This window comes from Lissotriton vulgaris, chromosome 1_1 (assembly GCF_964263255.1).
Source record: "Lissotriton vulgaris chromosome 1_1, aLisVul1.2, whole genome shotgun sequence".
NCBI lineage: Eukaryota > Metazoa > Chordata > Amphibia > Caudata > Salamandridae > Lissotriton > Lissotriton vulgaris.
Window position 1 is genome coordinate 75,775,315 of NC_141685.1, and position 72,089 is coordinate 75,847,403.

Sequence of the window (72,089 nt, forward strand, 5' to 3'; positions counted from 1 at the left end):
AAGGTCATCCACGTACTGGATGAGCGCCACGCCAGACTGCAATTTAAAGGAATCCAGTTGACGTTTCAAAGCCTGGCTGTAGATGCTAGGGCTTTCAGTATATCCTTGGGGAACACGACAAAATCTATACGATTTATTATTGAGCGTAAAACCAAACAGATATCTGCTATCTGGGTGAACAGGGATAGAAAAGAACGCATTCTTTAAGTCAATAACGCTAAAAGTGGTGGCTGTCGGTGGAACCAGAGTAAGCAAAGTCGTGATATCAGACACCACTGGATATTGGGGAATGACAATTTTATTTATTTCACGCAAATCAATAATAAACCGATAGATCTTGCCATCTGAGTCTCTCTTAAGAATCGGTAGAATAGGGCTGTTACAGACATTATAAGGGACTTCCTCCACCACCCCTGCAGAAATCAAATCCTGAACAATATGTGTCAGTGCAATTTCACCTTCCTTCGAAATCTTATACTGTGGCACTCGTGGTAGAGGGGCCCCCTCCTTAACAGTAATGTGTATTGGTGGAATGCGCATCTCTCCCACATCCGTATCTGATGTCGCCCACAACGTGTGCGGCAGAGAGGCCAAAGCAGGGATGTCTAAAATGGCATAAAATCTGTCAGGGTCAGGGCAATCCTCAGGGTCAGGGTAGTTGTCATTCAGAATAACCCGCACTCCCTCTGGAGCGCAGCGTATTGTTGCTCGAAAATATTTAAGCAAGTCAATGCCCAGGAGATTATCTGGGGTATGGGGCGACAACAAAAATTGGCCAAAACTAAAGTATTTGTCAATGCATAGTGCAAGGGGCTTGGACAATGGGCTGGGGGAGGGTGTGCCATCAAACCCCACACACGTAATCATTTCGCCAGACAGGGGAGCCCTCGGAACCAAGTTTTTCGACAGAGCGCTACGAGTAGCTCCTGTGTCGACTAGAAATTGATCAGTAGAACCTAAAATACCCGCTGTTACATATGGACCTTGCTGATCTACTGGCACTTCGATTGATTCCTTACCCCATCCTACGCAATCCTATGCATGCACATAATCCTGATGTTCCACATTCTCTCCTTCCGAAATCTGATATTGATTCCGTCTATCAAACGTATTTCGTTCGTCCTGGCCACGGCCCCTCTCCTCAACCTGTCTACGATCACCTCCGCCACCTCTCGTTCCAGTATAACCTCCTCTTGACCTTCCACTACCTCGACCACGCTGACTACGCTGTTCACGAAGTACCGGACAATCGTCGGCCCAATGCCCAAACTCCTTACAATAAGCACACTGATCCTCCGCAATGTCCGTACGACCATACGATGCGTTTCCTCCACCTCGTCTACCTCTATCATTCCCTCTACTCTGTGTTCCCCGGACCTGCGCCAACATCACCTTCGTTTTCAATTCCTTCGTCTTTTTCTCTACACTTTCTTTAGCCTCCACTTCCTGCCGCTCATAATATTGAGCCATAGTTAACAAGGACGCAGGGGTCGCCGTGGCCCAGGAACTTTCACTCGACTTCAATCGCTTTGCAATCTCTGGTAGGAGATTAGCCACATACTTATCTACAAACAAATGCCGACCCGTATCATCTGTTAAAGATTGACCACTGTAATCATGAAAGGCCTCCTCGAAGCGCGTAAAGAAATCGGAAACCGTTTCATCGGCTTTCTGCTTGCACGACGTTAACATAGTCCAATCAATCTTTTTGGCGGGAACAAGCGTTTTTAATTTACGCAAAATAGCTGCCGGGAGTTCTAGGATTAGCTGACAAGGCTTACATGCTGGTGCCCTGTCTAAATCTGCAGCATTTATTTCTTTCCATGTCCCTCCCAATATTGTCTCATCATTATTTTTACGAATCTGCCGCCACATATCAGGTGGTAATATCAACCCAAAAAACAAATCTATATCTACAAGAGTCATCACACAAGACGATATAGCCCCCTCCACCCCCTCATAAAATGCCGCTGGATTTTTTCGGAGATCAGGTAAAGAATTTTTCAATGCCATGACATCTGCTCTATTCCATGGCGTATATACCCAATTATACACAAAATACCCTTTCGCATCCTTCGACAACTTATCATCATCCGTACCTTCCCCTTTTGGTGGAACATACAAAGGCGCGGCTTCACGCATAGGCATAACATGCAATGCAGAATTCTTATCTGAACCACGAAGAGAACACTCCTTAGCCTCCCCGTTATTTCCCGGCTCGGACTCCTTTTGCCTCCGTTTTCGTTCCTGTCGCAATTGGGTTGTCTCATCCCGCAGCTTGATCAATTGCTTGAACAGGTCGTCAACATCTGTAAGATCAAAATCACCTTTAGCTAAATTCTCACGATACACCGACAACACTTTAGGCTCAAGCGTATCAGAAAGTTCACGATATGCGTTTACAACTTCATCCGCCAGACTGGACAGAAAATACATTAATTCAAGATCCGACCACCCTTTCTTCTCTGTTAACAACTGCTCCTGAGTAACACAATGCTTATTCACTTTACGAGCCCAACTACGTAAATGAGCGGACCTATCCGCAGTAAACCTGAGAGCAGATACACCCTTCTGGTTCGACTTATCCTGTCCATCATCCTCGGAATCCGCAGCCGGAGCCGTCGGCAAAACGTACGGAGGCGGTGACCGATCTAACAAAGAAAAATCATCAATTTCATTATTAAGGACAGGATAGAGTGGTCGGCGAATAGGAAACTGACCAGTCGTTTGCAAATTACGCTCCCGTTCCTCCCTTTCTTTCTTCTCCTGAGCCTCCTTTTCCTCAAGCTGTAAAGCCTTATCCCGAGCAGCCTTGCGCTGCTCTTTGTCTGCCAAGGCAACCTCACGCTTCATTAGCTCACGCGCCGCTTTCTCCCACATTCGCACGCAATCAAACATGTTTTGTCTAGACCTGCGTTGAAACATACATTGCTCTACAAATTGGATTTTACTCAAATCGTACGACCCGTGTAGGGGCCATTGCAATTCGGGATCGGCCTTAGTGTACTTATGCCATAATTTACTGTACATAATAGGTGGAAGGCCGAATTTGATATACATGTCCCTATTTGGTGTTCCCTCTGGGGGAGCCGGCTGTGATTCCGCTAACCTAATTGAGGTACCTTCTCCAAAACAACACATTCCCCGGAGTGTGCTAAAAACAGGCATGTTCAAAAAGTATCACGAAAGCGTGACACCGGACAAAATGGCACTTACAGTTCTTCTCACGATTGTGCCGCTCAAAGGGAAAAAACAAAGTTAGAGAAACATCTCTACATGCCTGCCTATGTGAAGTGCACTACACATATAAGTTCAAAGATCACAAATTCACAATGTTAGCTAACTCAAATCAAAGTTCCTAGAACTCGGCAAGCGTCCGAAGACTACCTCACCGATCACAAAGCACAGATTTTCAGTAAGCGTCCGAAGACTACCTTACCGAACACAATTCGTAGAACTTCAGTAAGCGTCCGAAGACTACCTTACCGAACACAAAGCTTACCAAATACTCAAATGTCCAGGTTCCAACTGCCAAGGTCTTGTAAGCCAAATCAGCCAAACGGCACTTTCTCAGTGATGCGGACACTTCGAAAACTCAGTCGGAGACCGGCGCCACCTGGAAGGTCAGATCGGAAGGAAAGGAAAAAACACCGTGGCAGCCAAGACTCGGGTCACTCGTGGCAGCGCGCGCCCATGGCGGATTTCCAAGCCTTCGTCACGACCTCTCCTTCGAGCATCCGAGTCGCCGATGAGTCCCTTCGTGGTCGCCAATTGAAGTAGTTCGGGGTTCCCAAAGCCTACACGCTCCAGAGATTACCCACTTACACACAAGAACTGTTGGCACGGAAACTGTAAAATGCAAAGAACAAGTTTATTAAGACCCCATGGGGTGGTGGTACACTCGAACAGCACCCTTCGGCAATGCAAGAGGTATCACACCGAACACCGGTGTGACCCCGTTTATATACAATTTTGGGGCAATAAAAGTTTAGGCGGCACAAGTTAAGACACAGTTTTAGAGACATATATGGTCATGTTTTGAAATACTGCCAGCTCATTGGAGAGTTTCAAACCCGCTGGTCAGTTAGCGGCACATTCCTGAAGGTTTACGGGTCAGTGAGAACTGCGCATGTGTGGCTTGACCAGTACTAAAAATAGCCTGTTGCTGGGCAGATGAGAGTGGTCAGTGGAACGGACAAAGGACTAAAGGGCACGTCGGCCACGAGGCCGCTCATGGTCTAAGATGGCCGCTGCAACATTCAAAATGGCGTTTTTCGTATATAGCCAAGTTAAAGAGGACAACGTGTAGATTCGGCTAATCGCTAATCCAAACGGGCCAATTACGACAGAGAGGTGCCCAGCCCGGCCTGCCAAGACAGTATTTTGCTTTCAGTTATCTGCTCTGCTCCACAGAAACACATTCCTTCTTAATGAAAAAGGTAAACATATCCCGCCTGCAGAAGATAGGGCCTAGCCTTTCTGTCTCCATTCAAGTGATTTACAGAACTTGCATTCATAGAAGGCCCATGGCCCCACGCAATGCACGAAGAAATATATGCACACACTAGCATTTAGTGATGAACAGCCTTTGCTCGAGCGACCTTTACTTCAGACAATACATCCTCCAAACTCAAGATATCAGATAATACCAGAAGTGCAGGTCGTCCTGATATCCAAGACTCCTCTACTAGCACGAAAGTCAGCTCCCCCCCAGCTTCCCCCAGTTACACGTCAATTCCACGTCACGACCAAATTGCGCACACAAGTAGGGTAAAGGTTCCTGCTGACCATACAGACCCCCTCCATGTATCCACCCACCCATGGCATGCCTATGACTCATCAAGTGAACACCCACGTGTACGCCTTCTTACACGCCCTTTTTCACGCCCATGTGCTCTTATCTCTCTCCTTCGCTTGCTCCGCCTGGAGCGCTCCGCCTTCTCTATGCAAGTTAATGTATGTTTTAAGTATAAATAATGAACTCTGTGAATAAAGTTCAGATGACGATCCTTCCTGATCCCTAGTGGTGATGGAACCCGATTCTCCCTTAACTCGAGTTACTGAATTAAAGATCTTTTGAATCGGACACCACGGACTCTCCCTCTCATTATATGCATGATCCTCGTTAATGTATAGAAATTCTGACAGGGTAATTATTTTATTTACCACAGGCCAACGGTCATGCGCAGCACTGGGGAGGTAGTGCTTGTGACGACCGTTGGCCGACGGCAGCGCTTAAGGGGTTAAGAAAGTAGCATGTGAAGAGCTGCAGCTCCACGGGCCTGAAATAAATATCACTTTGTTAGTTCACCATAGGTCAAGTGTGGTATGCAAGACTTTTGTTGCTCCCTTCACCCCCCACCTACCTACACACACACTTTCTCCTCACATGCAAACACACCATTTTCTTACAGTTTGGCACTTCCAAAATTCTGACAAAGGTGTACCTTATTTCTTTTTAATTAAACTAGTATTTATTGCATTTTTACAATACATTACAGTCATTAAATTCACAAGCTGCAGATTTGACAGAGATACATAGGGTGTGACATCAGGAGGGGTGATCTTTCCCATATCTTTATTAAAGTTTGTGTCCTTTGAAGGTTCTGTGGAATTTACTGTTGGTGGCAGCAATACATGTTTTACATTTAAACTAAAGAAGGAATATCAAAACAGTAACTTTTGCCTTGCCGGCAGTTTATAATTTTGAACTATAGTATGTTATAGGTTTGCTGTGGTATTGCTGCTGTAAAACCTTTATTGTGCCACTTAACAAAAATTGGTACAATAACACCTTTTAAAATCACAGTATTGTGTAAAATATAATATTGTAAAATGGATATAAAAGTGCAGCCAAAACGTTATTATAATGCAGAGAGGTCTCAAATGTAGGGACCCAGCGTAGATGGCATTAACCCTCTGTTATGCGTTGGGGTTAAGGCAGTTCATGGCAGGATGAAAGATTTTCTTTTCTTTTTGGAAATTTTTGTTGTTTGTTATTGATAAATGTATGACAAGCGTATCAATGAGGATATTTGCATTAATGCACAAGTCTGTAACAAAGAACAGTATGACGTGAAACCAGTTCTTAATTAAAATCCCAAAACTCCCTCTGCCCCTTCCCCTCCCATCACCCGACCTGGACCAGCCACTCGCCATATGTATCCATAAAGAAACCTAGAATCCATGCCTGCTGCCTTCAAATCAACTCATGGCAATTTATATAGCGCAAAGCTACCTCCAAACAGGTGTCCCGGTGTTTCTCCACCAGAAGTCTTTATTGGTCACAACAGCATCTCCTAATGTTCACTCCCACTGCTTCCAGCATGTCCAGAGAGTTGCATTGCATCCACCTTCCCCACTCTTGTCTAAACTTTTGAGGTCACTCCCTATTTGCATATGTGACTGTCTGATACCATGTGCGTATCCAATCTGATTTCCATTCTTGAATAGTTGGGCAGACATGCACCTCCCAGTACCTGGCGATATCTTGCTTGGCCACAACAAAACCCAGACTGCAAAACAACATTTTGGACCTTGGTAGATCAACATCATTGGGCATCCCATTGAGAAAACATGTAGGGAGGGTCCAGTAGGATCGAGTCCTTAAGAACTCTGTGAAGATCTCGACAGCCTTTCCCGAGTAGGTCTGAATCAAAGGACAGCTCCAAACAGTATGAAAGAAGAAACCCTCCCCATCGAATCATCTCAAACAACAAGAATCTTGTTCCTTAGCCGTGGCGTGAAGCCTCCGCCTACCATAGCATACCCTATGAAGAATTTTGAACTGTGTTAAGCCGAGCCATAACTTTATGGCCATCTCACTTCGGTGCATTAATGCTGCCTTCTAATCAATATCTTCCCACTGTCCCCCACGCGTGAAATATTTTTGTTAACTATCCAAACCGGGCTCTATCTATCAGTCTGTTGATGCGTAGACAGTATACACAGGCCACCTTAGAGGCGTGAATTTCATGAGTTAAAACATTAAAATCAAAGTGCGACATGCTTTAAAAAATGCTTGAAGCACTGATTCTTGCCTATAGCTACAACATCTGCCATATTGCCAGTTCAGTTGTTTTGCCCAGTTTGTCCGATTTTCTTTGAGAGTCCTTAGCCGTAGGCATAACATTTGAGCGTCTAGTCATTCTATTTAATGACTCTTTAGGATAAGGCTGGATCTCTAAGTTTTTGTAGGATTTAATGATTAGATGTTCATATGGAGCATCTCCTATTTTTTTGTTTTGTTTCAGCTTTACGAGAGATGGCTGTACCTTATTTTTTCAGCGGAAGCCTGATAGATGAGGATGCAACAGTTGATGCAGAGACTGACTCTAAACTGATCTTTAAATCATTGGCCGTTGCTGCTAAGTTTGATCCCAAGGGGTCTTTATATCTCAAGTAGAGCTTAATGTTCCTGGGTCAGGAGTGATAGTATTTGATATATAATGGCTTGCACTCCAGCTCTTGCCTAGTAAAGCTTAACTTCAGCCGTAGCTACGACTGCCTTGTGTGTTTTAGTAGACAACAAATTTGCTTGTAGGAATTAAACTGTATCTAGTGTGATTTACAGTTTCCAAGGGTATGTTTGATGGCCGTAGGAAACGGTAGGCAGTAGTTTGGCACGCACAACTCAAATTATTGCCTTGGCCGATGGACTGTGCAGGTGTTTGCAGAGATCAAATATGACTGCAGACGCTCTTCTCTTAAGATACTGTAGTCGTGTGCTTGCTCTGCTCGCATACATTAGGGAACCATACTCCCAGATAGTTATAATTTGATGAATAATTAACCTTCAATTCTAACCTCCAGTGCTTATTCGACATATGTTTATAGTTGCCGAATATCACGACCGTAGTGTTTTCAGCTTTAGCAGTGAGCATATTATAAAAGTTAAATGAATTCAGCTGGTCCAGTGTTCCGTGCGTTTATGTCTAGTGTGGTCGAGGAAGATTAGGTTTTCAGCATATTGAAGTACAGGGAGTCTGTAAGACCCGATCCTTGGTGGTGTTGTTTTATCTTTTGACATGACTTGGCACAGGTCTGCTGTATATAAATTAAACATAATCTGTGCTAACACACACTCCTGTTTTAGGCCTCGATTTATCTGTATTTTAAATGTTACTCTGTTTTACGTTGTCGAGCTTAATGTGGACCCGTGTTAGAATAGAGAGAAATAATTGCCTTCTGTAGGGAAGAATGCCTAAAAATCGATTTGGTATTACAGAATTATATTTTCCTCTACAGACCCTCAAATTCTTGCAGTAAAATTTTTGCCTACGATTTTGCTTCTAGGTCTCACAGTGCAATTAATCAATAGTTCGATGGATGAATTGTGAATCTCTTTTTAGGTCTTGCCTATGCAGCGCACATGCGCTGCATAGGAGGACCTTTAGCCATCGCTCTGCTGTTTTTGGAAGCACATACTTGTGCTTGTGGCGGCATCCCCCTTGCGGGAGCGAGCAGCGGCGCACTTGATAATTGGCTGTTGCGCGCTCCTGCAAGGCGATAGTGCCACAAGCATGAGTGTGCTTGAAAACAGCTCCTGCTTCTTAGCGCGATCGCTTTCACTTTCGCGGCCGCGCCGCTTTCACAGCTGCGCAGCCAATGCTTGTTTATATTTGTATTTAGTCATTTGGAAAGTGTCCACGCGATATGCATTCTTAGTTTCTTGAAGAGTATCAACATTCTAGTAGGCAAAAAATCGCAGGATACACGATTAAAAGCGAAAACATAAGTATAATTTTTGGGCCAGGAGCTGTGACTGTGTTATCTTGCTGACGAGACTGTCAAACATGCAGTCTCTTGCGTCACTACTGAGCCTCTATATGTCCAGGTCTTCTCGGGGCATCTCGTCCTTCAGCCACACCAACTCCGTAACATTGTAAACATTAGATTCGACAGTCCCACTTGTGAACTAGTGCTTCGAAAACAGTCAAAGGCGCTGCACATCCCCACCAGTGCAAAACCTGGTAGCCGGTGCAGATCCACCCCAGTGCACACACTAAAGCCAGTCAGGGCTCCGAGAGGCCGTACCCTCTACAAATTAACATGAAAGCCAAGCCGTTGCAAACTCATGCATACAGAAGCAGTATTTTCTTTCTGCCGCTCACCAGTCGGACTTCAGGAGTACAGACCAGCCACTCCAACAAAGGCCCACCCGAGAGGTACACAACTACCGCCTTGGGTGGCATGGAGATGCGGAGGTGCTCCTGAGCAAACCTAGCACTGTCAACAGACACCAAATATTGGTTGAGGTCATTTCAACAGAACAACGCATTCCGAGATTTTGAGGCCCATATGCTGGAAGGTGGAAAGGTGCTGTCAATCAATCAATCAATCAATCAGGCGAATTTATAAAGTGAGCTACTCACCCGCTAGGGTCTCAAGGCGCTGGGAAGGGGGGGTCCGCTACTGCTCGAAAAGCCAGGTCTTGAGTTATTTCCTGAAGGAGAGATGGTCCTGGGTGAGCCGTAGGTGGATGGGGAGGGAGTTCCATGTCTTGGCCGCGAGGTAGGAGAAGGATCTTCCTCTGGCGGTGGCTCTGCGAGTGCGTGGGACGGTGGCGAGGGCGAGGCTGGTCGAGCGGAGCTGGCGGGTGGGTGTGTAGAATGTGAGGCGGTTGTTGAGGTACTTGGGTCCCAAGTCGTGGAGAGCCTTGTGTGCGTGGGTGAGGAGTCTGAACGTGATCCTCTTGCTGACGGGGAGCCAGTGCAGGTCTCTCAGATGAACAGAGATGTGGTCGTGGTGGGGGATGTCCAGGATGAGTCGTGCAGAAGCGTTCTGTATGCGCTGAAGCCTTTTCTGGAGTTTGGCTGTGGTTCCCACGTAGAGGGTGTTCCCCTAGTCCAGTCGGCTGGTGACGAGGGCCTGGGTGACTGTCTTCCTGGTTTCGGTGGGGATCCACCGGAAGATCTTTTGGAGCATGCGCATGGTGTTAAAACAGGATGATGAGACGGCGTTGACTTGTTTGATCATCGTGAGGGAGGAGTCCAGGATGAAGCCCAGGTTGCGTGCATGGTCCGTTGGCTTGGGTGCGGTGCCCAGGGCAGGGGGCCACCAGGAGTCATCCCAGGCGGAGGGGGATGATCCCAGGATGAGGACTTCCGTCTTGTCTGAGTTCAGTATTAGACGGCTGGTCTTCATCCACTCTGCGACGTCTTTCATTCCTTCCTGGAGGCTGGCTCTGGCGGTGGCGGGGTCGTTGGTGAGGGAGAGGATCAGCAGGGTGTCGTAGGCGTAGGAGATGATGTTTAGGTTGTGTTGGCGTGCGATGGCAGCGAGGGGACTCATGTAGACGTTGAAGAGGGTGGGTCTGATTGAGGATCCCTGAGGTACGCCGCATATGTCTTCGGTGGCTGCAGATCGGAACGGGGGGAGGCAGGCTCTCTGGGTTTTTCCGGCGAGGAACTAGATAATCCACTCCAGTGCCTTCCCTTGGATTCCGGTGTTGCTGAGGCGCTGTATAGGTGTGGGGTGGCAAACTGTGTCGAATGCTGCTGAGAGATCCAGGAGGATGAGGGCAGCTGTTTCTCAGTTGTCCAGCAGGGATTTGATGTCGTCGGTGGCTGCGATGAGGGTGGTCTCGGTGCTGTGGTTAGCTCGGAAACCGGACTGGGAGGGGTCGAGGGATCCGTTCGTCTCGAGGAAGGTGGCGAGTTGTTTGTTGACGGTCTTCTCGATGACTTTGGCAGGGAAAGGGTGGAGCGAGATGGGGTGGAAGTTCTGGAGATCCGTGGGGTCCGCGGTGGGTTTCTTCAGGAGAGCGCTAAGCTTGGCGTGTTTCCAGCTTTCCGGGAAGGTGGCGGTGGCAAAGGAGATGTTGATGATGTCCCGGAGTTGGGGTGCGATGATGGAGTCGGCCTTGTTGAAGACGTGGTGAGGGCAGGGGTCGGTTGGGGATCCGGAGTGGATGGTGTTCATCGTGTGGGTGGTGTCTTCGGTGCTGACTGGGGTCCAGTTGCAGAGGGTGGTGGTGGGGGGCGCCGGTTCGGTGGTTGGGTGCGTGGTCTGTGCGCCGAAGCTGTTGTGTATATCGGCGATCTTCCGGTGGAAGAACGAGGGGAGTGAGTCGCAGAGGCCTTGCGAGGGTGTGATGTCGTTGTTGCTGGCGCTGGGGTTGGAGAGCTCTTTAACGATGCTGAAGAGTTCCTTGCTGTTGTGGGTGTTGTTGTCCAGACGTTCTTTGAAAGTAGTCCTTTTGGTGGTGCGGATCAGCTGGTGGTGTTTGTGGGTGGCGTTCTTAAGGGCGATGGTGAGGGTGTTGTCGGAGTTGGTCGTGATTCGGATGGTGTTTTTGTGGACAATGGCGATGCCTCCTCCAGTTTGGTTGACGCGGTCCCTCCGGGTGATCTTGTAGCCATCCGGGATGGCTATGGCGATGTCGGGGGCTGAGGAGGTGTTAATCCAGGTTTCTGTGAGGAAGGCGACGTCTGGTAATGTTGTGTCGAGGAGGTTCGAAGGTTCCAGAGTTCTACGGCGTGTCTGTGGACGTAGCGGGTGTTGAGCAGGATGCACTTGAGGTGAGTGTTGCTGGTGCCTGGCCTGGCGGGTGCGGTGCAGGTCCGGAGGCAGGTGAATTTGCAGGCTTGGCAGGTGAAGGGTCCGTGGGTGCGTTTCGGGGTTGCTCTGTGGCAGGCGGGGTACCGGCCTGGGTTGAGTGCATTGAGGGTGGCGGCATCGTAAGTTCGTCGTGTGGGCTGGCGTCGTCGGGGGCCAGGGGTCCAGGCTCTGGGCGCGGTCCAGGCGCAGATGGGCTTGCCTTTGACGCGCCTTCGACGCACAATCGGCGCGCCTGCTGCGCGTGTTCGCTGCGCATACGCGCGGTCCCAGCCATAAATGGCGAAGTGGGAGGGAGGAGCAGCTGGGAGGCGGGAGCGAATAGGAAGGGTGCTGGGCACAGGAAAGAAAAGGGGGCGGGCCGCAGGGGAGCAGCGGCGGGGGAGCGGGGGGTGCACAGAGTGGGAAGACGGTCGCGCAGGGCGGCGAAGAAAATGCTCAAACAGTCACAGGGCACAAAGGGCAACACAATAAATACAGTCAAAGGCCACAAAGAACAATATGATAAAAACAGTCACAGGGCACAAAGGGCAACACAATAAATACAGTCAAAGGCCACAAAGAACAATATGATAAAAACAGTCACAGGGCACAAAGGACAATACGATAAAAACAAATTCAGGCACAATACTCAGCAGCAGGGCGGGCTCAGGGCAGTAGCGGGAACAACTCGGGCACAATCACGGGGGGCGTGCGGTGCGTGGAGCGACCGGCCCTGTGAACAGGGTCAGAGGTCACAGCTCACCACCGCGTGGTCCCAGACATAAATGGCCAAGTGGGAGGGAGGAGAAGCTGGGAGGCGGGAGCGGGCGGCGAATAGGAAGGGTGCTGGGCACAGGAAAGAAAAGGTGGCGGGCCGCAGGGGAGCAGCGGCCGGGGAGCGGGGGGTGCACAGAGCGGGAAGACGGTCGCGCAGGGCGGTGAAGAAAATGCTTGAAAACAGTCGCAGGGCACAAAGGGCAATACAATAACAGCAGTCACAGGACACAGAGGGCAATACAATAAAAACAGTCACAGGGCACAAAGGACAATACGATAAAAACAAATTCAGGCACAATACTCAGCAGCAGGGCAGGCTTAGGGCAGTAGCGCGAATAGCTCGGGCCCAATCACAGGTGTGCGCTCTACAGTCGGCTGAAATCCCCTACTGGCTCAAGGGCAAATGAAAATATTCGCTGATCAAACATTATCTTGTTCGGAAGTTTAACTTTGTTATGAATTACGGGATTATCCCCGTGAACACCTTAGAGTCAAGTTTTCCTGCTGCAAACCACTGCAATCTAGCAATTTAGTCCAATTGAGGTTAACAAAACTACAACCCACAGAATACATTTGGTTGTTTAAGCAAAAAAATCCAGGACTGGATATGACTTTCCTGAAAACAATAACCCATCTATTAATTTTGATTTAAACGCTTTTCTCCCATCATACAAAACGAAAGTAACACTCATGTCTTGAGCAACTAGATGCTTGAAATGCACAAGTATATTATACACAAATAAACTTCTGGGTTCCTTTCAAGGAGAAATGGGTACATACTGTTCTATCGATCAGTCAGTCGTCCCTCTTTTACAGAGCTTCGCTGTAGCACGTGCAGAAAACACGCGCTCACTTTCTGCACCGGCCTTATATACGCACATTAAGGCAGAGCTCGGCGGGTGCCCGGATAACGCGTTTTCCGCGGCGGCAGAAGATAGATATCTGTACTGTGAAACACTGGTTGCATAATATGTAAACAGCCACAAGTGCCGGACCCGCCCACCGCCTCGTGAGACTGGAGAAGTGAAGAGAGACACCGCGCATGACAAAAGGCACATACCCCCCTGCACACCGGTGACGGATTGTAGGCCAGAATCGCACAGAGTCGTAGTTGTGAACGAGCATGTTCTCACTGAAAAGGCTGACTTTTATCCTAAGAGTACAACAATCACAAAAACTCAGAAAATGTTGCTCTCATGGCGGCGTCTGCATTTCATGTCTCAACCAAAAATTAACCTCTCTTTAGTGTTTATTTAATCTGTGCTGGCGGCTGCAGGTGGCAGAAACTGGCACACTTTATTAGATCATAGCCCACCAGACAGCACAGCTGTCTTGTTTGTTAACGACATCTAGGGAACATTCGAAAAGCTTCCCTGGGAATGCATTCCGACCATTGGTTACTACTGGCTTTGTGGTTTATAACGCGCATGTGCCTGCTTTTTATTTGTTGACTCTGTGTGTTTTTGTCTGTTCAGCACAAATTTGTCCCTTCCCTTCCCCAAGCCTTACTTACTGAATTAGTCCCCCACGCCACTTCACTAACTCTGCAACACCACTCCACACAATGCCACTCACACCATACTGCATTGTACTTTGTACCACTTCACGCCAGTGCACTCTGCCTAGCCACTCTGCGCCACTCTAATCTACTCCACGCCACTCTACGCCACTGTGCTCTGCCGTGCACCACTCCACTCTAAAACACTCCACTCTGCGCCACTCCACTCAGCACCACTGCACTCCGTGCCACTATACTCTACTCAGCAACACTTTATGCCACTGCACTATATGCCATTGTACTCCAAGCCACTCTATTCTACTCTGCATCGCTGTGCTCTATGCCACTCTAGTCTGTACCACTCTACGCCACTCTACTATACACCACTGTACTCTACAACAGTCTACTCTGTAACACAGCACTCTGCCACTCTACACCACTGCACTCTGTGGACCACTCTAGGCCCCTACACTCTATGCTACTGCACTCTACCCTGCATCACTCCACACTATGTCACTTCAGTCTACGCCACTCTCCTCTGCAACACTGCACTCTCCGCCACTGCACTCCACTTTGCACCACTCTACAGCGATGCACCATACGCCAAAAAACACTTAAGTACTCTAGACAACTGCTCTCTACAACACTGCCCTCTACTCTGAAACAATCTATTCTACGCCACTGCACTCTATGCCATTTTATTCCACTCCGCGTAATTCCACTCAACGCCTCTGAATCAACCTTGTGCCACTCCATTATAATCTACGTCGCCGCATTCTATGCGACTGCACTCCCTGCAAATTCGGTCTACACCACTTTACTCAAAGCCAATACACTCTATGCCAGTAATTCTTAACCTTTTGACTTCTGTGGATCCTCATTTAATCATTACTGGAATCTGGGGACCCCCACCAAGTCATTATTGAAAGCAGGTGACTGACTGAAGCATTTTCAATAATTTGAACTACAAAACAATACACAAATACAGAAACAAACACTCAAGCACATAAGTTATGAAATATTTTATTTATTTCACCAACCAATCTCCACATTTTAATGGGAAGGCTGCCGCCTTTCTAAATTTAATTGAGGCCACAACCATACATACTCCATTCTGTTGATGCACTTACACTGCTCTATCAAATTAATCTGGAGAACACTAACTTAATTTTTTGCCTTAAATTTGAAATTCCTTCACATTTATAGAACGTTTTCAAATGTATAATGTTGCCTCTTTATTTGTATGCTCTTTATTAATCTATTTATATTATTTCACTATCTGTGCAGTCACAGACTACCTAAGTAGGCTTTGCGGACTCCCAGGATCCTCTTAGCCAATAGGTCTCGCCTTTGGGACCTTATAAGTGTTCAGCCATGCAACACTTGATCTTGTTGCACCAAGGATATTGTGCTGGATAACTAAACACTTAAAGGGTCCCAAAGGCGAGACCTATTGGCTATGCCAATGCTTTTTGCTGATTGGGTGTAATATGTTATGTTATATGGATATTTATGGATATTTATTGCGCGCACAATTACTCAGGAGTATCCTGGCGCGAAGCATAACCACAGAGAAGTCGAGAGCTGAACAGCAGAACAAAACAACTTTAATAGGCTATATTAAAAAGATGGGTCTTAAGGAGCTTCTTGAAGCAGCCAAGGTCTCTGGTCTCCCTGAGAGTGAATGGGAGGGAATTCCAGAGGGCAGCGGCTTTGACCGAAAAGGATTGACCGCCCAATCTGGTTCGCCGGAAGCGGGGAACTACCATCCGTCATTGGGAAGCCGACCTAAGGTGGCGACTTGGGACATGGAAAGTCACTCTTTTCCTGAGGTAGGCAGGTAGGTAGGATCCTCTCCATGAGTGTGGAATTTGAGCTGACTCGGAGCAGTAATAATATTGGTGTCTGAGGTAACACAGAACCAGACAGTCCAATCGGCCCGGGTGCCCCATACCTTCAGAATGTTTTTGAGCCTTTACTAACCTCTTTCTTATTAAACATGATCGCTTGTCTATCTTTACCAATGTTTTCTGTAATCCCTGTGTTCTGAATCTCTTCTGCCACATTTAAAGACTTAAAAGGAAATTTGATTGGTTTGTAGTACGACTGGTGGACAGAATTTGATGGAGTGTGGGGTGCTGGTTTTTGTTCATTATATAAGATTTCAGCGGTTTTAACGCATGATTCCATGGCAACCCCGTTTCCCCATACGCAGGGTTTACTATCTAATTTGTAAATGTATAAAGGTACTATGGTCGCTGGTAGCAGCTGTGTACCTGGTCTATCATTCATAGTCCAGTTCTGGGTCATGGCATTGATCTGTGTCATTTGTGGTGGCCTCTGTATATCTGTTCTTATCTGTGACTTTGCTCTGGGGTTATGTTGCGGGTTCTTTGAATGATTCTGTCAGTTCATTCCAGAGGTGCACTGTTGAGTGCTTAAGGAGCCCTCCGCGTTCTTCGGTTTGGAGTGCTGTGCCCTCAGCTCTTGCCCTTCTATGAACTTCCTCCAGTGGCAGTGGGGATGCCCCTCTAGTGATCTCCAGCACATCGCTATTGCTTGGCGGGCCGTGATCAAACCTAAGTCCATAAATCTAGACTGCACTTTCTGGGGCTTTGAGTGAGGATACAGGCCCAGTAGACATGTCTCCATGGTTAACACATGTGCTTTCTCCCGGTTGCCCACTCCTCAAGCCTGCTGTGACCTCTTGCCAATGGATGGGCAAACCCATATCACATGTATAAAGTCTGCATCTGTTCTGTGGAACCTGGGGCATTTTTTGTCTGTTGTCAACAAAATAATGTTCATTCTGTGGGTGTAAGTACGTGGTGTGCAGATAGTTCAATCGCGTCTAGTGGAATCTAGCGTGTCTGGAGACCTCACATGGATATGCCCCTAAATGACCCCACACGTTGTCTCGAAGTTTTTGTCCTATTGCTTCCTCGCAGTATGGCCTTAGTTTCGTCGGTGAGGTTGCGGTCAATGCTTACAGCTTTGTATAGCCGAGAAATGAGCTTGCACCCAGTGCCAAAGGTAAGTACAACCTGTGAGACGTTATGGGTTTTGGATTCAATGTGGCTGCCCTTCCACAGTGTCTGTAGGGAGCTCGTTAGTGTCCCATAGGTAAAGAATTGTGATTGTGAGAGTGTGTCCTCATCAATGGGGGAGGATAACTCTCGTAGTTGCCCCTCTGCGTAGCAGTCTCCACTGTGGCAACCATCAGAAAGAGCTGAGCTGGACCCAGAGCCAAGTCACCAGTTTTCTGGGCCCGGCTTACCCTGATTAAGCCACATTAAAAGGTTGCCAACACTAACATGGACATTACACATGCTGCACTGATTCAAAGCACAACTCTGCCAAGTGCCACGCTTGCAGGGTTAAGCTCTTTGAGCAAGCATGAGGAGCTACATGTGCATAACATTTGCGTTTTAGTGTGGTGATGAGGGACATGACCTTATCTGCTACTGAAGATGGCTCTTCTCTCTGGGAGTGGAAGTTGCCAGATCCAAGTCTGCGCTTCACAGTTTTACGCCAATCGTATTGAATGCATCTCGCTCATTCCCACTCAGCACGGAGGCAGCTGACGTTAAAAGAACATCTTGGGAGTAAATATGTGCTGGTGTCTCAGCTGACTATTGTGGAACCTGGAGATCTGGGTGCTGGTTCCAGCTTCAGCGCTTTCCTGAAAATCTTAAAATCTCTTAATCTTCCTTTGCCCAAATGTTAATTTCAAGAAATGTAATACAGCTGTGGAGGTCAAATGTGTAAATCCTCATTTGAGGGGCACAATATTGTTCTGTCTGGAAACACTTGCTTGGTTGTATTGTCCTCTGGTTCTCTTTAGCTAGGGTAGCAACATAAAAATACCAGTACCCACACCAATACACAGCAAGGTGGACATCCCAACATGCAAAGTGAGGCATAGGCACTCCTCCGAAACCTTTTCCTGTTTCTTGACTGCTGTCATTTCTTCCAAAGTTGTAACATTCACCCCGATTGACCGCTTCTGGTCGATGTCTAGTTAAAGGTCCCTCATCGATGTTCAGCTCGCCTGATGGTTACAGGCCCACTCATCTGTCCATGTCTAGTTAAAGGTCCCTCATCGATGTTCAGCTCGCCCGATGGTTACAGGCCCACTCATCTGTCCATGTCTAGTTAAAGGTCCCTCATCGATGTTCAGCTCGCCTGATGGTTACAGGCCCACTCATCTGTCCATGTCTAGTTAAAGGTCCCTCATCGATGTTCAGCTCGCCTGATGGTTACAGGCCTACTCATCTGTCCATGTCTAGTTAAAGGTCCCTCATCGATGTTCAGCTCGCCTGATGGTTACAGGCCCACTCATCTGTCCATGTCTAGTTAAAGGTCACTTCTCGATGTTCAGCTCGCCTGATGGTTACAGGCCCACTCATCTGTCCATGTCTAGTTAAAGGTCCCTCATCGATGTTCAGCTCGCCTGATGGTTACAGGCCCGCTCATCTGTCCATGTCTAGTTAAAGGTCACTCTTCTATGTTCAGCTCGCCTGATGGTTACAGGCCTGCTCATCTGTCCATGTCTAGTTAAAGGTCCCTCATCGATGTTCAGCTCGCCTGATGGTTACAGGCCCACTCATCTGTCCATGTCTAGTTAAAGGTCACTCCTCGATGTTCAGCTCGCCTGATGGTTACAGGCCCACTCATCTGTCCATGTCGAGTTAAAGGTCCCTCATCGATGTTCAGCTCGCCTGATGGTTACAGGCCTGCTCATCTGTCCATGTCTAGTTAAAGGTCCCTCATCGATGTTCAGCTCGCCTGATGGTTACAGGCCTGCTCATCTGTCCATGTCTAGTTAAAGGTCCCTCATCGATGTTCAGCTCACCTGATGGTTACAGGCCTACTCAACTGTCCATGTCTAGTTAAAGGCCCCTCATCGATGTTCAGCTCGTCTGATGGTTACAGGCCCACTCATCTGTCCATGTCTAGTTAAAGGTCTCTCATCGATGTTCAGCTCGCCTGATGGTTACAGGCCTACTCAACTGTCCATGTCTAGTTAAAGGTCCCTCATCGATGTTCAGCTCGCCTGATGGTTACAGGCCCACTCATCTGTCCATGTCTAGTTAAAGGTCCCTCATCGATGTTCAGCTCGCCTGATGGTTACAGGCCCACTCATCTGTCCATGTCTAGTTAAAGGTCCCTCATTGATGTTCAGCTCGCCTGATGGTTACAGGCCTGCTCATCTGTCCATGTCTAGTTAAAGGTCCCTCATCGATGTTCAGCTCGCCTGATGGTTACAGGCCTACTCAACTGTCCATGTCTAGTTAAAGGTCCCTCATCGATGTTCAGCTCGCCTGATGGTTATAGGCCTACTCATCTGTCCATGTCTAGTTAAAGGTCACTCCTCGATGTTCAGCTCGCCTGATGGTTACAGGCCCACTCATCTGTCCATGTCTAGTTAAAGGTCACTCATCGATGTTCAGCTCGCCTGATGGTTACAGGCCCACTCATCTGTCCATGTCTAGTTAAAGGTCACTCATCGATGTTCAGCTCGCCTGATGGTTACAGGCCCACTCATCTGTCCATGTCTAGTTAAAGGTCCCTCATCGATGTTCAGCTCGCCTGATGGTTACAGGCCCACTCATCTGTCCATGTCTAGTTAAAGGTCCCTCATCGATGTTCAGCTCGCCTGATGGTTACAGGCCCACTCATCTGTCCATGTCTAGTTAAAGGTCCCTCATCGATGTTCAGCTCGCCTGATGGTTACAGGCCCACTCATCTGTCCATGTCTAGTTAAAGGTCACTCCTCGATGTTCAGCTCGCCTGATGGTTACAGGCCCACTCATCTGTCCATGTCTAGTTAAAGGTCACTCTTCTATGTTCAGCTCGCCTGATGGTTACAGGCCTGCTCATCTGTCCATGTCTAGTTAAAGGTCCCTCATCGATGTTCAGCTCGCCTGATGGTTACAGGCCCACTCATCTGTCCATGTCTAGTTAAAGGTCACTCCTCGATGTTCAGCTCGCCTGATGGTTACAGGCCCACTCATCTGTCCATGTCTAGTTAAAGGTCCCTCATCGATGTTCAGCTCGCCTGATGGTTACAGGCCTGCTCATCTGTCCATGTCTAGTTAAAGGTCCCTCATCGATGTTCAGCTCGCCTGATGGTTACAGGCCCGCTCATCTGTCCATGTCTAGTTAAAGGTCCCTCATCGATGTTCAGCTCGCCTGATGGTTACAGGCCCGCTCATCTGTCCATGTCTAGTTAAAGGTCCCTCATCGATGTTCAGCTCGCCTGATGGTTACAGGCCCACTCATCTGTCCATGTCTAGTTAAAGGTCACTCATCTATGCTCAGCTCGCCTGATGGTTACAGGCCCACTCATCTGTCCATGTCTTGTTAAAGGTCCCTCATCGATGTTCAGCTCGCCTGATGGTTACAGGCCCACTCATCTGTCCATGTCTAGTTAAAGGTCCCTCATCGATGTTCAGCTCGCCTGATGGTTACAGGCCCGCTCATCTGTCCATGTCTAGTTAAAGGTTACTCCTTGATGTTCAGCTCGCCTGATGGTTACAGGCCCACTCATCTGTCCATGTCTAGTTAAAGGTCCCTCATCGATGTTCAGCTCGCCTGATGGTTACAGGCCCACTCATCTGTCCATGTCTAGTTAAAGGTCCCTCATCGATGTTCAGCTCGCCTGATGGTTACAGGCCCACTCATCTGTCCATGTCTAGTTAAAAGTCACTCTTGTATGTTCAGCTCGCCTGATGGTTACAGGCCCGCTCATCTGTCCATGTCTAGTTAAAGGTTACTCCTCGATGTTCAGCTCGCCTGATGGTTATAGGCCCACTCATCTGTCCATGTCTAGTTAAAGGTCCCTCATCGATGTTCAGCTCGCCTGATGGTTACAGGCCCACTCATCTGTCCATGTCTAGTTAAAGGTCACTCTTGTATGTTCAGCTCGCCTGATGGTTACAGGCCTGCTCATCTGTCCATGTCTAGTTAAAGGTCACTCATCGATGTTCAGCTCGCCTGATGGTTACATGCCTGCTCATCTGTCCATGTCTAGTTAAAGGTCACTCATCGATGTTCAGCTCGCCGGATGGTTACAGGCCCACTCATCTGTCCATGTCTAGTTAAAGGTCACTCATCGATGTTCAGCTCGCCGGATAGTTACAGGCCCACTCATCTGTCCATGTCTAGTTAAAGGTCACTCATCGATGTTCAGCTCGCCGGATGGTTACAGGCCCACTCATCTGTCCATGTCTAGTTAAAGGTCACTCATCTATGTTCAGCTCGCCTGATAGTTACAGGCCTACTCATCTGTCCATGTCTAGTTAAAGGTCCCTCATCGATGTTCAGCTCGCCTGATGGTTACAGGCCCACTCATCTGTCCATGTCTAGTTAAAGGCCCCTCATCGATGTTCAGCTCGCCTGATGGTTACAGGCCCACTCATCTGTCCATGTCTAGTTAAAGGTCACTCTTGTATGTTCAGCTCGCCTGATGGTTACAGGCCTGCTCATCTGTCCATGTCTAGTTAAAGGTCACTCATCGATGTTCAGCTCGCCGGATGGTTACAGGCCCACTCATCTGTCCATGTCTAGTTAAAGGTCACTCATCGATGTTCAGCTCGCCGGATAGTTACAGGCCCACTCATCTGTCCATGTCTAGTTAAAGGTCACTCATCGATGTTCAGCTCGCCGGATGGTTACAGGCCCACTCATCTGTCCATGTCTAGTTAAAGGTCACTCATCTATGTTCAGCTCGCCTGATGGTTACAGGCCTACTCATCTGTCCATGTCTAGTTAAAGGTCCCTCATCGATGTTCAGCTCGCCTGATGGTTACAGGCCCACTCATCTGTCCATGTCTAGTTAAAGGCCCCTCATCGATGTTCAGCTCGCCTGATGGTTACAGGCCCACTCATCTGTCCATGTCTAGTTAAAGGTCACTCTTGTATGTTCAGCTCGCCTGATGGTTACAGGCCTGCTCATCTGTCCATGTCTAGTTAAAAGTCACTCATCGATGTTCAGCTCGCCGGATAGTTACAGGCTCACTCATCTGTCCATGTCTAGTTAAAGGTCACTCATCGATGTTCAGCTCGCCGGATGGTTACAGGCCCACTCATCTGTCCATGTCTAGTTAAAGGTCACTCATCTATGCTCAGCTCGCCTGATGGTTACAGGCCCACTCATCTGTCCATGTCTAGTTAAAGGTCCCTCATCGATGTTCAGCTCGCCTGATGGTTGCAGGCCCACTCATCTGTCCATGTCTAGTTAAAGGTCCCTCATCGATGTTCAGCTCGCCTGATGGTTACAGGCCCACTCATCTGTCCATGTCTAGTTAAAGGTCCCTCATCGATGTTCAGCTCGCCTGATGGTTACAGGCCCACTCATCTGTCCATGTCTAGTTAAAGGTCACTCTTGTATGTTCAGCTCGCCTGATGGTTACAGGCCCGCTCATCTGTCCATGTCTAGTTAAAGGTTACTCCTCGATGTTCAGCTCGCCTGATGGTTACAGGCCCACTCATCTGTCCATGTCTAGTTAAAGGTCCCTCATCGATGTTCAGGTCGCCTGATGGTTACAGGCCCACTCATCTGTCCATGTCTAGTTAAAGGTCACTCTTGTATGTTCAGCTCGCCTGATGGTTACAGGCCTGCTCATCTGTCCATGTCTAGTTAAAGGTCACTCATCGATGTTCAGCTCGCCGGATGGTTACAGGCCCACTCATCTGTCCATGTCTAGTTAAAGGTCACTCATCTATGCTCAGCTCGCCTGATGGTTACAGGCCCACTCATTTGTCCATGTCTAGTTAAAGGTCCCTCATCGATGTTCAGCTCGCCTGATGGTTACAGGCCCACTCATCTGTCCATGTCTAGTTAAAGGTCCCTCATCGATGTTCAGCTCGCCAGATGGTTACAGGCCCACTCATCTGTCCATGTCTAGTTAAAGGTCCCTCATCGATGTTCAGCTCGCCTGATGGTTACAGGCCCACTCATCTGTCCATGTCTAGTTAAAGGTCACTCTTGTATGTTCAGCTTGCCTGATGGTTACAGGCCCGCTCATCTGTCCATGTCTAGTTAAAGGTTACTCCTCGATGTTCAGCTCGCCTGATGGTTACAGGCCCACTCATCTGTCCATGTCTAGTTAAAGGTCCCTCATCGATGTTCAGCTCGCCTGATGGTTACAGGCCCACTCATCTGTCCATGTCTAGTTAAAGGTCACTCTTGTATGTTCAGCTCGCCTGATGGTTACAGGCCTGCTCATCTGTCCATGTCTAGTTAAAGGTCACTCATCGATGTTCAGCTCGCCTGATGGTTACAGGCCTGCTCATCTGTCCATGTCTAGTTAAAGGTCACTCATCGATGTTCAGCTCGCCGGATGGTTACAGGCCCACTCATCTGTCCATGTCTAGTTAAAGGTCACTCATCGATGTTCAGCTCGCCGGATAGTTACAGGCCCACTCATCTGTCCATGTCTAGTTAAAGGTCCCTCATCGATGTTCAGCTCGCCTGATGGTTACAGGCCCGCTCATCTGTCCATGTCTAGTTAAAGGTCCCTCATCGATGTTCAGCTCGCCTGATGGTTACAGGCCCACTCATCTGTCCATGTCTAGTTAAAGGTCACTCATCTATGTTCAGCTCGCCTGATGGTTACAGGCCCACTCATCTGTCCATGTCTAGTTAAAGGTCCCTCATCGATGTTCAGCTCGCCTGATGGTTACAGGCCCACTCATCTGTCCATGTCTAGTTAAAGGTCCCTCATCGATGTTCAGCTCGCCTGATGGTTACAGGCCCACTCATCTGTCCATGTCTAGTTAAAAGTCACTCTTGTATGTTCAGCTCGCCTGATGGTTACAGGCCCGCTCATCTGTCCATGTCTAGTTAAAGGTTACTCCTCGATGTTCAGCTCGCCTGATGGTTACAGGCCCACTCATCTGTCCATGTCTAGTTAAAGGTCCCTCATCGATGTTCAGCTCGCCTGATGGTTACAGGCCCACTTATCTGTCCATGTCTAGTTAAAGGTCACTCTTGTATGTTCAGCTCGCCTGATGGTTACAGGCCTGCTCATCTGTCCATGTCTAGTTAAAGGTCACTCATCGATGTTCAGCTCGCCTGATGGTTACAGGCCTGCTCATCTGTCCATGTCTAGTTAAAGGTCACTCATCGATGTTCAGCTCGCCGGATGGTTACAGGCCCACTCATCTGTCCATGTCTAGTTAAAGGTCACTCATCGATGTTCAGCTCGCCGGATAGTTACAGGCCCACTCATCTGTCCATGTCTAGTTAAAGGTCACTCATCGATGTTCAGCTCGCCGGATGGTTACAGGCCCACTCATCTGTCCATGTCTAGTTAAAGGTCACTCATCTATGTTCAGCTCGCCTGATAGTTACAGGCCTACTCATCTGTCCATGTCTAGTTAAAGGTCCCTCATCGATGTTCAGCTCGCCTGATGGTTACAGGCCCACTCATCTGTCCATGTCTAGTTAAAGGCCCCTCATCGATGTTCAGCTCGCCTGATGGTTACAGGCCCACTCATCTGTCCATGTCTAGTTAAAGGTCACTCTTGTATGTTCAGCTCGCCTGATGGTTACAGGCCTGCTCATCTGTCCATGTCTAGTTAAAGGTCACTCATCGATGTTCAGCTCGCCGGATGGTTACAGGCCCACTCATCTGTCCATGTCTAGTTAAAGGTCACTCATCGATGTTCAGCTCGCCGGATAGTTACAGGCCCACTCATCTGTCCATGTCTAGTTAAAGGTCACTCATCGATGTTCAGCTCGCCGGATGGTTACAGGCCCACTCATCTGTCCATGTCTAGTTAAAGGTCACTCATCTATGTTCAGCTCGCCTGATGGTTACAGGCCTACTCATCTGTCCATGTCTAGTTAAAGGTCCCTCATCGATGTTCAGCTCGCCTGATGGTTACAGGCCCACTCATGTGTCCATGTCTAGTTAAAGGCCCCTCATCGATGTTCAGCTCGCCTGATGGTTACAGGCCCACTCATCTGTCCATGTCTAGTTAAAGGTCACTCTTGTATGTTCAGCTCGCCTGATGGTTACAGGCCTGCTCATCTGTCCATGTCTAGTTAAAAGTCACTCATCGATGTTCAGCTCGCCGGATAGTTACAGGCTCACTCATCTGTCCATGTCTAGTTAAAGGTCACTCATCGATGTTCAGCTCGCCGGATGGTTACAGGCCCACTCATCTGTCCATGTCTAGTTAAAGGTCACTCATCTATGCTCAGCTCGCCTGATGGTTACAGGCCCACTCATCTGTCCATGTCTAGTTAAAGGTCCCTCATCGATGTTCAGCTCGCCTGATGGTTGCAGGCCCACTCATCTGTCCATGTCTAGTTAAAGGTCCCTCATCGATGTTCAGCTCGCCTGATGGTTACAGGCCCACTCATCTGTCCATGTCTAGTTAAAGGTCCCTCATCGATGTTCAGCTCGCCTGATGGTTACAGGCCCACTCATCTGTCCATGTCTAGTTAAAGGTCACTCTTGTATGTTCAGCTCGCCTGATGGTTACAGGCCCGCTCATCTGTCCATGTCTAGTTAAAGGTTACTCCTCGATGTTCAGCTCGCCTGATGGTTACAGGCCCACTCATCTGTCCATGTCTAGTTAAAGGTCCCTCATCGATGTTCAGGTCGCCTGATGGTTACAGGCCCACTCATCTGTCCATGTCTAGTTAAAGGTCACTCTTGTATGTTCAGCTCGCCTGATGGTTACAGGCCTGCTCATCTGTCCATGTCTAGTTAAAGGTCACTCATCGATGTTCAGCTCGCCGGATGGTTACAGGCCCACTCATCTGTCCATGTCTAGTTAAAGGTCACTCATCTATGCTCAGCTCGCCTGATGGTTACAGGCCCACTCATTTGTCCATGTCTAGTTAAAGGTCCCTCATCGATGTTCAGCTCGCCTGATGGTTACAGGCCCACTCATCTGTCCATGTCTAGTTAAAGGTCCCTCATCGATGTTCAGCTCGCCAGATGGTTACAGGCCCACTCATCTGTCCATGTCTAGTTAAAGGTCCCTCATCGATGTTCAGCTCGCCTGATGGTTACAGGCCCACTCATCTGTCCATGTCTAGTTAAAGGTCACTCTTGTATGTTCAGCTTGCCTGATGGTTACAGGCCCGCTCATCTGTCCATGTCTAGTTAAAGGTTACTCCTCGATGTTCAGCTCGCCTGATGGTTACAGGCCCACTCATCTGTCCATGTCTAGTTAAAGGTCCCTCATCGATGTTCAGCTCGCCTGATGGTTACAGGCCCACTCATCTGTCCATGTCTAGTTAAAGGTCACTCTTGTATGTTCAGCTCGCCTGATGGTTACAGGCCTGCTCATCTGTCCATGTCTAGTTAAAGGTCACTCATCGATGTTCAGCTCGCCTGATGGTTACAGGCCTGCTCATCTGTCCATGTCTAGTTAAAGGTCACTCATCGATGTTCAGCTCGCCGGATGGTTACAGGCCCACTCATCTGTCCATGTCTAGTTAAAGGTCACTCATCGATGTTCAGCTCGCCGGATAGTTACAGGCCCACTCATCTGTCCATGTCTAGTTAAAGGTCACTCATCGATGTTCAGCTCGCCGGATGGTTACAGGCCCACTCATCTGTCCATGTCTAGTTAAAGGTCACTCATCTATGTTCAGCTCGCCTGATGGTTACAGGCCTACTCATCTGTCCATGTCTAGTTAAAGGTCCCTCATCGATGTTCAGCTCGCCTGATGGTTACAGGCCCACTCATCTGTCCATGTCTAGTTAAAGGCCCCTCATCGATGTTCAGCTCGCCTGATGGTTACAGGCCCACTCATCTGTCCATGTCTAGTTAAAGGTCACTCTTGTATGTTCAGCTCGCCTGATGGTTACAGGCCTGCTCATCTGTCCATGTCTAGTTAAAGGTCACTCATCGATGTTCAGCTCGCCGGATGGTTACAGGCCCACTCATCTGTCCATGTCTAGTTGAAGGTCACTCATCGATGTTCAGCTCGCCGGATAGTTACAGGCCCACTCATCTGTCCATGTCTAGTTAAAGGTCACTCATCGATGTTCAGCTCGCCGGATGGTTACAGGCCCACTCATCTGTCCATGTCTAGTTAAAGGTCACTCATCTATGTTCAGCTCGCCTGAATGTTACAGGCCTACTCATCTGTCCATGTCTAGTTAAAGGTCCCTCATCGATGTTCAGCTCGCCTGATGGTTACAGGCCCACTCATCTGTCCATGTCTAGTTAAAGGCCCCTCATCGATGTTCAGCTCGCCTGATGGTTACAGGCCCACTCATCTGTCCATGTCTAGTTAAAGGTCACTCTTGTATGTTCAGCTCGCCTGATGGTTACAGGCCCACTCATCTGTCCATGTCTAGTTAAAGGTCACTCATCGATGTTCAGCTCGCCGGATGGTTACAGGCCCACTCATCTGTCCATGTCTAGTTAAAGGTCGCTCATCTATGTTCAGCTCGCCTGATAGTTACAGGCCTACTCATCTGTCCATGTCTAGTTAAAGGTCCCTCATCGATGTTCAGCTCGCCTGATGGTTACAGGCCCACTCATCTGTCCATGTCTAGTTAAAGGCCCCTCATCGATGTTCAGCTCGCCTGATGGTTACAGGCCCACTCATCTGTCCATGTCTAGTTAAAGGTCACTCTTGTATGTTCAGCTCGCCTGATGGTTACAGGCCTGCTCATCTGTCCATGTCTAGTTAAAGGTCACTCATCGATGTTCAGCTCGCCGGATGGTTACAGGCCCACTCATCTGTCCATGTCTAGTTAAAGGTCACTCATCGATGTTCAGCTCGCCGGATAGTTACAGGCCCACTCATCTGTCCATGTCTAGTTAAAGGTCACTCATCGATGTTCAGCTCGCCGGATGGTTACAGGCCCACTCATCTGTCCATGTCTAGTTAAAGGTCACTCATCTATGTTCAGCTCGCCTGATGGTTACAGGCCTACTCATCTGTCCATGTCTAGTTAAAGGTCCCTCATCGATGTTCAGCTCGCCTGATGGTTACAGGCCCACTCATCTGTCCATGTCTAGTTAAAGGCCCCTCATCGATGTTCAGCTCGCCTGATGGTTACAGGCCCACTCATCTGTCCATGTCTAGTTAAAGGTCACTCTTGTATGTTCAGCTCGCCTGATGGTTACAGGCCTGCTCATCTGTCCATGTCTAGTTAAAAGTCACTCATCGATGTTCAGCTCGCCGGATAGTTACAGGCTCACTCATCTGTCCATGTCTAGTTAAAGGTCACTCATCGATGTTCAGCTCGCCGGATGGTTACAGGCCTACTCATCTGTCCATGTCTAGTTAAAGGTCACTCATCTATGCTCAGCTCGCCTGATGGTTACAGGCCCACTCATCTGTCCATGTCTAGTTAAAGGTCCCTCATCGATGTTCAGCTCGCCTGATGGTTGCAGGCCCACTCATCTGTCCATGTCTAGTTAAAGGTCCCTCATCGATGTTCAGCTCGCCTGATGGTTACAGGCCCACTCATCTGTCCATGTCTAGTTAAAGGTCCCTCATCGATGTTCAGCTCGCCTGATGGTTACAGGCCCACTCATCTGTCCATGTCTAGTTAAAGGTCACTCTTGTATGTTCAGCTCGCCTGATGGTTACAGGCCCGCTCATCTGTCCATGTCTAGTTAAAGGTTACTCCTCGATGTTCAGCTCGCCTGATGGTTACAGGCCCACTCATCTGTCCATGTCTAGTTAAAGGTCCCTCATCGATGTTCAGGTCGCCTGATGGTTACAGGCCCGCTCATCTGTCCATGTCTAGTTAAAGGTTACTCCTTGATGTTCAGCTCGCCTGATGGTTACAGGCCCACTCATCTGTCCATGTCTAGTTAAAGGTCCCTCATCGATGTTCAGCTCGCCTGATGGTTACAGGCCCACTCATCTGTCCATGTCTAGTTAAAGGTCCCTCATCGATGTTCAGCTCGCCTGATGGTTACAGGCCCACTCATCTGTCCATGTCTAGTTAAAAGTCACTCTTGTATGTTCAGCTCGCCTGATGGTTACAGGCCCGCTCATCTGTCCATGTCTAGTTAAAGGTTACTCCTCGATGTTCAGCTCGCCTGATGGTTACAGGCCCACTCATCTGTCCATGTCTAGTTAAAGGTCCCTCATCGATGTTCAGCTCGCCTGATGGTTACAGGCCCACTCATCTGTCCATGTCTAGTTAAAGGTCACTCTTGTATGTTCAGCTCGCCTGATGGTTACAGGCCTGCTCATCTGTCCATGTCTAGTTAAAGGTCACTCATCGATGTTCAGCTCGCCTGATGGTTACAGGCCTGCTCATCTGTCCATGTCTAGTTAAAGGTCACTCATCGATGTTCAGCTCGCCGGATGGTTACAGGCCCACTCATCTGTCCATGTCTAGTTAAAGGTCACTCATCGATGTTCAGCTCGCCGGATAGTTACAGGCCCACTCATCTGTCCATGTCTAGTTAAAGGTCACTCATCGATGTTCAGCTCGCCGGATGGTTACAGGCCCACTCATCTGTCCATGTCTAGTTAAAGGTCACTCATCTATGTTCAGCTCGCCTGATAGTTACAGGCCTACTCATCTGTCCATGTCTAGTTAAAGGTCCCTCATCGATGTTCAGCTCGCCTGATGGTTACAGGCCCACTCATCTGTCCATGTCTAGTTAAAGGCCCCTCATCGATGTTCAGCTCGCCTGATGGTTACAGGCCCACTCATCTGTCCATGTCTAGTTAAAGGTCACTCTTGTATGTTCAGCTCGCCTGATGGTTACAGGCCTGCTCATCTGTCCATGTCTAGTTAAAGGTCACTCATCGATGTTCAGCTCGCCGGATGGTTACAGGCCCACTCATCTGTCCATGTCTAGTTAAAGGTCACTCATCGATGTTCAGCTCGCCGGATAGTTACAGGCCCACTCATCTGTCCATGTCTAGTTAAAGGTCACTCATCGATGTTCAGCTCGCCGGATGGTTACAGGCCCACTCATCTGTCCATGTCTAGTTAAAGGTCACTCATCTATGTTCAGCTCGCCTGATGGTTACAGGCCTACTCATCTGTCCATGTCTAGTTAAAGGTCCCTCATCGATGTTCAGCTCGCCTGATGGTTACAGGCCCACTCATCTGTCCATGTCTAGTTAAAGGCCCCTCATCGATGTTCAGCTCGCCTGATGGTTACAGGCCCACTCATCTGTCCATGTCTAGTTAAAGGTCACTCTTGTATGTTCAGCTCGCCTGATGGTTACAGGCCTGCTCATCTGTCCATGTCTAGTTAAAAGTCACTCATCGATGTTCAGCTCGCCGGATAGTTACAGGCTCACTCATCTGTCCATGTCTAGTTAAAGGTCACTCATCGATGTTCAGCTCGCCGGATGGTTACAGGCCCACTCATCTGTCCATGTCTAGTTAAAGGTCACTCATCTATGCTCAGCTCGCCTGATGGTTACAGGCCCACTCATCTGTCCATGTCTAGTTAAAGGTCCCTCATCGATGTTCAGCTCGCCTGATGGTTGCAGGCCCACTCATCTGTCCATGTCTAGTTAAAGGTCCCTCATCGATGTTCAGCTCGCCTGATGGTTACAGGCCCACTCATCTGTCCATGTCTAGTTAAAGGTCCCTCATCGATGTTCAGCTCGCCTGATGGTTACAGGCCCACTCATCTGTCCATGTCTAGTTAAAGGTCACTCTTGTATGTTCAGCTCGCCTGATGGTTACAGGCCCGCTCATCTGTCCATGTCTAGTTAAAGGTTACTCCTCGATGTTCAGCTCGCCTGATGGTTACAGGCCCACTCATCTGTCCATGTCTAGTTAAAGGTCCCTCATCGATGTTCAGGTCGCCTGATGGTTACAGGCCCACTCATCTGTCCATGTCTAGTTAAAGGTCACTCTTGTATGTTCAGCTCGCCTGATGGTTACAGGCCTGCTCATCTGTCCATGTCTAGTTAAAGGTCACTCATCGATGTTCAGCTCGCCGGATGGTTACAGGCCCACTCATCTGTCCATGTCTAGTTAAAGGTCACTCATCTATGCTCAGCTCGCCTGATGGTTACAGGCCCACTCATTTGTCCATGTCTAGTTAAAGGTCCCTCATCGATGTTCAGCTCGCCTGATGGTTACAGGCCCACTCATCTGTCCATGTCTAGTTAAAGGTCCCTCATCGATGTTCAGCTCGCCAGATGGTTACAGGCCCACTCATCTGTCCATGTCTAGTTAAAGGTCCCTCATCGATGTTCAGCTCGCCTGATGGTTACAGGCCCACTCATCTGTCCATGTCTAGTTAAAGGTCACTCTTGTATGTTCAGCTTGCCTGATGGTTACAGGCCCGCTCATCTGTCCATGTCTAGTTAAAGGTTACTCCTCGATGTTCAGCTCGCCTGATGGTTACAGGCCCACTCATCTGTCCATGTCTAGTTAAAGGTCCCTCATCGATGTTCAGCTCGCCTGATGGTTACAGGCCCACTCATCTGTCCATGTCTAGTTAAAGGTCACTCTTGTATGTTCAGCTCGCCTGATGGTTACAGGCCTGCTCATCTGTCCATGTCTAGTTAAAGGTCACTCATCGATGTTCAGCTCGCCTGATGGTTACAGGCCTGCTCATCTGTCCATGTCTAGTTAAAGGTCACTCATCGATGTTCAGCTCGCCGGATGGTTACAGGCCCACTCATCTGTCCATGTCTAGTTAAAGGTCACTCATCGATGTTCAGCTCGCCGGATAGTTACAGGCCCACTCATCTGTCCATGTCTAGTTAAAGGTCACTCATCGATGTTCAGCTCGCCGGATGGTTACAGGCCCACTCATCTGTCCATGTCTAGTTAAAGGTCACTCATCTATGTTCAGCTCGCCTGATGGTTACAGGCCTACTCATCTGTCCATGTCTAGTTAAAGGTCCCTCATCGATGTTCAGCTCGCCTGATGGTTACAGGCCCACTCATCTGTCCATGTCTAGTTAAAGGCCCCTCATCGATGTTCAGCTCGCCTGATGGTTACAGGCCCACTCATCTGTCCATGTCTAGTTAAAGGTCACTCTTGTATGTTCAGCTCGCCTGATGGTTACAGGCCTGCTCATCTGTCCATGTCTAGTTAAAGGTCACTCATCGATGTTCAGCTCGCCGGATGGTTACAGGCCCACTCATCTGTCCATGTCTAGTTGAAGGTCACTCATCGATGTTCAGCTCGCCGGATAGTTACAGGCCCACTCATCTGTCCATGTCTAGTTAAAGGTCACTCATCGATGTTCAGCTCGCCGGATGGTTACAGGCCCACTCATCTGTCCATGTCTAGTTAAAGGTCACTCATCTATGTTCAGCTCGCCTGAATGTTACAGGCCTACTCATCTGTCCATGTCTAGTTAAAGGTCCCTCATCGATGTTCAGCTCGCCTGATGGTTACAGGCCCACTCATCTGTCCATGTCTAGTTAAAGGCCCCTCATCGATGTTCAGCTCGCCTGATGGTTACAGGCCCACTCATCTGTCCATGTCTAGTTAAAGGTCACTCTTGTATGTTCAGCTCGCCTGATGGTTACAGGCCCACTCATCTGTCCATGTCTAGTTAAAGGTCACTCATCGATGTTCAGCTCGCCGGATGGTTACAGGCCCACTCATCTGTCCATGTCTAGTTAAAGGTCGCTCATCTATGTTCAGCTCGCCTGATAGTTACAGGCCTACTCATCTGTCCATGTCTAGTTAAAGGTCCCTCATCGATGTTCAGCTCGCCTGATGGTTACAGGCCCACTCATCTGTCCATGTCTAGTTAAAGGCCCCTCATCGATGTTCAGCTCGCCTGATGGTTACAGGCCCACTCATCTGTCCATGTCTAGTTAAAGGTCACTCTTGTATGTTCAGCTCGCCTGATGGTTACAGGCCTGCTCATCTGTCCATGTCTAGTTAAAGGTCACTCATCGATGTTCAGCTCGCCGGATGGTTACAGGCCCACTCATCTGTCCATGTCTAGTTAAAGGTCACTCATCGATGTTCAGCTCGCCGGATAGTTACAGGCCCACTCATCTGTCCATGTCTAGTTAAAGGTCACTCATCGATGTTCAGCTCGCCGGATGGTTACAGGCCCACTCATCTGTCCATGTCTAGTTAAAGGTCACTCATCTATGTTCAGCTCGCCTGATGGTTACAGGCCTACTCATCTGTCCATGTCTAGTTAAAGGTCCCTCATCGATGTTCAGCTCGCCTGATGGTTACAGGCCCACTCATCTGTCCATGTCTAGTTAAAGGCCCCTCATCGATGTTCAGCTCGCCTGATGGTTACAGGCCCACTCATCTGTCCATGTCTAGTTAAAGGTCACTCTTGTATGTTCAGCTCGCCTGATGGTTACAGGCCTGCTCATCTGTCCATGTCTAGTTAAAAGTCACTCATCGATGTTCAGCTCGCCGGATAGTTACAGGCTCACTCATCTGTCCATGTCTAGTTAAAGGTCACTCATCGATGTTCAGCTCGCCGGATGGTTACAGGCCCACTCATCTGTCCATGTCTAGTTAAAGGTCACTCATCTATGCTCAGCTCGCCTGATGGTTACAGGCCCACTCATCTGTCCATGTCTAGTTAAAGGTCCCTCATCGATGTTCAGCTCGCCTGATGGTTGCAGGCCCACTCATCTGTCCATGTCTAGTTAAAGGTCCCTCATCGATGTTCAGCTCGCCTGATGGTTACAGGCCCACTCATCTGTCCATGTCTAGTTAAAGGTCCCTCATCGATGTTCAGCTCGCCTGATGGTTACAGGCCCACTCATCTGTCCATGTCTAGTTAAAGGTCACTCTTGTATGTTCAGCTCGCCTGATGGTTACAGGCCCGCTCATCTGTCCATGTCTAGTTAAAGGTTACTCCTCGATGTTCAGCTCGCCTGATGGTTACAGGCCCACTCATCTGTCCATGTCTAGTTAAAGGTCCCTCATCGATGTTCAGGTCGCCTGATGGTTACAGGCCCACTCATCTGTCCATGTCTAGTTAAAGGTCACTCTTGTATGTTCAGCTCGCCTGATGGTTACAGGCCTGCTCATCTGTATATGTCTAGTTAAAGGTCACTCATCGATGTTCAGCTCGCCGGATGGTTACAGGCCCACTCATCTGTCCATGTCTAGTTAAAGGTCACTCATCTATGCTCAGCTCGCCTGATGGTTACAGGCCCACTCATCTGTCCATGTCTAGTTAAAGGTCCCTCATCGATGTTCAGCTCGCCTGATGGTTACAGGCCCACTCATCTGTCCATGTCTAGTTAAAGGTCCCTCATCGATGTTCAGCTCGCCTGATGGTTACAGGCCCACTCATCTGTCCATGTCTAGTTAAAGGTCCCTCATCGATGTTCAGCTCGCCTGATGGTTACAGGCCCACTCATCTGTCCATGTCTAGTTAAAGGTCACTCTTGTATGTTCAGCTTGCCTGATGGTTACAGGCCCGCTCATCTGTCCATGTCTAGTTAAAGGTTACTCCTCGATGTTCAGCTCGCCTGATGGTTACAGGCCCACTCATCTGTCCATGTCTAGTTAAAGGTCCCTCATCGATGTTCAGCTCGCCTGATGGTTACAGGCCCACTCATCTGTCCATGTCTAGTTAAAGGTCACTCTTGTATGTTCAGCTCGCCTGATGGTTACAGGCCTGCTCATCTGTCCATGTCTAGTTAAAGGTCACTCATCGATGTTCAGCTCGCCTGATGGTTACAGGCCTGCTCATCTGTCCATGTCTAGTTAAAGGTCACTCATCGATGTTCAGCTCGCCGGATGGTTACAGGCCCACTCATCTGTCCATGTCTAGTTAAAGGTCACTCATCGATGTTCAGCTCGCCGGATAGTTACAGGCCCACTCATCTGTCCATGTCTAGTTAAAGGTCACTCATCGATGTTCAGCTCGCCGGATGGTTACAGGCCCACTCATCTGTCCATGTCTAGTTAAAGGTCACTCATCTATGTTCAGCTCGCCTGATGGTTACAGGCCTACTCATCTGTCCATGTCTAGTTAAAGGTCCCTCATCGATGTTCAGCTCGCCTGATGGTTACAGGCCCACTCATCTGTCCATGTCTAGTTAAAGGCCCCTCATCGATGTTCAGCTCGCCTGATGGTTACAGGCCCACTCATCTGTCCATGTCTAGTTAAAGGTCACTCTTGTATGTTCAGCTCGCCTGATGGTTACAGGCCTGCTCATCTGTCCATGTCTAGTTAAAGGTCACTCATCGATGTTCAGCTCGCCGGATGGTTACAGGCCCACTCATCTGTCCATGTCTAGTTGAAGGTCACTCATCGATGTTCAGCTCGCCGGATAGTTACAGGCCCACTCATCTCTCCATGTCTAGTTAAAGGTCACTCATCGATGTTCAGCTCGCCGGATGGTTACAGGCCCACTCATCTGTCCATGTCTAGTTAAAGGTCACTCATCTATGTTCAGCTCGCCTGAATGTTACAGGCCTACTCATCTGTCCATGTCTAGTTAAAGGTCCCTCATCGATGTTCAGCTCGCCTGATGGTTACAGGCCCACTCATCTGTCCATGTCTAGGTAAAGGCCCCTCATCGATGTTCAGCTCGCCTGATGGTTACAGGCCCACTCATCTGTCCATGTCTAGTTAAAGGCCCCTCATCGATGTTCAGCTCGCCTGAATGTTACAGGCCTACTCATCTGTCCATGTCTAGTTAAAGGTCCCTCATCGATGTTCAGCTCGCCTGATGGTTACAGGCCTACTCATCTGTCCATGTCTAGTTAAAGGTCCCTCATCGATGTTCAGCTCGCCTGATGGTTACAGGCCCACTCATCTGTCCATGTCTAGTTAAAGGCCCCTCATCGATGTTCAGCTCGCCTGATGGTTACAGGCCCACTCATCTGTCCATGTCTAGTTAAAGGTCACTCTTGTATGTTCAGCTCGCCTGATGGTTACAGGCCTGCTCATCTGTCCATGTCTAGTTAAAGGTCACTCATCGATGTTCAGCTCGCCGGATGGTTACAGGCCCACTCATCTGTCCATGTCTAGTTGAAGGTCACTCATCGATGTTCAGCTCGCCGGATAGTTACAGGCCCACTCATCTCTCCATGTCTAGTTAAAGGTCACTCATCGATGTTCAGCTCGCCGGATGGTTACAGGCCCACTCATCTGTCCATGTCTAGTTAAAGGTCACTCATCTATGTTCAGCTCGCCTGAATGTTACAGGCCTACTCATCTGTCCATGTCTAGTTAAAGGTCCCTCATCGATGTTCAGCTCGCCTGATGGTTACAGGCCCACTCATCTGTCCATGTCTAGGTAAAGGCCCCTCATCGATGTTCAGCTCGCCTGATGGTTACAGGCCCACTCATCTGTCCATGTCTAGTTAAAGGTCACTCTTGTATGTTCAGCTCGCCTGATGGTTACAGGCCCACTCATCTGTCCATGTCTAGTTAAAGGTCCCTCATCGATGTTCAGCTCGCCTGATGGTTACAGGCCCGCTCATCTGTCCATGTCTAGTTAAAGGTCCCTCATCGATGTTCAGCTCGCCTGATGGTTACAGGCCCGCTCATCTGACCATGTCTAGTTAAAGGTCCCTCATCGATGTTCAGCTCGCCTGATGGTTACAGGCCCGCTCATCTGTCCATGTCTAGTTAAAGGTCACTCATCTATGCTCAGCTCGCCTGATGGTTACAGGCCCACTCATCTGTCCATGTCTAGTTAAAGGTCCCTCATCGATGTTCAGCTCGCCTGATGGTTACAGGCCCACTCATCTGTCCATGTCTAGTTAAAGGTCCCTCATCGATGTTAAGCTCGCCTGATGGTTACAGGCCCGCTCATCTGTCCATGTCTAGTTAAAGGTTACTCCTCGATGTTCAGCTCGCCTGATGGTTACAGGCCCACTCATCTGTCCATGTCTAGTTAAAGGTCCCTCATCGATGTTCAGCTCGCCTGATGGTTACAGGCCCACTCATCTGTCCATGTCTAGTTAAAGGTCCCTCATCGATGTTCAGCTCGCCTGATGGTTACAGGCCCACTCATCTGTCCATGTCTAGTTAAAAGTCACTCTTGTATGTTCAGCTCGCCTGATGGTTACAGGCCCGCTCATCTGTCCATGTCTAGTTAAAGGTTACTCCTCGATGTTCAGCTCGCCTGATGGTTACAGGCCCACTCATCTGTCCATGTCTAGTTAAAGGTCCCTCATCGATGTTCAGCTCGCCTGATGGTTACAGGCCCACTCATCTGTCCATGTCTAGTTAAAGGTCACTCTTGTATGTTCAGCTCGCCTGATGGTTACAGGCCTGCTCATCTGTCCATGTCTAGTTAAAGGTCACTCATCGATGTTCAGCTCGCCGGATGGTTACAGGCCCACTCATCTGTCCATGTCTAGTTAAAGGTCACTCATCGATGTTCAGCTCGCCGGATAGTTACAGGCCCACTCATCTGTCCATGTCTAGTTAAAGGTCACTCATCGATGTTCAGCTCGCCGGATGGTTACAGGCCCACTCATCTGTCCATGTCTAGTTAAAGGTCACTCATCTATGTTCAGCTCGCCTGATGGTTACAGGCCTACTCATCTGTCCATGTCTAGTTAAAGGTCCCTCATCGATGTTCAGCTCGCCTGATGGTTACAGGCCCACTCATCTGTCCATGTCTAGTTAAAGGCCCCTCATCGATGTTCAGCTCGCCTGATGGTTACAGGCCCACTCATCTGTCCATGTCTAGTTAAAGGTCACTCTTGTATGTTCAGCTCGCCTGATGGTTACAGGCCTGCTCATCTGTCCATGTCTAGTTAAAGGTCACTCATCGATGTTCAGCTCGCCGGATGGTTACAGGCCCACTCATCTGTCCATGTCTAGTTAAAGGTCACTCATCGATGTTCAGCTCGCCGGATAGTTACAGGCCCACTCATCTGTCCATGTCTAGTTAAAGGTCACTCATCGATGTTCAGCTCGCCGGATGGTTACAGGCCCACTCATCTGTCCATGTCTAGTTAAAGGTCACTCATCTATGTTCAGCTCGCCTGATGGTTACAGGCCTACTCATCTGTCCATGTCTAGTTAAAGGTCCCTAATCGATGTTCAGCTCGCCTGATGGTTACAGGCCCACTCATCTGTCCATGTCTAGTTAAAGGCCCCTCATCGATGTTCAGCTCGCCTGATGGTTACAGGCCCACTCATCTGTCCATGTCTAGTTAAAGGTCACTCTTGTATGTTCAGCTCGCCTGATGGTTACAGGCCTGCTCATCTGTCCATGTCTAGTTAAAGGTCACTCATCTATGTTCAGCTCGCCTGATGGTTACAGGCCTACTCATCTGTCCATGTCTAGTTAAAGGTCCCTCATCGATGTTCAGCTCGCCTGATGGTTACAGGCCTACTCATCTGTCCATGTCTAGTTAAAGGTCCCTAATCGATGTTCAGCTCGCCTGATGGTTACAGGCCCACTCATCTGTCCATGTCTAGTTAAAGGCCCCTCATCGATGTTCAGCTCGCCTGATGGTTACAGGCCCACTCATCTGTCCATGTCTAGTTAAAGGTCACTCTTGTATGTTCAGCTCGCCTGATGGTTACAGGCCTGCTCATCTGTCCATGTCTAGTTAAAGGTCACTCATCTATGTTCAGCTCGCCTGATGGTTACAGGCCTACTCATCTGTCCATGTCTAGTTAAAGGTCCCTCATCGATGTTCAGCTCGCCTGATGGTTACAGGCCCGCTCATCTGTCCATGTCTAGTTAAAGGTTACTCCTTGATGTTCAGCTCGCCTGATGGTTACAGGCCCACTCATCTGTCCATGTCTAGTTAAAGGTCCCTCATCGATGTTCAGCTCGCCTGATGGTTACAGGCCCACTCATCTGTCCATGTCTAGTTAAAGGTCCCTCATCGATGTTCAGCTCGCCTGATGGTTACAGGCCCACTCATCTGTCCATGTCTAGTTAAAAGTCACTCTTGTATGTTCAGCTCGCCTGATGGTTACAGGCCCGCTCATCTGTCCATGTCTAGTTAAAGGTTACTCCTCGATGTTCAGCTCGCCTGATGGTTACAGGCCCACTCATCTGTCCATGTCTAGTTAAAGGTCCCTCATCGATGTTCAGCTCGCCTGATGGTTACAGGCCCACTCATCTGTCCATGTCTAGTTAAAGGTCACTCTTGTATGTTCAGCTCGCCTGATGGTTACAGGCCTGCTCATCTGTCCATGTCTAGTTAAAGGTCACTCATCGATGTTCAGCTCGCCTGATGGTTACAGGCCTGCTCATCTGTCCATGTCTAGTTAAAGGTCACTCATCGATGTTCAGCTCGCCGGATGGTTACAGGCCCACTCATCTGTCCATGTCTAGTTAAAGGTCACTCATCGATGTTCAGCTCGCCGGATAGTTACAGGCCCACTCATCTGTCCATGTCTAGTTAAAGGTCACTCATCGATGTTCAGCTCGCCGGATGGTTACAGGCCCACTCATCTGTCCATGTCTAGTTAAAGGTCACTCATCTATGTTCAGCTCGCCTGATAGTTACAGGCCTACTCATCTGTCCATGTCTAGTTAAAGGTCCCTCATCGATGTTCAGCTCGCCTGATGGTTACAGGCCCACTCATCTGTCCATGTCTAGTTAAAGGCCCCTCATCGATGTTCAGCTCGCCTGATGGTTACAGGCCCACTCATCTGTCCATGTCTAGTTAAAGGTCACTCTTGTATGTTCAGCTCGCCTGATGGTTACAGGCCTGCTCATCTGTCCATGTCTAGTTAAAGGTCACTCATCGATGTTCAGCTCGCCGGATGGTTACAGGCCCACTCATCTGTCCATGTCTAGTTAAAGGTCACTCATCGATGTTCAGCTCGCCGGATAGTTACAGGCCCACTCATCTGTCCATGTCTAGTTAAAGGTCACTCATCGATGTTCAGCTCGCCGGATGGTTACAGGCCCACTCATCTGTCCATGTCTAGTTAAAGGTCACTCATCTATGTTCAGCTCGCCTGATGGTTACAGGCCTACTCATCTGTCCATGTCTAGTTAAAGGTCCCTCATCGATGTTCAGCTCGCCTGATGGTTACAGGCCCACTCATCTGTCCATGTCTAGTTAAAGGCCCCTCATCGATGTTCAGCTCGCCTGATGGTTACAGGCCCACTCATCTGTCCATGTCTAGTTAAAGGTCACTCTTGTATGTTCAGCTCGCCTGATGGTTACAGGCCTGCTCATCTGTCCATGTCTAGTTAAAAGTCACTCATCGATGTTCAGCTCGCCGGATAGTTACAGGCTCACTCATCTGTCCATGTCTAGTTAAAGGTCACTCATCGATGTTCAGCTCGCCGGATGGTTACAGGCCCACTCATCTGTCCATGTCTAGTTAAAGGTCACTCATCTATGCTCAGCTCGCCTGATGGTTACAGGCCCACTCATCTGTCCATGTCTAGTTAAAGGTCCCTCATCGATGTTCAGCTCGCCTGATGGTTGCAGGCCCACTCATCTGTCCATGTCTAGTTAAAGGTCCCTCATCGATGTTCAGCTCGCCTGATGGTTACAGGCCCACTCATCTGTCCATGTCTAGTTAAAGGTCCCTCATCGATGTTCAGCTCGCCTGATGGTTACAGGCCCACTCATCTGTCCATGTCTAGTTAAAGGTCACTCTTGTATGTTCAGCTCGCCTGATGGTTACAGGCCCGCTCATCTGTCCATGTCTAGTTAAAGGTTACTCCTCGATGTTCAGCTCGCCTGATGGTTACAGGCCCACTCATCTGTCCATGTCTAGTTAAAGGTCCCTCATCGATGTTCAGGTCGCCTGATGGTTACAGGCCCACTCATCTGTCCATGTCTAGTTAAAGGTCACTCTTGTATGTTCAGCTCGCCTGATGGTTACAGGCCTGCTCATCTGTCCATGTCTAGTTAAAGGTCACTCATCGATGTTCAGCTCGCCGGATGGTTACAGGCCCACTCATCTGTCCATGTCTAGTTAAAGGTCACTCATCTATGCTCAGCTCGCCTGATGGTTACAGGCCCACTCATTTGTCCATGTCTAGTTAAAGGTCCCTCATCGATGTTCAGCTCGCCTGATGGTTACAGGCCCACTCATCTGTCCATGTCTAGTTAAAGGTCCCTCATCGATGTTCAGCTCGCCAGATGGTTACAGGCCCACTCATCTGTCCATGTCTAGTTAAAGGTCCCTCATCGATGTTCAGCTCGCCTGATGGTTACAGGCCCACTCATCTGTCCATGTCTAGTTAAAGGTCACTCTTGTATGTTCAGCTTGCCTGATGGTTACAGGCCCGCTCATCTGTCCATGTCTAGTTAAAGGTTACTCCTCGATGTTCAGCTCGCCTGATGGTTACAGGCCCACTCATCTGTCCATGTCTAGTTAAAGGTCCCTCATCGATGTTCAGCTCGCCTGATGGTTACAGGCCCACTCATCTGTCCATGTCTAGTTAAAGGTCACTCTTGTATGTTCAGCTCGCCTGATGGTTACAGGCCTGCTCATCTGTCCATGTCTAGTTAAAGGTCACTCATCGATGTTCAGCTCGCCTGATGGTTACAGGCCTGCTCATCTGTCCATGTCTAGTTAAAGGTCACTCATCGATGTTCAGCTCGCCGGATGGTTACAGGCCCACTCATCTGTCCATGTCTAGTTAAAGGTCACTCATCGATGTTCAGCTCGCCGGATAGTTACAGGCCCACTCATCTGTCCATGTCTAGTTAAAGGTCACTCATCGATGTTCAGCTCGCCGGATGGTTACAGGCCCACTCATCTGTCCATGTCTAGTTAAAGGTCACTCATCTATGTTCAGCTCGCCTGATGGTTACAGGCCTACTCATCTGTCCATGTCTAGTTAAAGGTCCCTCATCGATGTTCAGCTCGCCTGATGGTTACAGGCCCACTCATCTGTCCATGTCTAGTTAAAGGCCCCTCATCGATGTTCAGCTCGCCTGATGGTTACAGGCCCACTCATCTGTCCATGTCTAGTTAAAGGTCACTCTTGTATGTTCAGCTCGCCTGATGGTTACAGGCCTGCTCATCTGTCCATGTCTAGTTAAAGGTCACTCATCGATGTTCAGCTCGCCGGATGGTTACAGGCCCACTCATCTGTCCATGTCTAGTTGAAGGTCACTCATCGATGTTCAGCTCGCCGGATAGTTACAGGCCCACTCATCTGTCCATGTCTAGTTAAAGGTCACTCATCGATGTTCAGCTCGCCGGATGGTTACAGGCCCACTCATCTGTCCATGTCTAGTTAAAGGTCACTCATCTATGTTCAGCTCGCCTGAATGTTACAGGCCTACTCATCTGTCCATGTCTAGTTAAAGGTCCCTCATCGATGTTCAGCTCGCCTGATGGTTACAGGCCCACTCATCTGTCCATGTCTAGTTAAAGGCCCCTCATCGATGTTCAGCTCGCCTGATGGTTACAGGCCCACTCATCTGTCCATGTCTAGTTAAAGGTCACTCTTGTATGTTCAGCTCGCCTGATGGTTACAGGCCCACTCATCTGTCCATGTCTAGTTAAAGGTCACTCATCGATGTTCAGCTCGCCGGATGGTTACAGGCCCACTCATCTGTCCATGTCTAGTTAAAGGTCGCTCATCTATGTTCAGCTCGCCTGATAGTTACAGGCCTACTCATCTGTCCATGTCTAGTTAAAGGTCACTCATCGATGTTCAGCTCGCCGGATGGTTACAGGCCCACTCATCTGTCCATGTCTAGTTAAAGGTCACTCATCGATGTTCAGCTCGCCGGATAGTTACAGGCCCACTCATCTGTCCATGTCTAGTTAAAGGTCACTCATCGATGTTCAGCTCGCCGGATGGTTACAGGCCCGCTCATCTGTCCATGTCTAGTTAAAGGTTACTCCTCGATGTTCAGCTCGCCTGATGGTTACAGGCCCACTCATCTGTCCATGTCTAGTTAAAGGTCCCTCATCGATGTTCAGGTCGCCTGATGGTTACAGGCCCACTCATCTGTCCATGTCTAGTTAAAGGTCACTCTTGTATGTTCAGCTCGCCTGATGGTTACAGGCCTGCTCATCTGTCCATGTCTAGTTAAAGGTCACTCATCGATGTTCAGCTCGCCGGATGGTTACAGGCCCACTCATCTGTCCATGTCTAGTTAAAGGTCACTCATCTATGCTCAGCTCGCCTGATGGTTACAGGCCCACTCATCTGTCCATGTCTAGTTAAAGGTCCCTCATCGATGTTCAGCTCGCCTGATGGTTACAGGCCCACTCATCTGTCCATGTCTAGTTAAAGGTCCCTCATCGATGTTCAGCTCGCCTGATGGTTACAGGCCCACTCATCTGTCCATGTCTAGTTAAAGGTCCCTCATCGATGTTCAGCTCGCCTGATGGTTACAGGCCCACTCATCTGTCCATGTCTAGTTAAAGGTCACTCTTGTATGTTCAGCTTGCCTGATGGTTACAGGCCCGCTCATCTGTCCATGTCTAGTTAAAGGTTACTCCTCGATGTTCAGCTCGCCTGATGGTTACAGGCCCACTCATCTGTCCATGTCTAGTTAAAGGTCCCTCATCGATGTTCAGCTCGCCTGATGGTTACAGGCCCACTCATCTGTCCATGTCTAGTTAAAGGTCACTCTTGTATGTTCAGCTCGCCTGATGGTTACAGGCCTGCTCATCTGTCCATGTCTAGTTAAAGGTCACTCATCGATGTTCAGCTCGCCTGATGGTTACAGGCCTGCTCATCTGTCCATGTCTAGTTAAAGGTCACTCATCGATGTTCAGCTCGCCGGATGGTTACAGGCCCACTCATCTGTCCATGTCTAGTTAAAGGTCACTCATCGATGTTCAGCTCGCCGGATAGTTACAGGCCCACTCATCTGTCCATGTCTAGTTAAAGGTCACTCATCGATGTTCAGCTCGCCGGATGGTTACAGGCCCACTCATCTGTCCATGTCTAGTTAAAGGTCACTCATCTATGTTCAGCTCGCCTGATGGTTACAGGCCTACTCATCTGTCCATGTCTAGTTAAAGGTCCCTCATCGATGTTCAGCTCGCCTGATGGTTACAGGCCCACTCATCTGTCCATGTCTAGTTAAAGGCCCCTCATCGATGTTCAGCTCGCCTGATGGTTACAGGCCCACTCATCTGTCCATGTCTAGTTAAAGGTCACTCTTGTATGTTCAGCTCGCCTGATGGTTACAGGCCTGCTCATCTGTCCATGTCTAGTTAAAGGTCACTCATCGATGTTCAGCTCGCCGGATGGTTACAGGCCCACTCATCTGTCCATGTCTAGTTGAAGGTCACTCATCGATGTTCAGCTCGCCGGATAGTTACAGGCCCACTCATCTCTCCATGTCTAGTTAAAGGTCACTCATCGATGTTCAGCTCGCCGGATGGTTACAGGCCCACTCATCTGTCCATGTCTAGTTAAAGGTCACTCATCTATGTTCAGCTCGCCTGAATGTTACAGGCCTACTCATCTGTCCATGTCTAGTTAAAGGTCCCTCATCGATGTTCAGCTCGCCTGATGGTTACAGGCCCACTCATCTGTCCATGTCTAGGTAAAGGCCCCTCATCGATGTTCAGCTCGCCTGATGGTTACAGGCCGACTCATCTGTCCATGTCTAGTTAAAGGCCCCTCATCGATGTTTAGCTCGCCTGAATGTTACAGGCCTACTCATCTGTCCATGTCTAGTTAAAGGTCCCTCATCGATGTTCAGCTCGCCTGATGGTTACAGGCCTACTCATCTGTCCATGTCTAGTTAAAGGTCCCTCATCGATGTTCAGCTCGCCTGATGGTTACAGGCCCACTCATCTGTCCATGTCTAGTTAAAGGCCCCTCATCGATGTTCAGCTCGCCTGATGGTTACAGGCCCACTCATCTGTCCATGTCTAGTTAAAGGTCACTCTTGTATGTTCAGCTCGCCTGATGGTTACAGGCCTGCTCATCTGTCCATGTCTAGTTAAAGGTCACTCATCGATGTTCAGCTCGCCGGATGGTTACAGGCCCACTCATCTGTCCATGTCTAGTTGAAGGTCACTCATCGATGTTCAGCTCGCCGGATAGTTACAGGCCCACTCATCTCTCCATGTCTAGTTAAAGGTCACTCATCGATGTTCAGCTCGCCGGATGGTTACAGGCCCACTCATCTGTCCATGTCTAGTTAAAGGTCACTCATCTATGTTCAGCTCGCCTGAATGTTACAGGCCTACTCATCTGTCCATGTCTAGTTAAAGGTCCCTCATCGATGTTCAGCTCGCCTGATGGTTACAGGCCCACTCATCTGTCCATGTCTAGGTAAAGGCCCCTCATCGATGTTCAGCTCGCCTGATGGTTACAGGCCCACTCATCTGTCCATGTCTAGTTAAAGGTCACTCTTGTATGTTCAGCTCGCCTGATGGTTACAGGCCCACTCATCTGTCCATGTCTAGTTAAAGGTCCCTCATCGATGTTCAGCTCGCCTGATGGTTACAGGCCCGCTCATCTGTCCATGTCTAGTTAAAGGTCCCTCATCGATGTTCAGCTCGCCTGATGGTTACAGGCCCGCTCATCTGACCATGTCTAGTTAAAGGTCCCTCATCGATGTTCAGCTCGCCTGATGGTTACAGGCCCACTCATCTGTCCATGTCTAGTTAAAGGTCACTCATCTATGCTCAGCTCGCCTGATGGTTACAGGCCCACTCATCTGTCCATGTCTAGTTAAAGGTCCCTCATCGATGTTCAGCTCGCCTGATGGTTACAGGCCCACTCATCTGTCCATGTCTAGTTAAAGGTCCCTCATCGATGTTAAGCTCGCCTGATGGTTACAGGCCCGCTCATCTGTCCATGTCTAGTTAAAGGTTACTCCTCGATGTTCAGCTCGCCTGATGGTTACAGGCCCACTCATCTGTCCATGTCTAGTTAAAGGTCCCTCATCGATGTTCAGCTCGCCTGATGGTTACAGGCCCACTCATCTGTCCATGTCTAGTTAAAGGTCCCTCATCGATGTTCAGCTCGCCTGATGGTTACAGGCCCACTCATCTGTCCATGTCTAGTTAAAAGTCACTCTTGTATGTTCAGCTCGCCTGATGGTTACAGGCCCGCTCATCTGTCCATGTCTAGTTAAAGGTTACTCCTCGATGTTCAGCTCGCCTGATGGTTACAGGCCCACTCATCTGTCCATGTCTAGTTAAAGGTCCCTCATCGATGTTCAGCTCGCCTGATGGTTACAGGCCCACTCATCTGTCCATGTCTAGTTAAAGGTCACTCTTGTATGTTCAGCTCGCCTGATGGTTACAGGCCTGCTCATCTGTCCATGTCTAGTTAAAGGTCACTCATCGATGTTCAGCTCGCCGGATGGTTACAGGCCCACTCATCTGTCCATGTCTAGTTAAAGGTCACTCATCGATGTTCAGCTCGCCGGATAGTTACAGGCCCACTCATCTGTCCATGTCTAGTTAAAGGTCACTCATCGATGTTCAGCTCGCCGGATGGTTACAGGCCCACTCATCTGTCCATGTCTAGTTAAAGGTCACTCATCTATGTTCAGCTCGCCTGATGGTTACAGGCCTACTCATCTGTCCATGTCTAGTTAAAGGTCCCTCATCGATGTTCAGCTCGCCTGATGGTTACAGGCCCACTCATCTGTCCATGTCTAGTTAAAGGCCCCTCATCGATGTTCAGCTCGCCTGATGGTTACAGGCCCACTCATCTGTCCATGTCTAGTTAAAGGTCACTCTTGTATGTTCAGCTCGCCTGATGGTTACAGGCCTGCTCATCTGTCCATGTCTAGTTAAAGGTCACTCATCGATGTTCAGCTCGCCGGATGGTTACAGGCCCACTCATCTGTCCATGTCTAGTTAAAGGTCACTCATCGATGTTCAGCTCGCCGGATAGTTACAGGCCCACTCATCTGTCCATGTCTAGTTAAAGGTCACTCATCGATGTTCAGCTCGCCGGATGGTTACAGGCCCACTCATCTGTCCATGTCTAGTTAAAGGTCACTCATCTATGTTCAGCTCGCCTGATGGTTACAGGCCTACTCATCTGTCCATGTCTAGTTAAAGGTCCCTAATCGATGTTCAGCTCGCCTGATGGTTACAGGCCCACTCATCTGTCCATGTCTAGTTAAAGGCCCCTCATCGATGTTCAGCTCGCCTGATGGTTACAGGCCCACTCATCTGTCCATGTCTAGTTAAAGGTCACTCTTGTATGTTCAGCTCGCCTGATGGTTACAGGCCTGCTCATCTGTCCATGTCTAGTTAAAGGTCACTCATCGATGTTCAGCTCGCCGGATAGTTACAGGCCCACTCATCTGTCCATGTCTAGTTAAAGGTCACTCATCGATGTTCAGCTCGCCGGATGGTTACAGGCCCACTCATCTGTCCATGTCTAGTTAAAGGTCACTCATCTATGCTCAGCTCGCCTGATGGTTACAGGCCCACTCATCTGTCCATGTCTAGTTAAAGGTCCCTCATCGATGTTCAGCTCGCCTGATGGTTACAGGCCCACTCATCTGTCCATGTCTAGTTAAAGGTCCCTCATCGATGTTCAGCTCGCCTGATGGTTACAGGCCCACTCATCTGTCCATGTCTAGTTAAAGGTCCCTCATCGATGTTCAGCTCGCCTGATGGTTACAGGCCCACTCATCTGTCCATGTCTAGTTAAAGGTCACTCTTGTATGTTCAGCTCGCCTGATGGTTACAGGCCTGCTCATCTGTCCATGTCTAGTTAAAGGTCACTCATCGATGTTCAGCTCGCCGGATGGTTACAGGCCCACTCATCTGTCCATGTCTAGTTAAAGGTCACTCATCTATGCTCAGCTCGCCTGATGGTTACAGGCCCACTCATCTGTCCATGTCTAGTTAAAGGTCCCTCATCGATGTTCAGCTCGCCTGATGGTTACAGGCCCACTCATCTGTCCATGTCTAGTTAAAGGTCACTCTTGTATGTTCAGCTTGCCTGATGGTTACAGGCCCGCTCATCTGTCCATGTCTAGTTAAAGGTTACTCCTCGATGTTCAGCTCGCCTGATGGTTACAGGCCCACTCATCTGTCCATGTCTAGTTAAAGGTCCCTCATCGATGTTCAGCTCGCCTGATGGTTACAGGCCCACTCATCTGTCCATGTCTAGTTAAAGGTCACTCTTGTATGTTCAGCTCGCCTGATGGTTAAAGGCCTGCTCATCTGTCCATGTCTAGTTAAAGGTCACTCATCGATATTCAGCTCGCCTGATGGTTACAGGCCTGCTCATCTGTCCATGTCTAGTTAAAGGTCACTCATCGATGTTCAGCTCGCCGGATGGTTACAGGCCCACTCATCTGTCCATGTCTAGTTAAAGGTCACTCATCGATGTTCAGCTCGCCGGATAGTTACAGGCCCACTCATCTGTCCATGTCTAGTTAAAGGTCACTCATCGATGTTCAGCTCGCCGGATGGTTACAGGCCCACTCATCTGTCCATGTCTAGTTAAAGGTCACTCATCTATGTTCAGCTCGCCTGAATGTTACAGGCCTACTCATCTGTCCATGTCTAGTTAAAGGCCCCTCATCGATGTTCCGCTCGCCTGATGGTTACAGGCCCACTCATCTGTCCATGTCTAGTTAAAGGTCACTCTTGTATGTTCAGCTCGCCTGATGGTTACAGGCCTGCTCATCTGTCCATGTCTAGTTAAAGGTCACTCATCGATGTTCAGCTCGCCGGATAGTTACAGGCCCACTCATCTGTCCATGTCTAGTTAAAGGTCACTCTTGCATGTTCAGCTCGCCTGATGGTTACAGGCCCACTCATCTGTCCATGTCTAGTTAAAGGTCACTCATCTATGTTCAGCTCGCCTGATGGTTACAGGCCTACTCATCTGTCCATGTCTAGTTAAAGGTCCCTCATCGATGTTCAGCTCGCCTGATGGTTACAGGCCCACTCATCTGTCCATGTCTAGTTAAAGGCCCCTCATCGATGTTCAGCTCGCCTGATGGTTACAGGCCCACTCATCTGTCCATGTCTAGTTAAAGGTCACTCTTGTATGTTCAGCTCGCCTGATGGTTACAGGCCTGCTCATCTGTCCATGTCTAGTTAAAGGTCACTCATCGATGTTCAGCTCGCCGGATGGTTACAGGCCCACTCATCTGTCCATGTCTAGTTAAAGGTCACTCATCGATGTTCAGCTCGCCGGATAGTTACAGGCCCACTCATCTGTCCATGTCTAGTTAAAGGTCACTCATCGATGTTCAGCTCGCCGGATGGTTACAGGCCCACTCATCTGTCCATGTCTAGTTAAAGGTCACTCATCTATGTTCAGCTCGCCTGATGGTTACAGGCCTACTCATCTGTCCATGTCTAGTTAAAGGTCCCTAATCGATGTTCAGCTCGCCTGATGGTTACAGGCCCACTCATCTGTCCATGTCTAGTTAAAGGCCCCTCATCGATGTTCAGCTCGCCTGATGGTTACAGGCCCACTCATCTGTCCATGTCTAGTTAAAGGTCACTCATCTATGCTCAGCTCGCCTGATGGTTACAGGCCCACTCATCTGTCCATGTCTAGTTAAAGGTCCCTCATCGATGTTCAGCTCGCCTGATGGTTACAGGCCCACTCATCTGTCCATGTCTAGTTAAAGGTCCCTCATCGATGTTCAGCTCGCCTGATGGTTACAGGCCCACTCATCTGTCCATGTCCAGTTAAAGGTCCCTTATCGATGTTCAGCTCGCCTGATGGTTACAGGCCCACTCATCTGTCCATGTCTAGTTAAAGGTCACTCTTGTATGTTCAGCTCGCCTGATGGTTACAGGCCTGCTCATCTGTCCATGTCTAGTTAAAGGTCACTCATCGATGTTCAGCTCGCCGGATGGTTACAGGCCCACTCATCTGTCCATGTCTAGTTAAAGGTCACTCATCTATGCTCAGCTCGCCTGATGGTTACAGGCCCACTCATCTGTCCATGTCTAGTTAAAGGTCCCTCATCGATGTTCAGCTCGCCTGATGGTTACAGGCCCACTCATCTGTCCATGTCTAGTTAAAGGTCCCTCATCGATGTTCAGCTCGCCTGATGGTTACAGGCCCACTCATCTGTCCATGTCTAGTTAAAGGTCCCTCATCGATGTTCAGCTCGCCTGATGGTTACAGGCCCACTCATCTGTCCATGTCTAGTTAAAGGTCACTCTTGTATGTTCAGCTTGCCTGATGGTTACAGGCCCGCTCATCTGTCCATGTCTAGTTAAAGGTTACTCCTCGATGTTCAGCTCGCCTGATGGTTACAGGCCCACTCATCTGTCCATGTCTAGTTAAAGGTCCCTCATCGATGTTCAGCTCGCCTGATGGTTACAGGCCCACTCATCTGTCCATGTCTAGTTAAAGGTCACTCTTGTATGTTCAGCTCGCCTGATGGTTACAGGCCTGCTCATCTGTCCATGTCTAGTTAAAGGTCACTCATCGATGTTCAGCTCGCCTGATGGTTACAGGCCTGCTCATCTGTCCATGTCTAGTTAAAGGTCACTCTTGTATGTTCAGCTCGCCTGATGGTTACAGGCCTGCTCATCTGTCCATGTCTAGTTAAAGGTCACTCTTGTATGTTCAGCTCGCCGGATAGTTACAGGCCCACTCATCTGTCCATGTCTAGTTAAAGGTCACTCATCGATGTTCAGCTCGCCGGATGGTTACAGGCCCACTCATCTGTCCATGTCTAGTTAAAGGTCACTCATCTATGCTCAGCTCGCCTGATGGTTACAGGCCCACTCATCTGTCCATGTCTAGTTAAAGGTCCCTCATCGATGTTCAGCTCGCCTGATGGTTACAGGCCCACTCATCTGTCCATGTCTAGTTAAAGGTCCCTCATCGATGTTCAGCTCGCCTGATGGTTACAGGCCCACTCATCTGTCCATGTCTAGTTAAAGGTCCCTCATCGATGTTCAGCTCGCCTGATGGTTACAGGCCCACTCATCTGTCCATGTCTAGTTAAAGGTCACTCTTGTATGTTCAGCTTGCCTGATGGTTACAGGCCCGCTCATCTGTCCATGTCTAGTTAAAGGTTACTCCTCGATGTTCAGCTCGCCTGATGGTTACAGGCCCACTCATCTGTCCATGTCTAGTTAAAGGTCCCTCATCGATGTTCAGCTCGCCTGATGGTTACAGGCCCACTCATCTGTCCATGTCTAGTTAAAGGTCACGCTTGTATGTTCAGCTCGCCTGATGGTTACAGGCCTGCTCATCTGTCCATGTCTAGTTAAAGGTCACTCATCGATGTTCAGCTCGCCTGATGGTTACAGGCCTGCTCATCTGTCCATGTCTAGTTAAAGGTCACTCATCGATGTTCAGCTCGCCGGATGGTTACAGGCCCACTCATCTGTCCATGTCTAGTTAAAGGTCACTCATCGATGTTCAGCTCGCCGGATAGTTACAGGCCCACTCATCTGTCCATGTCTAGTTAAAGGTCACTCATCGATGTTCAGCTCGCCGGATGGTTACAGGCCCACTCATCTGTCCATGTCTAGTTAAAGGTCACTCATCTATGTTCAGCTCGCCTGAATGTTACAGGCCTACTCATCTGTCCATGTCTAGTTAAAGGCCCCTCATCGATGTTCAGCTCGCCTGATGGTTACAGGCCCACTCATCTGTCCATGTCTAGTTAAAGGTCACTCTTGTATGTTCAGCTCGCCTGATGGTTACAGGCCTGCTCATCTGTCCATGTCTAGTTAAAGGTCACTCATCGATGTTCAGCTCGCCGGATGGTTACAGGCCCACTCATCTGTCCATGTCTAGTTAAAGGTCACTCATCGATGTTCAGCTCGCCGGATAGTTACAGGCCCACTCATCTGTCCATGTCTAGTTAAAGGTCACTCATCGATGTTCAGCTCGCCGGATGGTTACAGGCCCACTCATCTGTCCATGTCTAGTTAAAGGTCACTCATCTATGTTCAGCTCGCCTGAATGTTACAGGCCTACTCATCTGTCCATGTCTAGTTAAAGGCCCCTCATCGATGTTCAGCTCGCCTGATGGTTACAGGCCCACTCATCTGTCCATGTCTAGTTAAAGGTCACTCTTGTATGTTCAGCTCGCCTGATGGTTACAGGCCTGCTCATCTGTCCATGTCTAGTTAAAGGTCACTCATCGATGTTCAGCTCGCCGGATAGTTACAGGCCCACTCATCTGTCCATGTCTAGTTAAAGGTCACTCTTGTATGTTCAGCTCGCCTGATGGTTACAGGCCCACTCATCTGTCCATGTCTAGTTAAAGGTCACTCATCTATGTTCAGCTCGCCTGATGGTTACAGGCCTACTCATCTGTCCATGTCTAGTTAAAGGTCCCTCATCGATGTTCAGCTCGCCTGATGGTTACAGGCCCACTCATCTGTCCATGTCTAGTTAAAGGCCCCTCATCGATGTTCAGCTCGCCTGATGGTTACAGGCCCACTCATCTGTCCATGTCTAGTTAAAGGTCACTCTTGTATGTTCAGCTCGCCTGATGGTTACAGGCCTGCTCATCTGTCCATGTCTAGTTAAAGGTCACTCATCGATGTTCAGCTCGCCGGATGGTTACAGGCCCACTCATCTGTCCATGTCTAGTTAAAGGTCACTCATCGATGTTCAGCTCGCCGGATAGTTACAGGCCCACTCATCTGTCCATGTCTAGTTAAAGGTCACTCATCGATGTTCAGCTCGCCGGATGGTTACAGGCCCACTCATCTGTCCATGTCTAGTTAAAGGTCACTCATCTATGTTCAGCTCGCCTGATGGTTACAGGCCTACTCATCTGTCCATGTCTAGTTAAAGGTCCCTAATCGATGTTCAGCTCGCCTGATGGTTACAGGCCCACTCATCTGTCCATGTCTAGTTAAAGGCCCCTCATCGATGTTCAGCTCGCCTGATGGTTACAGGCCCACTCATCTGTCCATGTCTAGTTAAAGGTCCCTCATCGATGTTCAGCTCGCCTGATGGTTACAGGCCCACTCATCTGTCCATGTCTAGTTAAAGGTCCCTCATCGATGTTCAGCTCGCCTGATGGTTACAGGCCCACTCATCTGTCCATGTCTAGTTAAAGGTCCCTCATCGATGTTCAGCTCGCCTGATGGTTACAGGCCCACTCATCTGTCCATGTCTAGTTAAAGGTCACTCTTGTATGTTCAGCTTGCCTGATGGTTACAGGCCCGCTCATCTGTCCATGTCTAGTTAAAGGTTACTCCTCGATGTTCAGCTCGCCTGATGGTTACAGGCCCACTCATCTGTCCATGTCTAGTTAAAGGTCCCTCATCGATGTTCAGCTCGCCTGATGGTTACAGGCCCACTCATCTGTCCATGTCTAGTTAAAGGTCACTCTTGTATGTTCAGCTCGCCTGATGGTTACAGGCCTGCTCATCTGTCCATGTCTAGTTAAAGGTCACTCATCGATGTTCAGCTCGCCTGATGGTTACAGGCCTGCTCATCTGTCCATGTCTAGTTAAAGGTCACTCATCGATGTTCAGCTCGCCGGATGGTTACAGGCCCACTCATCTGTCCATGTCTAGTTAAAGGTCACTCATCGATGTTCAGCTCGCCGGATAGTTACAGGCCCACTCATCTGTCCATGTCTAGTTGAAGGTCACTCATCGATGTTCAGCTCGCCGGATGGTTACAGGCCCACTCATCTGTCCATGTCTAGTTAAAGGTCACTCATCTATGTTCAGCTCGCCTGATGGTTACAGGCCTACTCATCTGTCCATGTCTAGTTAAAGGTCCCTCATCGATGTTCAGCTCGCCTGATGGTTACAGGCCCACTCATCTGTCCATGTCTAGTTAAAGGCCCCTCATCGATGTTCAGCTCGCCTGATGGTTACAGGCCCACTCATCTGTCCATGTCTAGTTAAAGGTCACTCTTGTATGTTCAGCTCGCCTGATGGTTACAGGCCTGCTCATCTGTCCATGTCTAGTTAAAGGTCACTCATCGATGTTCAGCTCGCCGGATGGTTACAGGCCCACTCATCTGTCCATGTCTAGTTGAAGGTCACTCATCGATGTTCAGCTCGCCGGATAGTTACAGGCCCACTCATCTGTCCATGTCTAGTTAAAGGTCACTCATCGATGTTCAGCTCGCCGGATGGTTACAGGCCCACTCATCTGTCCATGTCTAGTTAAAGGTCACTCATCTATGTTCAGCTCGCCTGAATGTTACAGGCCTACTCATCTGTCCATGTCTAGTTAAAGGTCCCTCATCGATGTTCAGCTCGCCTGATGGTTACAGGCCCACTCATCTGTCCATGTCTAGTTAAAGGCCCCTCATCGATGTTCAGCTCGCCTGATGGTTACAGGCCCACTCATCTGTCCATGTCTAGTTAAAGGTCACTCTTGTATGTTCAGCTCGCCTGATGGTTACAGGCCCACTCATCTGTCCATGTCTAGTTAAAGGTCCCTCATCGATGTTCAGCTCGCCTGATGGTTACAGGCCCGCTCATCTGTCCATGTCTAGTTAAAGGTCCCTCATCGATGTTCAGCTCGCCTGATGGTTACAGGCCCGCTCATCTGACCATGTCTAGTTAAATGTCCCTCATCGATGTTCAGCTCGCCTGATGGTTACAGGCCCACTCATCTGTCCATGTGTAGTTAAAGGTCACTCATCTATGCTCAGCTCGCCTGATGGTTACAGGCCCACTCATCTGTCCATGTCTAGTTAAAGGTCCCTCATCGATGTTCAGCTCGCCTGATGGTTACAGGCCCACTCATCTGTCCATGTCTAGTTAAAGGTCCCTCATCGATGTTCAGCTCGCCTGATGGTTACAGGCCCGCTCATCTGTCCATGTCTAGTTAAAGGTTACTCCTCGATGTTCAGCTCGCCTGATGGTTACAGGCCCACTCATCTGTCCATGTCTAGTTAAAGGTCCCTCATCGATGTTCAGCTCGCCTGATGGTTACAGGCCCACTCATCTGTCCATGTCTAGTTAAAGGTCCCTCATCGATGTTCAGCTCGCCTGATGGTTACAGGCCCACTCATCTGTCCATGTCTAGTTAAAAGTCACTCTTGTATGTTCAGCTCGCCTGATGGTTACAGGCCCGCTCATCTGTCCATGTCTAGTTAAAGGTTACTCCTCGATGTTCAGCTCGCCTGATGGTTACAGGCCCACTCATCTGTCCATGTCTAGTTAAAGGTCCCTCATCGATGTTCAGCTCGCCTGATGGTTACAGGCCCACTCATCTGTCCATGTCTAGTTAAAGGTCACTCTTGTATGTTCAGCTCGCCTGATGGTTACAGGCCTGCTCATCTGTCCATGTCTAGTTAAAGGTCACTCATCGATGTTCAGCTCGCCGGATGGTTACAGGCCCACTCATCTGTCCATGTCTAGTTAAAGGTCACTCATCGATGTTCAGCTCGCCGGATAGTTACAGGCCCACTCATCTGTCCATGTCTAGTTAAAGGTCACTCATCGATGTTCAGCTCGCCGGATGGTTACAGGCCCACTCATCTGTCCATGTCTAGTTAAAGGTCACTCATCTATGTTCAGCTCGCCTGATGGTTACAGGCCTACTCATCTGTCCATGTCTAGTTAAAGGTCCCTCATCGATGTTCAGCTCGCCTGATGGTTACAGGCCCACTCATCTGTCCATGTCTAGTTAAAGGCCCCTCATCGATGTTCAGCTCGCCTGATGGTTACAGGCCCACTCATCTGTCCATGTCTAGTTAAAGGTCACTCTTGTATGTTCAGCTCGCCTGATGGTTACAGGCCTGCTCATCTGTCCATGTCTAGTTAAAGGTCACTCATCGATGTTCAGCTCGCCGGATGGTTACAGGCCCACTCATCTGTCCATGTCTAGTTAAAGGTCACTCATCGATGTTCAGCTCGCCGGATAGTTACAGGCCCACTCATCTGTCCATGTCTAGTTAAAGGTCACTCATCGATGTTCAGCTCGCCAGATGGTTACAGGCCCACTCATCTGTCCATGTCTAGTTAAAGGTCACTCATCTATGTTCAGCTCGCCTGATGGTTACAGGCCTACTCATCTGTCCATGTCTAGTTAAAGGTCCCTAATCGATGTTCAGCTCGCCTGATGGTTACAGGCCCACTCATCTGTCCATGTCTAGTTAAAGGCCCCTCATCGATGTTCAGCTCGCCTGATGGTTACAGGCCCACTCATCTGTCCATGTCTAGTTAAAGGTCACTCTTGTATGTTCAGCTCGCCTGATGGTTACAGGCCTGCTCATCTGTCCATGTCTAGTTAAAGGTCACTCATCGATGTTCAGCTCGCCGGATAGTTACAGGCCCACTCATCTGTCCATGTCTAGTTAAAGGTCACTCATCGATGTTCAGCTCGCCGGATGGTTACAGGCCCACTCATCTGTCCATGTCTAGTTAAAGGTCACTCATCTATGCTCAGCTCGCCTGATGGTTACAGGCCCACTCATCTGTCCATGTCTAGTTAAAGGTCCCTCATCGATGTTCAGCTCGCCTGATGGTTACAGGCCCACTCATCTGTCCATGTCTAGTTAAAGGTCCCTCATCGATGTTCAGCTCGCCTGATGGTTACAGGCCCACTCATCTGTCCATGTCTAGTTAAAGGTCCCTCATCGATGTTCAGCTCGCCTGATGGTTACAGGCCCACTCATCTGTCCATGTCTAGTTAAAGGTCACTCTTGTATGTTCAGCTCGCCTGATGGTTACAGGCCTGCTCATCTGTCCATGTCTAGTTGAAGGTCACTCATCGATGTTCAGCTCGCCGGATGGTTACAGGCCCACTCATCTGTCCATGTCTAGTTAAAGGTCACTCATCTATGCTCAGCTCGCCTGATGGTTACAGGCCCACTCATCTGTCCATGTCTAGTTAAAGGTCCCTCATCGATGTTCAGCTCGCCGGATAGTTACAGGCCCACTCATCTGTCCATGTCTAGTTAAAGGTCACTCATCGATGTTCAGCTCGCCGGATGGTTACAGGCCCACTCATCTGTCCATGTCTAGTTAAAGGTCACTCTTGTATGTTCAGCTCGCCTGATGGTTACAGGCCCACTCATCTGTCCATGTCTAGTTAAAGGTCACTCATCTATGTTCAGCTCGCCTGATGGTTACAGGCCTACTCATCTGTCCATGTCTAATTAAAGGTCCCTCATCGATGTTCAGCTCGCCTGATGGTTACAGGCCCACTCATCTGTCCATGTCTAGTTAAAGGCCCCTCATCGATGTTCAGCTCGCCTGATGGTTACAGGCCCACTCATCTGTCCATGTCTAGTTAAAGGTCACTCTTGTATGTTCAGCTCGCCTGATGGTTACAGGCCTGCTCATCTGTCCATGTCTAGTTAAAGGTCACTCATCGATGTTCAGCTCGCCGGATGGTTACAGGCCCACTCATCTGTCCATGTCTAGTTAAAGGTCACTCATCGATGTTCAGCTCGCCGGATAGTTACAGGCCCACTCATCTGTCCATGTCTAGTTAAAGGTCACTCATCGATGTTCAGCTCGCCGGATGGTTACAGGCCCACTCATCTGTCCATGTCTAGTTAAAGGTCACTCATCTATGTTCAGCTCGCCTGATGGTTACAGGCCTACTCATCTGTCCATGTCTAGTTAAAGGTCCCTAATCGATGTTCAGCTCGCCTGATGGTTACAGGCCCACTCATCTGTCCATGTCTAGTTAAAGGCCCCTCATCGATGTTCAGCTCGCCTGATGGTAACAGGCCCACTCATCTGTCCATGTCTAGTTAAAGGTCACTCATCTATGCTCAGCTCGCCTGATGGTTACAGGCCCACTCATCTGTCCATGTCTAGTTAAAGGTCCCTCATCGATGTTCAGCTCGCCTGATGGTTACAGGCCCACTCATCTGTCCATGTCTAGTTAAAGGTCCCTCATCGATGTTCAGCTCGCCTGATGGTTACAGGCCCACTCATCTGTCCATGTCTAGTTAAAGGTCCCTCATCGATGTTCAGCTCGCCTGATGGTTACAGGCCCACTCATCTGTCCATGTCTAGTTAAAGGTCACTCTTGTATGTTCAGCTCGCCTGATGGTTACAGGCCCACTCATCTGTCCATGTCTAGTTAAAGGCCCCTCATCGATGTTCAGCTCGCCTGATGGTTACAGGCCCACTCATCTGTCCATGTCTAGTTAAAGGTCACTCTTGTATGTTCAGCTCGCCTGATGGTTACAGGCCTGCTCATCTGTCCATGTCTAGTTAAAGGTCACTCATCGATGTTCAGCTCGCCGGATGGTTACAGGCCCACTCATCTGTCCATGTCTAGTTAAAGGTCACTCATCGATGTTCAGCTCGCCGGATAGTTACAGGCCCACTCATCTGTCCATGTCTAGTTAAAGGTCACTCATCGATGTTCAGCTCGCCAGATGGTTACAGGCCCACTCATCTGTCCATGTCTAGTTAAAGGTCACTCATCTATGTTCAGCTCGCCTGATGGTTACAGGCCTACTCATCTGTCCATGTCTAGTTAAAGGTCCCTAATCGATGTTCAGCTCGCCTGATGGTTACAGGCCCACTCATCTGTCCATGTCTAGTTAAAGGCCCCTCATCGATGTTCAGCTCGCCTGATGGTTACAGGCCCACTCATCTGTCCATGTCTAGTTAAAGGTCACTCTTGTATGTTCAGCTCGCCTGATGGTTACAGGCCTGCTCATCTGTCCATGTCTAGTTAAAGGTCACTCATCGATGTTCAGCTCGCCGGATAGTTACAGGCCCACTCATCTGTCCATGTCTAGTTAAAGGTCACTCATCGATGTTCAGCTCGCCGGATGGTTACAGGCCCACTCATCTGTCCATGTCTAGTTAAAGGTCACTCATCTATGCTCAGCTCGCCTGATGGTTACAGGCCCACTCATCTGTCCATGTCTAGTTAAAGGTCCCTCATCGATGTTCAGCTCGCCTGATGGTTACAGGCCCACTCATCTGTCCATGTCTAGTTAAAGGTCCCTCATCGATGTTCAGCTCGCCTGATGGTTACAGGCCCACTCATCTGTCCATGTCTAGTTAAAGGTCCCTCATCGATGTTCAGCTCGCCTGATGGTTACAGGCCCACTCATCTGTCCATGTCTAGTTAAAGGTCACTCTTGTATGTTCAGCTCGCCTGATGGTTACAGGCCTGCTCATCTGTCCATGTCTAGTTGAAGGTCACTCATCGATGTTCAGCTCGCCGGATGGTTACAGGCCCACTCATCTGTCCATGTCTAGTTAAAGGTCACTCATCTATGCTCAGCTCGCCTGATGGTTACAGGCCCACTCATCTGTCCATGTCTAGTTAAAGGTCCCTCATCGATGTTCAGCTCGCCGGATAGTTACAGGCCCACTCATCTGTCCATGTCTAGTTAAAGGTCACTCATCGATGTTCAGCTCGCCGGATGGTTACAGGCCCACTCATCTGTCCATGTCTAGTTAAAGGTCACTCTTGTATGTTCAGCTCGCCTGATGGTTACAGGCCCACTCATCTGTCCATGTCTAGTTAAAGGTCACTCATCTATGTTCAGCTCGCCTGATGGTTACAGGCCTACTCATCTGTCCATGTCTAATTAAAGGTCCCTCATCGATGTTCAGCTCGCCTGATGGTTACAGGCCCACTCATCTGTCCATGTCTAGTTAAAGGCCCCTCATCGATGTTCAGCTCGCCTGATGGTTACAGGCCCACTCATCTGTCCATGTCTAGTTAAAGGTCACTCTTGTATGTTCAGCTCGCCTGATGGTTACAGGCCTGCTCATCTGTCCATGTCTAGTTAAAGGTCACTCATCGATGTTCAGCTCGCCGGATGGTTACAGGCCCACTCATCTGTCCATGTCTAGTTAAAGGTCACTCATCGATGTTCAGCTCGCCGGATAGTTACAGGCCCACTCATCTGTCCATGTCTAGTTAAAGGTCACTCATCGATGTTCAGCTCGCCGGATGGTTACAGGCCCACTCATCTGTCCATGTCTAGTTAAAGGTCACTCATCTATGTTCAGCTCGCCTGATGGTTACAGGCCTACTCATCTGTCCATGTCTAGTTAAAGGTCCCTAATCGATGTTCAGCTCGCCTGATGGTTACAGGCCCACTCATCTGTCCATGTCTAGTTAAAGGCCCCTCATCGATGTTCAGCTCGCCTGATGGTTACAGGCCCACTCATCTGTCCATGTCTAGTTAAAGGTCACTCATCTATGCTCAGCTCGCCTGATGGTTACAGGCCCACTCATCTGTCCATGTCTAGTTAAAGGTCCCTCATCGATGTTCAGCTCGCCTGATGGTTACAGGCCCACTCATCTGTCCATGTCTAGTTAAAGGTCCCTCATCGATGTTCAGCTCGCCTGATGGTTACAGGCCCACTCATCTGTCCATGTCTAGTTAAAGGTCCCTCATCGATGTTCAGCTCGCCTGATGGTTACAGGCCCACTCATCTGTCCATGTCTAGTTAAAGGTCACTCTTGTATGTTCAGCTCGCCTGATGGTTACAGGCCTGCTCATCTGTCCATGTCTAGTTAAAGGTCACTCATCGATGTTCAGCTCGCCGGATGGTTACAGGCCCACTCATCTGTCCATGTCTAGTTAAAGGTCACTCATCTATGCTCAGCTCGCCTGATGGTTACAGGCCCACTCATCTGTCCATGTCTAGTTAAAGGTCCCTCATCGATGTTCAGCTCGCCTGATGGTTACAGGCCCACTCATCTGTCCATGTCTAGTTAAAGGTCCCTCATCGATGTTCAGCTCGCCTGATGGTTACAGGCCCACTCATCTGTCCATGTCTAGTTAAAGGTCCCTCATCGATGTTCAGCTCGCCTGATGGTTACAGGCCCACTCATCTGTCCATGTCTAGTTAAAGGTCACTCTTGTATGTTCAGCTTGCCTGATGGTTACAGGCCCGCTCATCTGTCCATGTCTAGTTAAAGGTTACTCCTCGATGTTCAGCTCGCCTGATGGTTACAGGCCCACTCATCTGTCCATGTCTAGTTAAAGGTCCCTCATCGATGTTCAGCTCGCCTGATGGTTACAGGCCCACTCATCTGTCCATGTCTAGTTAAAGGTCACTCTTGTATGTTCAGCTCGCCTGATGGTTACAGGCCTGCTCATCTGTCCATGTCTAGTTAAAGGTCACTCATCGATGTTCAGCTCGCCTGATGGTTACAGGCCTGCTCATCTGTCCATGTCTAGTTAAAGGTCACTCTTGTATGTTCAGCTCGCCTGATGGTTACAGGCCTGCTCATCTGTCCATGTCTAGTTAAAGGTCACTCATCGATGTTCAGCTCGCCGGATAGTTACAGGCCCACTCATCTGTCCATGTCTAGTTAAAGGTCACTCATCGATGTTCAGCTCGCCGGATGGTTACAGGCCCACTCATCTGTCCATGTCTAGTTAAAGGTCACTCATCTATGCTCAGCTCGCCTGATGGTTACAGGCCCACTCATCTGTCCATGTCTAGTTAAAGGTCCCTCATCGATGTTCAGCTCGCCTGATGGTTACAGGCCCACTCATCTGTCCATGTCTAGTTAAAGGTCCCTCATCGATGTTCAGCTCGCCTGATGGTTACAGGCCCACTCATCTGTCCATGTCTAGTTAAAGGTCCCTCATCGATGTTCAGCTCGCCTGATGGTTACAGGCCCACTCATCTGTCCATGTCTAGTTAAAGGTCACTCTTGTATGTTCAGCTTGCCTGATGGTTACAGGCCCGCTCATCTGTCCATGTCTAGTTAAAGGTTACTCCTCGATGTTCAGCTCGCCTGATGGTTACAGGCCCACTCATCTGTACATGTCTAGTTAAAGGTCCCTCATCGATGTTCAGCTCGCCTGATGGTTACAGGCCCACTCATCTGTCCATGTCTAGTTAAAGGTCACTCTTGTATGTTCAGCTCGCCTGATGGTTACAGGCCTGCTCATCTGTCCATGTCTAGTTAAAGGTCACTCATCGATGTTCAGCTCGCCTGATGGTTACAGGCCTGCTCATCTGTCCATGTCTAGTTAAAGGTCACTCATCGATGTTCAGCTCGCCGGATGGTTACAGGCCCACTCATCTGTCCATGTCTAGTTAAAGGTCACTCATCGATGTTCAGCTCGCCGGATAGTTACAGGCCCACTCATCTGTCCATGTCTAGTTAAAGGTCACTCATCGATGTTCAGCTCGCCGGATGGTTACAGGCCCACTCATCTGTCCATGTCTAGTTAAAGGTCACTCATCTATGTTCAGCTCGCCTGAATGTTACAGGCCTACTCATCTGTCCATGTCTAGTTAAAGGCCCCTCATCGATGTTCAGCTCGCCTGATGGTTACAGGCCCACTCATCTGTCCATGTCTAGTTAAAGGTCACTCTTGTATGTTCAGCTCGCCTGATGGTTACAGGCCTGCTCATCTGTCCATGTCTAGTTAAAGGTCACTCATCGATGTTCAGCTCGCCGGATAGTTACAGGCCCACTCATCTGTCCATGTCTAGTTAAAGGTCACTCTTGTATGTTCAGCTCGCCTGATGGTTACAGGCCCACTCATCTGTCCATGTCTAGTTAAAGGTCACTCATCTATGTTCAGCTCGCCTGATGGTTACAGGCCTACTCATCTGTCCATGTCTAGTTAAAGGTCCCTCATCGATGTTCAGCTCGCCTGATGGTTACAGGCCCACTCATCTGTCCATGTCTAGTTAAAGGCCCCTCATCGATGTTCAGCTCGCCTGATGGTTACAGGCCCTCTCATCTCTCCATGTCTAGTTAAAGGTCACTCTTGTATGTTCAGCTCGCCTGATGGTTACAGGCCTGCTCATCTGTCCATGTCTAGTTAAAGGTCACTCATCGATGTTCAGCTCGCCGGATAGTTACAGGCCCACTCATCTGTCCATGTCTAGTTAAAGGTCACTCATCGATGTTCAGCTCGCCGGATGGTTACAGGCCCACTCATCTGTCCATGTCTAGTTAAAGGTCACTCATCTATGTTCAGCTCGCCTGATGGTTACAGGCCTACTCATCTGTCCATGTCTAGTTAAAGGTCCCTAATCGATGTTCAGCTCGCCTGATGGTTACAGGCCCACTCATCTGTCCATGTCTAGTTAAAGGCCCCTCATCGATGTTCAGCTCGCCTGATGGTTACAGGCCCACTCATCTGTCCATGTCTAGTTAAAGGTCACTCTTGTATGTTCAGCTCGCCTGATGGTTACAGGCCTGCTCATCTGTCCATGTCTAGTTAAAGGTCACTCATCGATGTTCAGCTCGCCGGATAGTTACAGGCCCACTCATCTGTCCATGTCTAGTTAAAGGTCACTCATCGATGTTCAGCTCGCCGGATGGTTACAGGCCCACTCATCTGTCCATGTCTAGTTAAAGGTCACTCATCTATGCTCAGCTCGCCTGATGGTTACAGGCCCACTCATCTGTCCATGTCTAGTTAAAGGTCCCTCATCGATGTTCAGCTCGCCTGATGGTTACAGGCCCACTCATCTGTCCATGTCTAGTTAAAGGTCCCTCATCGATGTTCAGCTCGCCTGATGGTTACAGGCCCACTCATCTGTCCATGTCTAGTTAAAGGTCCCTCATCTATGTTCAGCTCGCCTGATGGTTACAGGCCCACTCATCTGTCCATGTCTAGTTAAAGGTCACTCTTGTATGTTCAGCTCGCCTGATGGTTACAGGCCTGCTCATCTGTCCATGTCTAGTTAAAGGTCACTCATCGATGTTCAGCTCGCCGGATGGTTACAGGCCCACTCATCTGTCCATGTCTAGTTAAAGGTCACTCATCTATGCTCAGCTCGCCTGATGGTTACAGGCCCACTCATCTGTCCATGTCTAGTTAAAGGTCCCTCATCGATGTTCAGCTCGCCTGATGGTTACAGGCCCACTCATCTGTCCATGTCTAGTTAAAGGTCCCTCATCGATGTTCAGCTCGCCTGATGGTTACAGGCCCACTCATCTGTCCATGTCTAGTTAAAGGTCCCTCATCGATGTTCAGCTCGCCTGATGGTTACAGGCCCACTCATCTGTCCATGTCTAGTTAAAGGTCACTCTTGTATGTTCAGCTTGCCTGATGGTTACAGGCCCGCTCATCTGTCCATGTCTAGTTAAAGGTTACTCCTCGATGTTCAGCTCTCCTGATGGTTACAGGCCCACTCATCTGTCCATGTCTAGTTAAAGGTCCCTCATCGATGTTCAGCTCGCCTGATGGTTACAGGCCCACTCATCTGTCCATGTCTAGTTAAAGGTCACTCTTGTATGTTCAGCTCGCCTGATGGTTACAGGCCTGCTCATCTGTCCATGTCTAGTTAAAGGTCACTCATCGATGTTCAGCTCGCCTGATGGTTACAGGCCTGCTCATCTGTCCATGTCTAGTTAAAGGTCACTCATCGATGTTCAGCTCGCAGGATGGTTACAGGCCCACTCATCTGTCCATGTCTAGTTAAAGGTCACTCATCGATGTTCAGCTCGCCGGATAGTTACAGGCCCACTCATCTGTCCATGTCTAGTTAAAGGTCACTCATCGATGTTCAGCTCGCCGGATGGTTACAGGCCCACTCATCTGTCCATGTCTAGTTAAAGGTCACTCATCTATGTTCAGCTCGCCTGAATGTTACAGGCCTACTCATCTGTCCATGTCTAGGTAAAGGCCCCTCATCGATGTTCAGCTCGCCTGATGGTTACAGGCCCACTCATCTGTCCATGTCTAGTTAAAGGTCACTCTTGTATGTTCAGCTCGCCTGATGGTTACAGGCCTGCTCATCTGTCCATGTCTAGTTAAAGGTCACTCATCGATGTTCAGCTCGCCGGATAGTTACAGGCCCACTCATCTGTCCATGTCTAGTTAAAGGTCACTCTTGTATGTTCAGCTCGCCTGATGGTTACAGGCCTGCTCATCTGTCCATGTCTAGTTAAAGGTCACTCATCGATGTTCAGCTCGCCGGATGGTTACAGGCCCACTCCTCTGTCCATGTCTAGTTAAAGGTCACTCATCTATGCTCAGCTCGCCTGATGGTTACAGGCCCACTCATCTGTCCATGTCTAGTTAAAGGTCCCTCATCGATGTTCAGCTCGCCTGATGGTTACAGGCCCACTCATCTGTCCATGTCTAGTTAAAGGTCCCTCATCGATGTTCAGCTCGCCTGATGGTTACAGGCCCACTCATCTGTCCATGTCTAGTTAAAGGTCCCTCATCGATGTTCAGCTCGCCTGATGGTTACAGGCCCACTCATCTGTCCATGTCTAGTTAAAGGTCACTCATCGATGTTCAGCTCGCCGGATGGTTACAGGCCCACTCATCTGTCCATGTCTAGTTCAAGGTCACTCATCTATGCTCAGCTCGCCTGATGGTTACAGGCCCACTCATCTGTCCATGTCTAGTTAAAGGTCCCTCATCGATGTTCAGCTCGCCTGATGGTTACAGGCCCACTCATCTGTCCATGTCTAGTTAAAGGTCACTCATCGATGTTCAGCTCGCCGGATGGTTACAGGCCCACTCATCTGTCCATGTCTAGTTCAAGGTCACTCATCTATGCTCAGCTCGCCTGATGGTTACAGGCCCACTCATCTGTCCATGTCTAGTTAAAGGTCCCTCATCGATGTTCAGCTCGCCTGATGGTTACAGGCCCACTCATCTGTCCATGTCTAGTTAAAGGTCACTCATCTATGCTCAGCTCGCCTGATGGTTACAGGCCCACTCATCTGTCCATGTCTAGTTAAAGGTCCCTCATCGATGTTCAGCTCGCTTGATGGTTACAGGCCCACTCATCTGTCCATGTCTAGTTAAAGGTCCCTCATCGATGTTCAGCTCGCCTGATGGTTACAGGCCCGCTCATCTGTCCATGTCTAGTTAAAGGTTACTCCTCGATGTTCAGCTCGCCTGATGGTTACAGGCCCACTCATCTGTCCATGTCTAGTTAAAGGTCACTCATCTATGATCAGCTCGCCTGATGGTTACAGGCCTGCTCATCTGTCCATGTCTAGTTAAAGGTCACTCATCGATGTTCAGCTCGCCTGATGGTTACAGGCCTACTCATCTGTCCATGTCTAGTTAAAGGTCCCTCATCGATGTTCAGCTCGCCTGATGGTTACAGGCCCACTCATCTGTCCATGTCTAGTTAAAGGTCACTCATCGATGTTCAGCTCGCCGGATGGTTACAGGCCCACTCATCTGTCCATGTCTAGTTAAAGGTCACTCATCTATGCTCAGCTCGCCTGATGGTTACAGGCCCACTCATCTGTCCATGTCTAGTTAAAGGTCCCTCATCGATGTTCAGCTCGCCTGATGGTTACAGGCCCACTCATCTGTCCATGTCTAGTTAAAGGTCCCTCATCGATGTTCAGCTCGCCTGATGGTTACAGGCCCACTCATCTGTCCATGTCTAGTTAAAGGTCCCTCATCGATGTTCAGCTCGCCTGATAGTTACAGGCCCACTCATCTGTCCATGTCTAGTTAAAGGTCACTCTTGTATGTTCAGCTTGCCTGATGGTTACAGGCCCACTCATCTGTCCATGTCTAGTTAAAGGTCACTCATCGATGTTCAGCTCGCCGGATAGTTACAGGCCCACTCATCTGTCCATGTCTAGTTAAAGGTCACTCATCGATGTTCAGCTCGCCGGATGGTTACAGGCCCACTCATCTGTCCATGTCTAGTTAAAGGTCACTCATCTATGTTCAGCTCGCCTGAATGTTACAGGCCTACTCATCTGTCCATGTCTAGTTAAAGGCCCCTCATCGATGTTCAGCTCGCCTGATGGTTACAGGCCCACTCATCTGTCCATGTCTAGTTAAAGGTCACTCTTGTATGTTCAGCTCGCCTGATGGTTACAGGCCTGCTCATCTGTCCATGTCTAGTTAAAGGTCACTCATCGATGTTCAGCTCGCCGGATAGTTACAGGCCCACTCATCTGTCCATGTCTAGTTAAAGGTCACTCTTGTATGTTCAGCTCGCCTGATGGTTACAGGCCCACTCATCTGTCCATGTCTAGTTAAAGGTCACTCATCTATGTTCAGCTCGCCTGATGGTTACAGGCCTACTCATCTGTCCATGTCTAGTTAAAGGTCCCTCATCGATGTTCAGCTCGCCTGATGGTTACAGGCCCACTCATCTGCCCATGTCTAGTTAAAGGCCCCTCATCGATGTTCAGCTCGCCTGATGGTTACAGGCCCACTCATCTGTCCATGTCTAGTTAAAGGTCACTCTTGTATGTTCAGCTCGCCTGATGGTTACAGGCCTGCTCATCTGTCCATGTCTAGTTAAAGGTCACTCATCGATGTTCAGCTCGCCGGATGGTTACAGGCCCACTCATCTGTCCATGTCTAGTTAAAGGTCACTCATCGATGTTCAGCTCGCCGGATAGTTACAGGCCCACTCATCTGTCCATGTCTAGTTAAAGGTCACTCATCGATGTTCAGCTCGCCGGATGGTTACAGGCCCACTCATCTGTCCATGTCTAGTTAAAGGTCACTCATCTATGTTCAGCTCGCCTGATGGTTACAGGCCTACTCATCTGTCCATGTCTAGTTAAAGGTCCCTAATCGATGTTCAGCTCGCCTGATGGTTACAGGCCCACTCATCTGTCCATGTCTAGTTAAAGGCCCCTCATCGATGTTCAGCTCGCCTGATGGTTACAGGCCCACTCATCTGTCCATGTCTAGTTAAAGGTCACTCTTGTATGTTCAGCTCGCCTGATGGTTACAGGCCTGCTCATCTGTCCATGTCTAGTTAAAGGTCACTCATCGATGTTCAGCTCGCCGGATAGTTACAGGCCCACTCATCTGTCCATGTCTAGTTAAAGGTCACTCATCGATGTTCAGCTCGCCGGATGGTTACAGGCCCACTCATCTGTCCATGTCTAGTTAAAGGTCACTCATCTATGCTCAGCTCGCCTGATGGTTACAGGCCCACTCATCTGTCCATGTCTAGTTAAAGGTCCCTCATCGATGTTCAGCTCGCCTGATGGTTACAGGCCCACTCATCTGTCCATGTCTAGTTAAAGGTCCCTCATCGATGTTCAGCTCGCCTGATGGTTACAGGCCCACTCATCTGTCCATGTCTAGTTAAAGGTCCCTCATCGATGTTCAGCTCGCCTGATGGTTACAGGCCCACTCATCTGTCCATGTCTAGTTAAAGGTCACTCTTGTATGTTCAGCTCGCCTGATGGTTACAGGCCTGCTCATCTGTCCATGTCTAGTTAAAGGTCACTCATCGATGTTCAGCTCGCCGGATGGTTACAGGCCCACTCATCTGTCCATGTCTAGTTAAAGGTCACTCATCTATGCTCAGCTCGCCTGATGGTTACAGGCCCACTCATCTGTCCATGTCTAGTTAAAGGTCCCTCATCGATGTTCAGCTCGCCTGATGGTTACAGGCCCACTCATCTGTCCATGTCTAGTTAAAGGTCCCTCATCGATGTTCAGCTCGCCTGATGGTTACAGGCCCACTCATCTGTCCATGTCTAGTTAAAGGTCCCTCATCGATGTTCAGCTCGCCTGATGGTTACAGGCCCACTCATCTGTCCATGTCTAGTTAAAGGTCACTCTTGTATGTTCAGCTTGCCTGATGGTTACAGGCCCGCTCATCTGTCCATGTCTAGTTAAAGGTTACTCCTCGATGTTCAGCTCTCCTGATGGTTACAGGCCCACTCATCTGTCCATGTCTAGTTAAAGGTCCCTCATCGATGTTCAGCTCGCCTGATGGTTACAGGCCCACTCATCTGTCCATGTCTAGTTAAAGGTCACTCTTGTATGTTCAGCTCGCCTGATGGTTACAGGCCTGCTCATCTGTCCATGTCTAGTTAAAGGTCACTCATCGATGTTCAGCTCGCCTGATGGTTACAGGCCTGCTCATCTGTCCATGTCTAGTTAAAGGTCACTCATCGATGTTCAGCTCGCCGGATGGTTACAGGCCCACTCATCTGTCCATGTCTAGTTAAAGGTCACTCATCGATGTTCAGCTCGCCGGATAGTTACAGGCCCACTCATCTGTCCATGTCTAGTTAAAGGTCACTCATCGATGTTCAGCTCGCCGGATGGTTACAGGCCCACTCATCTGTCCATGTCTAGTTAAAGGTCACTCATCTATGTTCAGCTCGCCTGAATGTTACAGGCCTACTCATCTGTCCATGTCTAGTTAAAGGCCCCTCATCGATGTTCAGCTCGCCTGATGGTTACAGGCCCACTCATCTGTCCATGTCTAGTTAAAGGTCACTCTTGTATGTTCAGCTCGCCTGATGGTTACAGGCCTGCTCATCTGTCCATGTCTAGTTAAAGGTCACTCATCGATGTTCAGCTCGCCGGATAGTTACAGGCCCACTCATCTGTCCATGTCTAGTTAAAGGTCACTCTTGTATGTTCAGCTCGCCTGATGGTTACAGGCCTGCTCATCTGTCCATGTCTAGTTAAAGGTCACTCATCGATGTTCAGCTCGCCGGATGGTTACAGGCCCACTCATCTGTCCATGTCTAGTTAAAGGTCACTCATCTATGCTCAGCTCGCCTGATGGTTACAGGCCCACTCATCTGTCCATGTCTAGTTAAAGGTCCCTCATCGATGTTCAGCTCGCCTGATGGTTACAGGCCCACTCATCTGTCCATGTCTAGTTAAAGGTCCCTCATCGATGTTCAGCTCGCCTGATGGTTACAGGCCCACTCATCTGTCCATGTCTAGTTAAAGGTCCCTCATCGATGTTCAGCTCGCCTGATGGTTACAGGCCCACTCATCTGTCCATGTCTAGTTAAAGGTCACTCATCGATGTTCAGCTCGCCGGATGGTTACAGGCCCACTCATCTGTCCATGTCTAGTTCAAGGTCACTCATCTATGCTCAGCTCGCCTGATGGTTACAGGCCCACTCATCTGTCCATGTCTAGTTAAAGGTCCCTCATCGATGTTCAGCTCGCCTGATGGTTACAGGCCCACTCATCTGTCCATGTCTAGTTAAAGGTCACTCATCGATGTTCAGCTCGCCGGATGGTTACAGGCCCACTCATCTGTCCATGTCTAGTTCAAGGTCACTCATCTATGCTCAGCTCGCCTGATGGTTACAGGCCCACTCATCTGTCCATGTCTAGTTAAAGGTCCCTCATCGATGTTCAGCTCGCCTGATGGTTACAGGCCCACTCATCTGTCCATGTCTAGTTAAAGGTCACTCATCTATGCTCAGCTCGCCTGATGGTTACAGGCCCACTCATCTGTCCATGTCTAGTTAAAGGTCCCTCATCGATGTTCAGCTCGCCTGATGGTTACAGGCCCACTCATCTGTCCATGTCTAGTTAAAGGTCCCTCATCGATGTTCAGCTCGCCTGATGGTTACAGGCCCGCTCATCTGTCCATGTCTAGTTAAAGGTTACTCCTCGATGTTCAGCTCGCCTGATGGTTACAGGCCCGCTCATCTGTCCATGTCTAGTTAAAGGTCACTCATCTATGATCAGCTCGCCTGATGGTTACAGGCCTGCTCATCTGTCCATGTCTAGTTAAAGGTCACTCATCGATGTTCAGCTCGCCTGATGGTTACAGGCCTACTCATCTGTCCATGTCTAGTTAAAGGTCCCTCATCGATGTTCAGCTCGCCTGATGGTTACAGGCCCACTCATCTGTCCATGTCTAGTTAAAGGTCCCTCATCGATGTTCAGCTCGCCTGATGGTTACAGGCCCACTCATCTGTCCATGTCTAGTTAAAGGTCCCTCATCGATGTTCAGCTCGCCGGATGGTTACAGGCCCACTCATCTGTCCATGTCTAGTTAAAGGTCCCTCATCTATGTTCAGCTCGCCTGATGGTTACAGGCCCACTCATCTGTCCATGTCTAGTTAAAGGTCACTCATCGATGTTCAGCTCGCCGGATGGTTACAGGCCCACTCATCTGTCCATGTCTAGTTAAAGGTCACTCATCGATGTTCAGCTCGCCGGATGGTTACAGGCCCACTCATCTGTCCATGTCTAGTTAAAGGTCACTCATCTATGTTCAGCTCGCCTGATGGTTACAGGCCCACTCATCTGTCCATGTCTAGTTAAAGGTCCCTCATCGATGTTCAGCTCGCCGGATGGTTACAGGCCCACTCATCTGTCCATGTCTAGTTAAAGGTCACTCATCTATGCTCAGCTCGCCGGATGGTTACAGGCCCACTCATCTGTCCATGTCTAGTTAAAGGTCACTCATCTATGTTCAGCTCGCCTGATGGTTACAGGCCCACTCATCTGTCCATGTCTAGTTAAAGGTCCCTCATCGATGTTCAGCTCGCCGGATGGTTACAGGCCCACTCATCTGTCCATGTCTAGTTAAAGGTCCCTCATCTATGTTCAGCTCGCCTGATGGTTACAGGCCCACTCATTTGTCCATGTCTAGTAAAAGGTCCCTCATCTATGTTCAGCTCGCCTGATGGTTACAGGCCCACTCATCTGTCCATGTCTAGTTAAAGGTCCCTCATCGATGTTCAGCTCGCCGGATGGTTACAGGCCCACTCATCTGTCCATGTCTAGTTAAAGGTCACTCATCTATGCTCAGCTCGCCTGATGGTTACAGGCCCACTCATCTGTCCATGTCTAGTTAAAGGTCACTCATCTATGTTCAGCTCGCCTGATGGTTACAGGCCCACTCATCTGTCCATGTCTAGTTAAAGGTCCCTCATCGATGTTCAGCTCGCCGGATGGTTACAGGCCCACTCATCTGTCCATGTCTAGTTAAAGGTCCCTCATCTATGTTCAGCTCGCCTGATGGTTACAGGCCCACTCATCTGTCCATGTCTAGTTAAAGGTCCCTCATCTATGTTCAGCTCGCCTGATGGTTACAGGCCCACTCATCTGTCCATGTCTAGTTAAAGGTCCCTCATCGATGTTCAGCTCGCCGGATGGTTACAGGCCCACTCATCTGTCCATGTCTAGTTAAAGGTCACTCATCTATGTTCAGCTCGCCTGATGGTTACAGGCCCACTCATCTGTCCATGTCTAGTTAAAGGTCACTCATCGATGTTCAGCTCGCCGGATGGTTACAGGCCCACTCATCTGTCCATGTCTAGTTAAAGGTCACTCATCGATGTTTAGCTCGCCGGATGGTTACAGGCCCACTCATCTGTCCAGGTCTAGTTAAAGGTCACTCATCTATGTTCAGCTCGCCTGATGGTTACAGGCCCACTTATCTGTCCATGTCTAGTTAAAGGTCCCTCATCGATGTTCAGCTCGCCGGATGGTTACAGGCCCACTCATCTGTCCATGTCTAGTTAAAGGTCACTCATCTATGCTCAGCTCGCCGGATGGTTACAGGCCCACTCATCTGTCCATGTCTAGTTAAAGGTCACTCATCTATGTTCAGCTCGCCTGATGGTTACAGGCCCACTCATCTGTCCATGTCTAGTTAAAGGTCCCTCATCGATGTTCAGCTCGCCGGATGGTTACAGGCCCACTCATCTGTCCATGTCTAGTTAAAGGTCCCTCATCTATGTTCAGCTCGCCTGATGGTTACAGGCCCACTCATCTGTCCATGTCTAGTTAAAGGTCCCTCATCTATGTTCAGCTCGCCTGATGGTTACAGGCCCACTCATCTGTCCATGTCTAGTTAAAGGTCCCTCATCGATGTTCAGCTCGCCGGATGGTTACAGGCCCACTCATCTGTCCATGTCTAGTTAAAGGTCACTCATCTATGCTCAGCTCGCCTGATGGTTACAGGCCCAC